At 45.3% G+C, this 60,948-nt stretch overlaps 3 protein-coding genes across 3 annotated transcripts; 2 read left to right on the top strand and 1 right to left on the bottom strand.

Annotated features, from left to right (window-relative positions):
- Positions 1-17,535: 17,535 nt before the first annotated feature.
- LOC140718978 (uncharacterized) lies at positions 17,536-20,244 on the top strand. The gene is made up of 3 exons (XM_073033289.1): positions 17,536-17,794; positions 18,076-20,198; positions 20,236-20,244. Exons 2-3 carry the CDS (start codon positions 18,243-18,245, stop codon positions 20,242-20,244), a joined length of 1,965 nt encoding a protein of 654 aa, XP_072889390.1. The 5' UTR covers positions 17,536-17,794; positions 18,076-18,242.
- An 80-nt stretch (positions 20,245-20,324) lies between these two features.
- Positions 20,325-22,162, top strand: LOC140719473 (uncharacterized). Its single transcript, XM_073034171.1, has 2 exons — positions 20,325-21,795; positions 22,077-22,162. Exon 1 carries the CDS (start codon positions 20,352-20,354, stop codon positions 21,471-21,473), a length of 1,122 nt encoding a protein of 373 aa, XP_072890272.1. The 5' UTR covers positions 20,325-20,351; the 3' UTR covers positions 21,474-21,795; positions 22,077-22,162.
- A 13,436-nt stretch (positions 22,163-35,598) lies between these two features.
- Positions 35,599-50,167, bottom strand: LOC140719474 (guanylate-binding protein 2-like). The gene is made up of 4 exons (XM_073034172.1): positions 42,830-50,167; positions 41,854-42,066; positions 40,367-40,463; positions 35,599-37,885 (listed from the first exon to the last, which is right to left on the bottom strand). The coding sequence occupies exons 1-4, from the start codon at positions 43,076-43,078 to the stop codon at positions 37,704-37,706; spliced, it is 741 nt and encodes a 246-aa protein (XP_072890273.1). The 5' UTR covers positions 43,079-50,167; the 3' UTR covers positions 35,599-37,703.
- Positions 50,168-60,948: the final 10,781 nt, after the last annotated feature.

Below are 60,948 nucleotides of genomic sequence, written 5' to 3' on the forward strand. Positions count from 1 at the left end.
CTATCAAATATTGCCTGCTGCATTCCTTCATGGAAAGTCTGTACTTGAGGGCCTTGTGCCGAGCACTCAGTGTTCAATCATACGAGTTCTATTTCTCGAACTAGTGTTTGTGATTTTGCTTTTAGATTTTGTTTGTATCATCTTGTTTATTTTGGTCTGAATTAATTCTGGCCCTTACTCTGCACTTGGGTTAAACACCATCCATAAGTCTCTTGTTACAGCACGATTGAGCTATTATGATCTCAGCAAAGTACAAATGTCTGCAAACCACATTGGCCTGCCAGGGAGCAAACTATAGGGAGACCTGACAATATGCTTTGGGAGATCCTTACACTTTCCAGAAATTCTCATACTCCAGTGAGCAAGATCCAAGTGGCTACCAGTTCCAGTCACATTCAAGCTGGAGACTCTCAATACGAGGTCTATCCCCCATCAGGAAGGCCTCAAAGCCCCCTGCTTGTCTCTTGCAAAAGAACTAACCAAATCCCCTAAAGCACCACTCTCGTCTGTCTGACAGAACTGGTCCTCACCCTGAAATTGTTTTCTTTTGGCTCTCCCAGTTTGCAGTTCCTGCTCCTTACAGTTACTGTTCTATAGATTTGCTAAGTATGCCTGCAGGAAAATAATGTCAGTGTTGTATGTGGTGACATCTATGTACACTGATAATACATTTACTTTGAGCTTTGAATGCCCACTTTCTCTGAACCCAAGGGATAGCCATGGACGCTTGCATGGGCCCAAGTTATGCCTGCCTCTTTGTCGGCTGTGTAGCACAGTTTATGTTCGAAACCTTGCCCAGTTTTACTCCCCAACTGTTCCTCCACTACATTGACGACTATGTTGCTGCTGCTTCATGCACCCATTCTGAGTTCATCAATTTTATCAATATTGCCTCCAACTTCCACCCTGCACTTCACTTAACTTGGTCCATCTCTGACACTTCACTTCAATTTCTTACTCTCTCTGTCTCCATCTCTGGAGAGAAACTGATAACTGACATCTTTTATAAACCTAGTGATTCTTGATTCTACTTTTTCAGTAGCTCAGGCTCGGTGAGTGTCACTGTCAAAGCCGAACAGAAATTGAGAGAGAGACAGTATAGAAGGAGTGTCAGGAGGGGCCGGATGGACCCAAACACAGGACGTAGGCACTGAAGTACTAGGGGGAGGACAGAATGGGGATGCCATGGCACTTAAGCGTAGCTGGGGTTCAGGCAGAAAGAGTTCAGGCAGGCGGAGCGGAGCGGCTCCCGAAGTTCCGGCAGGCGGAGCGGAGCGGCTCCCGAAGTTCGAAGTCACGTAGGCAGGCTCCCGGGATTCAGGCAGGCAGGCAGGCAGGTCCCCGGGTTCAGGCAGGCAGGTCCTCGAGGTTCAGGCAGGCAAGTAGATAGGTCCCTGGGTTCAGGCAGGCAGGCAGAGCGGAGCGGGTTCCCAAAGTTCCAGTCAGGTAAGCAGGCTCCCGGGGTTCAGGCAGACAGGTCCCCGGGGTTCAGGCAGGCAGGCAGACAGACAGGTCTGGGTGGCAATAGGCTAGCGGAGAGCTCTCCCTGGGCATGTATCCTGGGTAGGGGCACCTCCCAGGCGGAAACACCGGAGGCCTGGGCACAACGCGGACCCCTAGGCGGGCGCAGGACACTATCCCAGGGTTTGGGCGGAAGAGAAGGAGGGGGCAGAACCCCCGCCGGGCCACGGCGGTTCGGTCAGATCTGCCAGACGGAGGCAAGGGATAGGAACGGGCATAGGTCCAGGGGGACCAACACAACAGCCATGACAACGGGAAATTCGGAAACGGCTGACAGACAGCGTGACGGCGCGAAAACAAAACCGAGCAGAGAAGCGGGACCAGCGCATGGGAAGAAAGGTGGGAGAGTGGACCAACTTGGCAGTACTGGTACGGGCAGAGAAGCATGATGAAGAATAGGTCTGAGCCCAGGCGAGATAACAGAATGAGGAGACGAGTTCGGAGCCAGCTGAGAAACAGGAAACAGAACAAAACGACCATCCGTCTGGTCCCAGTCCCAAGGCCCCTTATAAACACCTGCAGCTCAATGATCAGATGGCAGCGTGGTGGTGGGAGAAAGGGAGACGGCAGCGCATGGAGGTCAAGCTCAGAGGTCAAGGCTGGGATCCAGCGTGGTGGGGGGAGGGGGAAGATGGCAGCACGAGGGGGTCCGACTGGAAGTTCAAGGCCGGAGTCTCTGAGGGGGTGTCCATGGCCGTAGGAACCCGCGTTGGTGGTACTGGAGTCAGGGTTCGGAGTCCGTCCAGTGCCGTGATTGGTAGCGGGGATCGGGATCCGAGATTCATGCGTGTTGGGGTCGGAGCCGACGGAGTCAGAGTAAGAAGGTCGGGGAAGGGGTGGAAGAAGTACAAGGTAGTAGGTGAAAGTGGGAAGGGGGAGTGGTGAAGTAGAGAGCTGAGAAGTCGATGAAGGGCTGGAGAAGGGGGAGTCTGATAGGAGAGGGCAGAAGGCCATGGAAGAACCGGAAGGAGGATGATCACCAGGGGAAGGTGTTGGGCAGGTGAGGAGATAATGTGAGAGGAAAATGGGAATGGGGAATGATGGGGGGGGGGGGGGGGGACTTAACAGAAATTCAAGAAATCGATGTTCATGCCATCAGGTTGGAGGCTACCCAGACATAATATAAGGTGTTGCTCCTCTAACTTCAATGTGGCCTCATCACGGCAGTAGACTGACATGGACCTATGCGAGTGCCCATGGCTGTACTTCTTGTTTGAAGGAAGTGGGAGGTGCTAAAGGAGAAATTATTGAGAGTGAGGACCAGTTCTGCTAGACAGAGGAGAGTGGTGGTGGAGAGGAACTAGTTGGGTCTAGTGTCCAGAAAGAAACAGAAAGCTTTGAGGCCTTCCTGATGAAGGATGGAGTTGTATAGGGTTGGACATCCATAGTGAAAATAAGATGATCAGGGCCAGGGAACTTGATATGTTCGAAAAACTCAAGAGCATGTGAATTTCATAGATGTGGGCAGGAAGGGACTGAACCAGGAGGGGTAAAACTGAGTTGAGATATGCAGAAATAAGTTTGGTGGGGCAGGAACATGCAGGTACAATGGATCTACATGGACAGGTAAGTTTGTGCATCTTGGGTAAGAGGTAGAAACGGGAGGTGCGGGGTGAGGGAACTATGAGGTTTGTGGCAGTGGATGGGAGATCTTTAGAGCTAATAAGGTTGGTGATGGTGAGGGAGACAATCACCTGCTGCTGTTCAGTGAGGTCCTGTTCGAGGGGTAAGTAAGAGGAGGTATCTGAGAGCTGTCACCTGGCCTCAGCAAGGTAGAGGTCAGTACTACAGCGTCCCCTTATCTGCAGGCTTGATGGTAAGGTTCGGATTAGTGTGGAGAGTAGAGTGTTTGGAAGGAATGAGGTTGGAACTGGAGAGAGGAATGGTGGAGTTGAGACAGTTAATGTTTCGTCAGGAGTTACCAATGAAAAGATCCAGAGCAGGCAGAAGATCAGAGTGGGGTTTCCAGGAAGAGGAAGAGGGTTGTAGATGGAAGAAGGGGTCGGCAGTGTGGGTTGGAGAGTCCTTGCTAAAGAAGTAGGCACAGAGACAAAGGCAGCGCAAGAAGAGCTCAGAATCATGATGGGCGCGGAACTCCCTGAGGTGTGGGCACAGGGGGACAAAAGTGAGGTCTTCACTGTGGACAGAATGTTCTGAGGGAAAGGTCAGGGAGACGGTGAAGACCCAGCATGACTAAGAGCTGGGATCAGAGGGTGGAAGAGCTAAGGATGAGAGGATTGGGTTGAGAGGAAGGTGGAGTCTCCGAGGCCCCAAGAGCTGGCAGTGGGACCTGAGAGACACGGGATTGCAGAGTGGTGGTGGTGGTGGTGGAGGGATTCCAGTGGCAGCGTGTAAAGTCCCAGCCTGGAGGTGCTCTCGGTCAAGGACCAGGCTGGAGTTGGACGCACTTTCAAGATGTCTGGGGTCGTGGAGTCCAGGTTCTAAATCAGCTTGAGATTGTTAGAACCGTTGAGGTCGGCAGCAGGGATTGCGGTCTGGGGAAACCCGTGGCTGCCAGTGTTGGAGTAGACAGCCAGTTCTCTGGTCTGCAAACAGGCAATCTTCCAATCCACTGAGGATCAGTAAAAGCGGGATCTCCCAGTGGCCATCCATTTCAATTTCATTTCCCATTCCCATTCCAACATTTCAGTCTCCTGCCATGATGAGGCCACACTCAGGATGGAGGAGCAACACCTTGTATTCTGTCTGGGTATTCTCCAACCTGATGGCATGAACATCGATTTCTTGAACTTCTGGTAATTGCTCCCCTCCACCCTCCTTCACCATTCCCATTTCCCTCTCTCACGTTATCTCCTTCCCTGCCCATCACCTCCCTCTGGTGCTCCTGCCCTTTCCTTTTCTTCTGTACTCTCAGATTCCCCCTTCTCCAGCCCTGTATCTCTTTCACCAATCTACTTCCTAGCTCTTTACCCCAGCCCTCCCGCTCTCCTGGTTTCACATATCACTTACTACCTTGTAGAGAGGGAAAACTCTGATTTCAAACCTCCGCTGCCTTGTGGCCATACCCTCTCATGGGAAAGGCTTTGGGAGTAAACCCTGAGGACAATTCTGGTGCTGGAGTCTCTAAGGCCATCCGACGTTGTCTTCAACCTCGTTCTGGCAATTCCTGTGACGACACTGATGCCAAGCTGTATCGGCCCTTGCCCTAACCTTGGACAACATCGGTGGCATGGAGAGGGAAGACACTGCATGGGCAACAGCCGGTCTTCCATACAACCTTGCCCAGGCCTACGCCCTGGAGAAAACTTTCCAGGCACAGATCTATGGTCTCATAAGACTAACTGATGCCATACACATACTACCTTGTATTTCTTCCACCCCTCCGCCCGCTGTTTTACTCTGACTTCTCATCTTTTTCTCTCCAGTCCTGATGAAGGGTGTCAGCCTGAAATGTCGACTGTTACTCAGTTGTGCTTCTATGCTTAGTACTACAGCTCCTGGATATTCAAATTGTTTGGGTCTGATCAGCCCTTTAGAGATGTAAACATATCAGTGGATTTTTCCTGGGACCAGTGCATAAGCACAAAGAAGTTTGCTTAGATTTGGCATATCACCAAAAACTTTGACAAACCTCTAGTCAATAGTGCTAGAAAGTTTGTGAATCCTGTAGAATTTTCTCTATTTCTGCATAAATATTACTTAAAATGCGATCAGATTTTCACATAAGTCCTAAAACTAGATAAAGGGAACCAAATTAAATAAATTACACAAAACACTATAGTCGTTCATTTATTTATTGCAATAACTGATTCAATATTACATGTATTTGTTCGAAAAAAATTGTGACCACTGGGGTAATGCCTTCTGCAAAAGCTATTTGGAGTCAGGTGTTCCAATCAATGAGATGAGATTGGAGGTGTGGGTTCCAGAGGTGCCCTGCCCTATAAAAAAAGACACACAAAGTCAGGTTACTGACAGATCCCGCTCTTCTCAAGAAAGATCTGTTTATGTGCACCCTTCCTCGATCAAAACAATTTTCACAGGACCTTAGAAGAGGAATTGTAGAAATGCTTGAAGCTGGAAAAGGCTACAAAAGCATTTCTAAAGACCTGAGTGTTCATCAGTCCACAGGAAGAGAAATTGTCTACAAATGGAGGAAACTCAGTATTATTGGTGCACTCTCTAGGAGTGGGCATCCAGCAAAGATCACACCAAGAGTACAACATGCAATGTTGAAGGAGTTGAGAAAGAACCCAAGGATAACAGCAAAATACCTGCAGAAATCTCTAAAACTTGCTGAAGTCTCTGTTCATGTGTTCACTGTAAGTGAAACACTGAACAAGAATGGTGTTTGTGGAAGGACACTAGAGAGGAAACTACTGCTCTTCAAAAAAAAAAACATTGCTGCAAGTCTCAAGTTTGTAAAAGACCAACTGGATACTCTACAATACTTCTGGCCAATGTTCTGTAGACAATTGATACAAAAGTTGAACTTTTTGGCAGAAATGCACAATGCTATTTTTGGAGGAAAAAGGGTAATACACACCAACACCAAAACCTCATCCCAAGTGTGAAGCTTGGTGGAAGGCTCATGGTCTGGGGCTACTTTGCTGCCTCATGGTCTGGAAAGCTTGCAGTCATTGAGGGAACCATGAATTCAAAATTGTATCAAGGCATTTTACAGGACAATGTCAGGGTAGCTTAATAGAAGTTGGATAATGGAACAAGATAATGATCTGAAAGACAAGAGTAAATCAACAACAGAATCGTTTAAAAAGAAGAAAATTCATGTTTTGGAATGGCCAAGTAGAACTCCAGACCTTAAATCCTCTAGAGAGGTGGAAGGATCTGAAGCAAACACTTTATGTAAGGGAGCCCACCAACATCCCAGAGTTGAAGCTGTTTTGTAAGGAGGAATAGCCTAAAATTCCTCGAAGCCAATGTGCAGGACTGATGAACAGTTACCAGAAACGTTTGGTTGAATTTATTGCTGTATACAGGGGTAACACACCAGTTATTGAAAGTGAACATTCACGTACATTTTCCAACAAATATATGTGATATTAGATAATTTTTCTCAATAAATAAATGAGCAAGTATAATATTTTGTGTTATTTATTTAATTTGGATCTCTTTATCTAGTTTTAGGACTTACATGAAGATCTAGTCACATTTTAGGTCATATTTATGCAGAAGTAGAGAAATTCTACAAGGTTCACAACCTCCTAGTATCATTGTAAATGCAGTGTTCAGTATTCTAATTAATTGCATCACGGCATGGTATGGGAACAGCAATGCCCAGGAATGGAAAAAAAATCTGTAGGAAATTTTTGATACAGCCATGTCCATCACAGACAAAGGTTTCCGCATCGAGTAAATTTACGTAATGTGCAGCCATAAGAAAGCAGCATCAATCTTCAAAGATCCTTCCCATCCAGCGTAACTACTACCATTGGGCAGGAGGCAACGATTCTTAAGTCCCACACCATTTGGTTCAGGAAAATGTATTACCCTACAGCCATCAGACTCCTGATACAGAAAATAAAACTGTTTAAACCAAGTTAGTATTTTTGAAGAAATTGGAAATTTATGCTTTTTACTTCTGGGAATACTACTTTAGATTCTGTGCAATTTTTTGTTTGACAGCTGGATATAACATCTCAGGCATAAGTGTCATGATCAAATATATTGTATAGTAATCAGGACCATAGGATGCACAAGAGAAAGTTATTTACAACAAGTTATCACATAGCATTTTTGAGGAAAGTGGAAATGTATGCTTTTGCTCTGGTCTAATATCCTCATTTAGTTAACAGAATGTGCAGTTTTGTTATACAACTGCACGTAACTGCAAAGAATCGAGATGCACATTCAACTAACTGATTCCAAAGCACTCTACAGCATGTGATACATAAATTACAACTAATTAAAACCAATTACCACTTAGTGCTTTTGAAGACATTGCTCTGAAAACAATACTTAAGATTCTCTGCACTTTTTGTTATGCAACTACATATACCTTCTCAAATTTAAGTGCCACTATCAAATAAATGGCTGTGGAATAATCAAGACTATGAAATACATAAAACTGTTTATTACAAGATATCACATAGCATCTTTGAGGAAAGTGGTAATATATGAGTTTTGCTCAGGTAAAATTCATTTCGCTTTTGCAAATACATGAGATTCTACAGATGCTGGAAATCTACAGCTGCAGACATATAGTGCTGAAGGAACTCAGCAGGTCAGGCAGCATCTATGGAGATGCATAAACAGTCTCTGTCTCAGGTTAAGACCCATGTATTTAACTGGGCAATGGCAGGTCAAGTGGCAATAGGCAGAAACTTGGGAGCAGGAATTCTCAGAAATATGTGCAGTAGAAATGTAGAGGTTATTTAGGGAACACTTGCATTGGCTTCTAGATAGGTCTGTCCCACTGAGAGAGAGAGAAAGGATGGTAGCTAAAGGAACAAGGCTGCTGGAACATTTAGTCAACAGGAAGAAGGAATTATATTTAAAGTTTAAATGAAACAAAAATTAGACAGAGTTTTTGAAAATTATACATTGGCCAATAAAGGATTTATGAGAGATAGGAGGAGACACAAGAAGAGTTTGGCAATGGAGACACTGCAATACAGCATGGATTCAGGCCCTTCAGCCCATCTAGTCCATGCCAATCACATTCTCGAACCGGCTGGCCCCAATTTCTTGCATTCAGCCCATTTCCCTCCATGTTAGTGCTTCTTAAACGATGCTGTTGTAACTTCAAACCTCTTCCTCTGGCAGCTCATTCCATATACAAACCTTCCACCTTCCACTGTGAATAAGATGCTCCTTGGGTCCTTTCAAATCTTTTCCCTCTCACCCCAGTGTTAGACTCCATTAGTTTTAGACACCACAACCCTAGGGGAAAGATTGTTATCATCCACATCACCTTTGCCTCACATAAATGAAAACCTTTCTACAAAGTCACTCCTCGTTCTCCGACATTCCAAGGAATAAAGACCTATCCTGGCCAAGCTCTCCTCATAGCTAGCAGCAATTAGCATTCATTCCAATTTAACCATGTCATTCTGAAACAAGGTGTCAAAACTGTAAACAGTACTTCAAAGATGGCATTTGGCCTTTATCTTTCTAAAACTTTCCTAACCATTTACTTAACCAAATACTTTCCAAATGTTATAGTTATACCTGCCCTAATCATTTTAGCAGGTAGCATTTTCCATAAATTCTTCATTCTCTATGTGAAGAAGTTGCCCCTCAGGTCCCATTTATATCTTTCACCCCTCAACTTAAACATGTGTATAAGATGATGAGAGGCATTGATCGTGTGGATAGTCAGAGACTTTATCCCAGGGCTGAAACAGCTAACACAAGAGGGCACAGTTTTAAGGTGCATGGAAGTAGGTACAGAGGAGATGTCATGAGTAAGTTTTTTACACAGAGAGTGGTGAGTGCATGGAATGGGCTGCCAGCAACGGTGTTGTTAACGGATACAATAGGGTCTTTTAAGAGACTGTTGGATAGGTATACAGAGCTTAGAAAAATACAGGGCTATGGGTAACCCTACTAATTTCTAAAGTAAGTACATGTTTGGCCTTGTGGGCTGAAGGGCCTGTATTGTGCTGCAGGTTTTCCATGTTTAAATGTGCTCTCCAGGTTTTAGTTCCTCTTCCCTGGGAAAATGACCGTGACCATTCACCTTATCCATGCCACTCATGATTTTATAAACCTCTATAAAGTCACCTCTCAATTTTCTATATTCCGAGGAATAAGATTCTAGCCTACACAACCTCTCACTCTGTCTTTGGCTCTTGAGCCTTGGCAGCATTCTTATCAAACTTTTTGCATTCTTTCTGATTTAATTATGTATTTTTTTCTGTAACAGAATGACTGAAACTGAACACAATACTCCAAGTAATGTCTCGTTAATATCTCGTATGACTGGAACATAACCTCTCAAATTCTATCTCAATTAACCTAACCAATGACTAATAGCCAGCTGGTGAAAAATGGAAATCGAACCTTCCAGACTAGCCTGCCTTGTGGGACCTTGTCAGAGGCTGTGCTAAAGAGCATGTAGATAATATTCATTGCCCTATCCTCATCTATCCTCTTGGTTAACTTGAAAAACTCTAAGACATTTGTCAGACACTACTTCCCACGCACAAGGTTTCATTGACTATCCATAATTAGACATTGACTATCCAAATGCATCTTGTCCCTCAGTATCCCATCAAGTACCTTACTGACTACTGATGTCACGCTGACCTGTCTATAACTCTTGCCATGTCTTTGCAGTAGAATGTTAGCCAGCCTCCAATCTTCTTGTGGCTACAGCTGAAGCAAACATCTCCACAAGATTCTCCACAATTTCATTTGAATCTTTCCACAAGGTCCAAGGATACACTTGGTCAGGCTCTGGGGTTTATCCATTTTAAAGCACCCCAAGGACTCCAATACATACTCCTCGATAATTCAACTGTGGTCCAAGATGTCAACGTTCATATTCTCATTTATTTCACACTCACCATTTTCTCCACAGTAAAAACTGATGATAAATATTCATTAACAAATCTCGTCCATTTCCTGCAGTTTACACACAGTCATGAGGATCCTCAAGGAGACCTATTCTCTCCCTAGCCACCCTTTTGCTCTTAACATACCTGTTGAAACTCCTGGAATTTTCCTTAACCTTTTCTCTCTAAAGTGTACTCCCACACTTCTTTTTATCGCTGAGGGATTCACCTTTTTCCAACTGCGTAAACCTAAGGTATAACCAGACCCCGACTACTTCTTGTCATCTAGGGGTCCCTCGGTTTTCCAGCCTTGCCACACTACCCCTGGACCTTGATATTACACTTTAAAAAGCTTCCCTCTTGCCAGTCATTTCTTTACCAGCAAACAACCTCACTCAAACTCTGAAACATCCTGTGTAACACCTCCAAAATTGGCCCTGCTCCAGTTTATTCTTAGTAGCATGAAGGAACAGGGATCTTGGGATCTAAGCCCATGTATCCCTGAAATTTCCTGCATAAGTTTGATCCGGTGGTTAAGAAGACCTATTGTGGTGAACTACATATACCTGTCTGGACTGCTCCTGTGGCTCCTCCCACAGACCCCTGCTGACTGCTTCTGTGGCTCCTCCCACAGACCCCTGTATAAAGGCGATTGAGGCCTGAGCCCAGCCTCATTCTCCAGGATGTAGTGTTGTTCATTCTTCCAGTCAATAAAAGCCGATATCTCGCTTCTTACGTCTCAGAGTGAGTTATTGATGGTGCATCACCTATGGTCTGTTAAACTTCATTAGTAGGTGGACTAAGTTCAAACACCACAAGGTAAATTTGCAGATCGATAGCCCACAATTTTGGACCACAATTGGAGTCATAGAATCACAAATCACTTCATTCCATTTAGTCCATGCTGGCCTGGTCTTCTGCATTGTCTCATCTACCTGCACCCAGACCATATCACTCCATACCTCTCTCTCTTCCGAACCAAACCTCTCTTAAATGTTACAAATGAACCTGGATATGTGGGCTGCTCGTTTCACACTCACACCACACTCTGAGTCAAGGAGATCCCCAACAAATTCCCCTTAAATATTTCAGCTTTCACCCTAGACCTGTGACCTCTGGTTCTAGTCTCATCCTACCGAGGGGGAAAATGCCTGCAAGCATTCACCCTATCTGTGCCTCTCATAATTTTGAACCTCCCAAGATTCATTGTTGTTTAATATTATTTCCAGTACACAGGGATATCATGATCTTCCCTCATTCTCCTCTCCCCCAATTCTAAGACAATGGAATAATTGTAACTCTGGATCTGATGTAGCACAGAAAAAAACACAACAAGGAATCTGATAATAAAATAAAAAACACACCTTTTCCCTATAACTGAGGTCCCGAAGTCCCAGCAACAGACAAATATTAAAAGATTCAAAGTACATTTATTATCAAAGTATGTATTCAATACACATCCCTGAGATTCATCTTCCCACAAACAGCCTGGAACAAAGAAAACCCTGGAACCTGTTCAAAGAAAAACATCAAACTACACCCTCCATGTGAAAAAAAATAATTGTGTAAACAGGAAAAAAAGAAATTAAAAATGAGAAAGAAACATAGAATATAAATCACAAAATCAAGAGTCCAGACAAATTCCGTTCAGCTTCATTCATCACCTGCAGGATCCCCCAACCAAAGTCACCCAAAACAGCAAAAGAGTGATCAGAAACCAGAAACGCATCATAACATGGACTACAGAGTCCAATCTACAACGGATCAATTAAACTTGCCCAGGACCGTGGTCTTCAGCACAGTCCTTCAGCAGTGCAAGTGAGAGGGAGAAATAAACCATTTGAATGCAGAGACCTACAGCTGGTAACAGTGAGTGAGAAGCTGGTAGAGGGTACTGACCACTCCCTCACCTCCTGCTCTTGCCCTCAATGTTTTCAATCTTTCTCAATGCTTTAATCAGTGAGAAATGGAGTCAATCATAGCCTCGTACCCCATCTCCAGGCTTCTTGCCCTCAAGGCCACACACCTCACCGAAATCTCTCAATGACACCAACGTGCCAGGTCACTCGATTGGCCCAAAAACATGCCACCAACATATAGATGACAGGCTCCAGCAATAGCAGAACCACCTTTGAAAGAAAAAGAAGACATTAAAGAAGTGAAAGAAGCAGTTTCATGAACCTTCTGAAAGGCAATAGACAATAGACAATAGGTGCAGAAGTAGACCATTCGGCCCTTCGAGCCTGCACCGCCATTTTGAGATCATGGCTGATCAACTACTATCAATACCCGGTTCCTGCCTTGTCCCCATATCCCTTGATTCCCCTATCCATAAGATACCTATCTAGCTCCTTCTTGAAAGCATCCAGAGAATTGGCCTCAACTACCTTCCGAGGCAGTGCATTCCAGACCCCCACAACTCTCTGGGAGAAGAAGTTTTTCCTTAACTCTGTCCTAAATGACCTACCCCTTATACTCAAACCCTGCCCTCTGGTACTGGACTCTCCCAGCATCTGGAACATATTTCCTGCCTCTATCTTGTCCAATCCCTTAATAATCTTATATGTTTCAATCAGATCCCCTCTCAATCTCCTTAATTCCAGCGTGTACAAGCCCAGTCTCTCTAACCTCTCTGCGTAAGACAGTCCAGACATCCCAGGAATTAACCTCGTGAATCTACGCTGCACTTCCTCTACAGCCAGGATGTCCTTCCTTAACCCTGGAGACCAAAACAGTACACAATACTCCAGGTGTGGTCTCACCAGGGCTCTGTACAAATGCAAGAGGATTTCCTTGCCCTTGTACTCAATTCCCTTTGTAATAAAGGCCAACATTCCATTAGCCTTCTTCACTACCTGCTGCACTTGCTCATTCACCTTCAGTGACTGATGAAGAAGGACTCCGAGATCTCTTTGTATTTCTCCCTTAGCTAACTTTACACTGTTCAGATAATAATCTGCCTTCCTGTTCTTACTCCCAAAGTGGATAACCTCACACTTATTCAGATTAAACGTCATTTGCCAAGTATCTGCCCACTCACCCAGCCTATCCAAGTCACCCTGAATTCTCCTAACATCCTCATCACATGTCACACTGCCACCCAGCTTAGTATCATCAGCAAATTTGCTGATGTTATTTTCAATGCCTTCATCTAAATCGTTGACGTAAATTGTAAACATCTTTGGTTGCATTGATTGCTGATGCCATCTTCTTCCTTGTAAATTTTCTTTGTATTCTTTCAATCTTATTGATGCCTTTCATGTAGATAGGTGTTGACAACAGCACAAGGTACCCCAAATTCAAGTTCAACAACATCTTACATACTGTAACATCATTGCATTTGGTTCTTGTTGCTTCAATATAGGAAGGATGTGGAATCTTCAGGGAGGGTGCAGAGGAAATGCTGCCTAGATTAGACAACGTGTCTTATGAGGATGGGTTGCGTGATTCAGGGCTTTTCACTGGAGTGAAGGAGAATGAGAGGGAACTTAATATAGATGGATAATATTATGAGAGGAATAGGTAGAGTGGACAGCCAGCGCCTTTTTCCCAGGGTGGCAATGGCCAATAGCAGAGGACACCTATTTAAAGTGAGTGGAGAAAGGTTTAGGGGAGAAGTCAGAGAGAGGTATTTTGCACAGAGTGTGGTACACACTGCTGGGGACAGTGGTAAAGTCTGATGCTATATGGATATTTAAGAGGCTCTTAGGCAAATCAATGTAAGAAAAATGGAGGGTTATGGGCTATGTGGGAGCAAAGATTACATTGGTTGTGGAGTTGCTTTATATAGTTTGGCATAACACTGAGGGACACGTACAGTGCTGTGCTTTTCTATGTTCTATGTTTAGGGTTCTTAACCTAACAGACCATAAGGCATAGAAACAGAATTAGGCCATTCAGCCCATCAAGTCTTCTCTGCCATTTCATCATGGCTGATTCATTTCCTTTTCAAACCCATTCTCCTGCCTTCTCCCCATAACCTGTCACACCCTGACTAATAAAGAACCGATCAATCTATACCTTAAATTCACCGAGTGAATTGGCCTCCACAGCCACCCGTGGCAATGAATTCCACAAGTTCAGCACGCTCTTCCTAAATAAATTCCTCATCATCTCTGCTCTCAATGGATGTTCCTCTGTTTGCTATATTCTGGAGTTAGGGTATATAGCAAATATTAATTTCACCAGCGACCAAATTCCTGATTTGAATGTAGATTGCAGTTTGAAATTAAAAGACAGCTCAGTGTCATGATGTTCAGATATGGCCCAAGTGTGGAGTGAGAGACATTGAAGTAGGTCAATAGTTCAGACTTTAATGTGAACAGTGTTAAAGGGAAAAGAAAACAATAAACGCTAGGCCAGACAGGGCCGTTAACTATAACTCTCAAATGGAAAACGAAGCTTACACCGCGGCTGAAAAGAACAACTAAGAAAGGAATGAATACCGCTAGTCTTCAGAGTCAGTTGCCTCGACAATCCAATTTCTCAGGCAAGGCGGAATGCAAGCAGGCAGCGAACCGTTGCTGTGTCCAAGTCTCGACAAAGACTATGACAGAATGAATGGAGTTAAATACTATCACAATGAAATAATAATTAGCTGACACATGTATATTCATGACTGCAATTGCTGTACAGGCTGTGCTGCCTAATCCATGGTTGTAACACTCAGAACAATTAGACCTCAGATGCCTGCATATGGATGAATGTGGCCAAGAGTTAGTGGGGGATTAACATTGATCTTGTGTGACTGGAGAGTAGGTGTGAAGAATTAGGTGTTTGAAACTGTATGTAATTCAAAGGAAGCATTGTAAGCATTCAAAGGAAGTACATTGTAACTATAGAATCATCCTGCTGTTCCCTTTGATTATTAGCATATACTGCAAAAACGTCATGTAATAGTGGATCAAGTAGGCCCCTTCTTACAAAAGTGTCTGAATATGAAGCCTGTTGCATGCTTTTGCTGAATAAAACTCTTCTAAACCCACTAACCACTAGCTTCAGTGCCTCTCCAGGAACTGTTCAAACTACAGCATTTGGGGTCTCATTCAGGATATGTCCATAACCCATCATGTGGCAGCAACTTTAGCAGTCTGAGTGAGTGAGTATTTTTTAAGGTAGTACTCACACTTGGATCTGTTTAGGTCAGTCACTAGGATGTCACAAAGTATCACAAACGTGGCAGAGAATTGAACTGGTTATAATTGTAGCGTGAGTGTTTCAATGGATTTGTTGGTGAAATATCTGGAACAATCTCTGCTTAGAGCTTTTAGGTAGCCAGTAGAGATAATAGTGAAGGTGCAGATCCACAACAGGGAAGTGTCAGGTAATTGGAGAAAGAGTTCCAAACTACAGGGCATTTTTGCCGCCCAATTTGATTAGATCCTCCTTAACGTTTGGCCTTTCCTGGAACAAGAAGCCCTAATTAGAGTTCATTTTTCATGGTGGGGGAGTCTAGGACTAGAGGGCATAGCCTCAAAATAGAGGTGAGGTATTGTGAACAACATCACCAGAGAGACACTGAACTAATGGATATAGAAGTGTTTTATTCAACAAAAACGAGCAGCAGGCATCAAAGTGAAACATGCTTGGTGTGTTTTTTGTCCATTTTTGACCTGGAGGGACAAGAAGGGGCTGTAAGGACCTTTTCTGGAGAATTGTCAAAATGTTACCTTTAATCTTTAGCACATAAAACATCATGTAATATTGGATCAAGCAGTCCTCTTGTTCCAAGAGTGTTTCAATATGATGCCTACTGCTAATTTTTGTTGAATAAAACACTTCTATATCCACTAGTTCAGTGTCTAATTAAGATTTCTGAGATACATTCTACAAACTCCACCCCATTCAAGCTTGTTGCACTTTGAGTGTTCTACTCCATGTGGCACCTGCCCTCTTAACTCTTTCTGAGACAAACCTCACTTTTTTAATGAATCAGCCAATGCTCGCCTGTCTTCCTCCAAACCTTTGATGCAGCTGGATTATTGAAAAATCCATCAGTCTCAACATTAGAAAACTTCACCTGGGTCTCAGAGCTCTGAAAGGCATAACATATGAGGAGTGTTTGATGTATTTAAGTGGTAGTGTGGAGGCTAGAGAGGGGTGGGGTCTCAGTAAAACATATATGATATTGAAAGGCTGGATAGGGTGGACACCAAGAGGATTATTTTTTCAGCTGGGGAGTTTAGGATCTGAGAATATAAAGGAACATCCATTTAGATCTGAGATGAGGAGGAATCTGATATCACAGATGGCCAAGTTATTGGGTGTATTTAATACATAAATTTACAGGTTGTTGATTGGTTAAGCGTTGCAGGGAGTAGCAGAAGAATGATGATGAGAAAAGAATCAGCCATGGTAGAATGGTGGAGAAGCCATGATATCCTCCACCTGCTTTTATTTCCCATTGTCCCTTCTAATGAGAATTCCTGGACTACGACGGGCTACGGAACTATATCAATGATCTTCCGATCTCACGTTCGACGGTTAAATGCGGAGCAGTTAATTGCGGCGCATTTAAAGGCCAACGCCATGGCCACCGCCGAGAAGGCGGCAAGGAAGGCGGCAAGAAAGGCGGGATTCAAACCAGGCTGAACCGCAGGGAGATGAGGCCTCCTCTTCAGAGCATCTAGTTGGCGAGTGTAGAGTCACTTGAAAATAAGACTGACGATCTCAGGGCAAGACTGCTGTATCAGAGTCAGATCTCAGTTCTTTGTTGTATTGAGACTTGGTTGACGGCAAACACGCCGGATGCAGCAACTGACCAGAAGGTTTTACCATTTTCAGAATGGATTGAACCTCGAGATCTGGTAAGGAAATAGATGGCGGGAATGCTTTATATTCAATTCTAGTCGGTGCATGGACGTTGGGTTATGTCACCTTCTTGCTCTCCTGACTTAAAACAACTAATGATTAAATGCAGATCATTCTATTTGCCTCGGGAGTCCTCATTCGGGATCCTGACCGCAGTTTACATCCCACCAGTGGCTGACTACTGTATAAGCAGGCACTTGTGAAACTGCTCAATGCGGTCTGTAAACAGGAAACAGCCCATCCCGATGCATTTCAAACTCTGGTCAGCAACTTTCACCAGGCCTGTTTGAAGAAAACTCTGCGCAGTTATCACCAGCAGTTAACCTGTTGCACTAGAGGTTCTAACACATTAGTCCACTGTTGCACTACAATCGGAATGCAGTCGTTCCTTCCCGAGACCGCATTTTGGCAAGTCGGATAATTTGGCTGTACTGCTGATACCAGCATACAGACGGCCTAAAGAGCAAGGCTCCAGAGATCAAAACAACTAAGTGGTGGTCTTGGGAGTTTGAGGAACAGTTGCAGATTGCCTTGGGCCAGTGGACTGGGCCGTGTTCAAGAACTCATCCGAGATCCTGAATGACTACACCAGGGTTCTTACAGACTTTATTAAAACAGTTATGGATGAGTGTGGCCTTGCAAAATAGTTCAGTGTTTTCCCCAATCAGAAGCCCTGGATGAACAATGAATCCAGAACCTACTGAGAGCCAGATCATAGGTGTGCTGCCTTTATGGCAGTTATTTAGTTTATAATATTTTCGCATAGTAATTTGTTAGCATTTTTTAGTTAAAGTTAGGATTGTTTAAGTCAATTGATTTGTCTGTAATACATCGCGGCTGCGATGACGTCACATCCGGGTTCGCCGCGTCTTGTGGGGAATTACCGGTTTGAGATTCACGCAAGGGCGGGGGTCACTCACATGTGCGACCATAACGCTGACTAGGGTCTCTCTATGCACCAAAGACACAGTGAAAGCAACGCTGTAAGTCATTAGATAATCGGTATTTTGAGTTAAAATGTTAACGCCGATTCTGTTAAAAGTAACGACGGTCGGTAAGGTTTACCTTTTCGTCAGTTAAAGAGTCGGGATAGTTTGTATTGAAGTGTATCTAAAGCAGCCAATGGAGCAGCTAGATTCTGACTGTATGCTGCACTTTAATGTAATGTAGTTACTGTAGTTTTACCTTTGCAAGTATTCACAATGTAAATGTGATATTTAGAAGGGAACAAACACTGTACCAATCTTGTATTGTTTTTCAACAGTTTTCACCATGCGTTAATGTGAAGAGTGAACAGTAAATGGTTAATCTTACTGCGGTCACGTTTGCATTGATTCTGGTTTATCTCGACGTTTACCTCGGCGTTATTTCACACCCGAGAGAGAACGTTACAGTGAAAAAGCGGCATTATCAGGTGTTTAAAGTGCAGCCATGTCAACCCGATCCAGCATCAAGTCGTTGTCAAAGTCATCGTCATCCTGTGATAGGGGCAGTAGGGCATCAAGTAAGGCCACCCAAGCAAGAGCGAAAGCAGAAGCCGCCAAGGTGCGAGCGCGCTTTGCCAAAGAAGAATTAGAAGTAAAGATGAAAGCGGCTGCCAGAGAAGCCGAAAACCAGAAGGAAAAGGCTGCCAGAGAAGCCGAAGCGGCTGCCAGAGAAGCCGAAAACCAGAAGGAAAAGGCTGCCAGAGAAGCCGAAAACCAGAAGGAAAAGGCTGCCAGAGAAGCCGAAGCGGCTGCCAGAGAAGCCGAAAACCAGAAGGAAAAGGCTGCCAGAGAAGCCGAAGCGGCTGCCAGAGAAGCCGAAAACGAATTGGAAAGGAAAAGGGTAGAGGCACGGTTAGAAGCGCTGAAGCTAGAACGAGAAGCAGCAGCTGCCGAGGTGGAAGCAGAGTTAATAGAAGACGCCGAAGAAATGCATGATCCGAAGGACGGAAAATCTACCTCAGAAAAGATCGGATTGGAACGTACAAGAGTCTATGTCCAATCTCAAATGGAATGGAAGACTCTTTCTTCCTCTCCTTACTTATTCGATAACGTCCCACTTCACGAGGAGTCTTGGAGAGGCCCGACGGCATCACGTCCATCCGAGGAAGATAATTTACCCTCGCAACTCCGCGATGAACCCAGGAATGCAAGGGCTCACGACAAGTACTTCTCGACACCGAACTTACCGGATTTGGGGAGAAGAGAGGCAAAGACTGAGTCCAGACCAGCAAATCCCATAACAGATGTACGCCCTCAGTCATGTACCTGTGGACATGTTCCCTCAGCCCGCACGCCACCTGCAGACGAATCCGCAGCACGGTATTTCGCACGACGGGATCTCGTCACTTCAGGACTATACCGGTTCGACGATAAACCTGAAAATTACCGTGCATGGTACTCCACTTTCACCAACGCTATCGACGGATTCCAGCTCAGAGCAACCCAGGAGTTGGATCTTATGGCAAAATGGCTGGGAAAAGAATCATGCGAACAGGTGAGACGCATGCGTTCAGTGTACATCAACAAACCCGAGCTAGCATTGAAGAAAGCATGGGAGAGACTTCAGGAGGGCTACGGAGCCCCCGAAATTATTGAGGCGGCGCTATGCCAACGTTTGGGAAATTTTCCTAAGGTGTCAGCCAAGGACCACACCAAGCTAAGAGAATTCGGAGATTTACTCATGGAGATTCAAGGCGCCAAAGAAGATGGCCACTCAGCTGGTCTAGTATACCTAGACACTCCAACCGGGATTAGACAACTCGTGGACAAACTTCCATTTGGGCTGCAGGACAGGTGGTTGTCCGTTGCCTCAGATTACAAGGAAGAACACGAAGGTCAATTCCCTCCCTTCGAGTATTTCACCAGGTTCGTGTGCAAGGAGGCGAAGAAGCGAAACGATCCTAGCCTCATAGGTCCAGGAAGCAGTACAATTTACACCAAGCCAGATAAATCCACTTCGAATAATTCCAACATTACTAAACCAGTCTCAGCGCTTAAGACTGAAGTCCTTACAGCTAACAACGACTCTAGCAAGAATTGTCCATTGCATAACAAACCCCACCCCCTCAAAAGATGCAGAACGTTTAGGGAAAAACCCCTTGAAGAGAAGAAGGCCCTCCTCGAGGAGAAAGGAATATGCTTTAGATGCTGTTCCTCGACCTCTCACTGTGCGAGAGAGTGTACGATCGCCGTGAAGTGCCTGGAATGTGATAGCACTAATCACGACTGGGCCATGCATCCTGGCCCGTCACCGCAAACCGACAACGCTCCTTCACCCCCACAACAGGACGGCGGGGAGGGAGAAGCTCACTCCAGGACAACTGTTGTCAGCTCGAGCTGTACGGAAGTTTGCGGTCAAGCTCAGGCAAGCCGTTCTTGTTCAAAGATCTGTCTCACTAAGGTGTACCCTAAGGGAGCCAAAGACAAGGCCATCAAAGCCTACGTAATTCTGGATGATCAGAGCAACCGCTCGCTAGTCAGTCCAAAGTTCTTTAACTTGTTCAACATTGAGAGTGAGCAGTTCCCATACTACCTTAGAACTTGCTCAGGCAACATGAAAACTTATGGAAGGAGGGCCGAAGGCTTCCAGATCGAGTCCCTGGATGGTAAAGTCCTCATCTGTCTCCCCCCACTCGTAGAGTGCGAGAAAATCTTGAATAACCGCACTGAGATCCCGACGCCAAGTGCGGTGCTACACCAACCACATCTCCACCACATCGGCAAATACATCCCAGAGCTGGATCCAGAAGCAGAAATACTCCTGCTATTAGGGAGGGATGTTCTCCGGGTACACAAGGTTAGGCAGCAGGTCAATGGACCACACGACGCCCCCTTTGCCCAACGCCTGGATCTGGGCTGGGTGGTGATAGGAGAGGTGTGCCCTGGCAACGAACACAAATCAACGGCTAACACACTCAAGACCAATGTGCTAGAGAGTAGCCGCCATATGATTCTTCAACACCGCACAAGTTCCATGTGCGTCCAGGAAGCACCACAAGGCTTTAACAAGCGCAAAGTAACTGACGAGACGCTGGGTCAGTCTGTCTTTGCTCAAAAGGAGCATGATAATAAACTCGCTCCATCGGCTCAAGACGCCATCATCTTAAAAACAGAGGACACCAAGGTCTTCAGAGACAAAGCAAATAGTGGGGTCGCCCCACTACCTTTCAGAGAACCACGCCAGTGCTTGCCAAACAACAAAGAGCAGGCAGTCAAGCGGTTCACGCCCTTGCAAAAAACCACGAAAAGGAGACCTGAGATGCAGCAAAGCATCCGATCGACCCACGAGGTACTGGGCACACCAATGGCAGAGGTCACAGCCATTATGAATGCACGACCACTCCTACCCGTGTCTCCTGACCCGGAAAACCCCTTCATACTGTCGCCATCAATGCTCCTTACGCAGAAGGCAGGAGCTGCCCCTCCACCAGGGGACTTCTCCGATAAGGACCTGTACACAAAGCAATGGAGAAGGGACCTTCAAGTTGGAGATTTAGTCCTGCTCAAGGACAAGCAAATCGCCGGCAACTGCTGGCCAATGGCCAGAATCACTGCCACATTCCCTAGTAGGGATGGACATGTCAGGGAAGTCGAGTTGAAAACTACCGACCAAGGCGATGGGAAAATTTACCAAAGGCCTGTTACAGAAGTCATTCTACTTCTACCTAACGACTGATTTAGAGACTGAAGTTTGTATTATGTTCATTGTGACCTTACGAAGGCCAAGCGGGGAGTGTGCTGCCTTTATGGCAGTTATTTAGTTTATAATATTTTCGCGTAGTAATTTGTTAGCATTTTTTAGTTAAAGTTAGGATTGTTTAAGTCAATTGATTTGTCTGTAATACATCGCGGCTGCGATGACGTCACATCCGGGTTCGCCGCGTCTTGTGGGGAATTACCGGTTTGAGATTCACGCAAGGGCGGGGGTCACTCACATGTGCGACCATAACGCTGACTAGGGTCTCTCTATGCACCAAAGACACAGTGAAAGCAACGCTGTAAGTCATTAGATAATCGGTATTTTGAGTTAAAATGTTAACGCCGATTCTGTTAAAAGTAACGACGGTCGGTAAGGTTTACCTTTTCGTCAGTTAAAGAGTCGGGATAGTTTGTATTGAAGTGTATCTAAAGCAGCCAATGGAGCAGCTAGATTCTGACTGTATGCTGCACTTTAATGTAATGTAGTTACTGTAGTTTTACCTTTGCAAGTATTCACAATGTAAATGTGATATTTAGAAGGGAACAAACACTGTACCAATCTTGTATTGTTTTTCAACAGTTTTCACCATGCGTTAATGTGAAGAGTGAACAGTAAATGGTTAATCTTACTGCGGTCACGTTTGCATTGATTCTAGTTTATCTCGACGTTTACCTCGGCGTTATTTCACACCCGAGCGAGAACGTTACAATAGGCAAACAAATCTGGAGATCAAGAATGCTACAAGAGGTGCGGAAAGATCTGCGGAAAGTCATCTCTCTGGTGAAGTGGAGATTCTGGACGAGACTGGAATTAATAAGGGACACTTGGCAGCTATGGCATGGTTTGAATGCCAGAACTTCTAACAAAGATAAATTGAGTGACATAGCGGACATCAGAGCTTCACTTCCGGATGAGCTCAATGCCTTCAATGTTTGCGTTGACAACCAGAACAGGGAGAAACCATCACACATCCCCATGTCTCCCAATGATCCCTTGGTCTCGTATCTCTTGAAAAAAAGGGGATAGCTACACTCATTTAAGGAATCTGTTGTATTGTTATTTCACGCTTATTATTTATTGCTATTTATTTATATCTTCATTTGCACAGTTTGTTTACAGTTTATAGTCCCTGATGTTTACAGTTACCATTCTATAGATTTGCTAACTATACTGTACCCGCCAGAAAGAGAATCTCCGGATTGTATGTGATGACATGTAAGTGCTCAGATCATAAGTTTTACTTTGTACTTTCCTGATTACTTTTTCCATCCATTAACTAAACTGTCAAAATGTCTCAGCAATTAAATGTTTTTCTCATTTTTCTCACTGTTCTGTAGACCAGCAGATAGACTCCCCTCTGTTCTGTTCTTTGTGATCCGCATGCTTGAAGGTGAAAGGTTAAGGGCAGAAGGTTAAAGGGCGTCACACATACCTTTCCTGCTCCCTGCAAGCTGGTTCTGGAGACCAGAGTTCCTGGTTCACGCTCCTGGATTACTGTATATCGCAGACTGTAACTGACTCCTGAGGATCTGTATTTCTAATATAAACTCCCCAAGCCCTTGGATTAGATCTCAGTGAGTAATGTTATACCATAAATAAATGCTGAAAGTTGTTATAGCTGGGGGTGGTAGTGTGGATAAGCTCACACTACCTATTAAATGCTCCCAATAGCTTGCATCACAAACAGCCTCTGACAACCAAGTCCAGCTCCTGGCCTTGACATATCATGAATGCATGGAGAGGGGGTGCTTGCTACATGGGCAATAAGCTGCTGTCTATGTTATACTGCTCAAGCTTATATATCTAGACAGCAGGGAGACAACATCCATGGTTCACCCTGACTGATGGATATGGACCTCCCTCCCCCTACGTCTCCTCTTCCCTTCTCCCCTCCTCCCCCTCCTTCCCCTCTCCCCTTCTCCCCCTCGTCATCTCCTCCCCCTCTCCCACTCATCCCCTTCCTGTCTCTTCTTCTCTTCCCCCTTCTGCACTCCTCTCTCTTCTCTCCTTCACCTTTCTCCCCATCCTCCCCTTCTAACCCCTCCTCTTCTCCCCCTCCTCACCCCTTTTCACCCCACCTCCTACACCCCTCCTTTGGAAGTCGAATCTGGATAAACTCTCTCAGAGACTGTATAAGTACAACTTCTTTATTCAAAGTACCCGGGGCTTACTCAGTTAGTTACTCAAACAGGAACAGTCTGTGATTGTTCCTGCCCGATCCACCAACTAACTCCAAATTCCCCTTAAAGAATGGATATAGTCATTCAGATACCACCCCCCCCCCCCACACACACACACACACATACCAAGCTGGAGTCATACTTACCTATTGCTTGACAGTACCAAGAGACAAATTGCCGAATAGGCTTAATGGCCTCATACACAAAAGGGCTGGAATTGTCCTCTCTCTGCGCTTCACTGCACAAAGAAACAAAGACCTTGAAACGCTGTCTGACTCCGAGAAAAAATATGGCTCAGCATGGCCTAGCACATTTGTTGATCATCAGCGGTTTCTTTCAGAGAGAAAGGCTGCTATTGTTTAACGAATGTGTTAACCCTTTTACGTACTTTATCATTCCCTCCTTTTTATCATTACATGATCAATGAAGCAGTAGTTTTATTTACAGAGAAAGCGACCGAGTGCAGCATCAGTGGCTAAAAACAGCGTTACAACAGTAATTATAACAATGATAAGTACAACTATTAGGCCATAATGCAATATCATGCTCCAGATATTACAGAATAGGCCTTCAAAGGACCAGCATTTAGACCCCTTGGTGAACCCGTGTAAATCCTGTCCTGCTTTCTTGATGCTGTCTCTCCTGCTCGGAGAGGTAGGTAATGTTGGTAGACTCATCAGGGGTTTAGGTGCACTATTCTGTGTCAATGACAACACAAGTTCCCACTTTCTCAGGTAGATTAAAGTCTAAAGCCATAGGATTCTGTAGGACTGTTTGTTGGATGGCTAACATTTCCGTGATCACCTCAGCCACCCGAGTTTGAGTGCCTAATAGAACACTGGCAGTTTCATTTGCCAATTCCTCCAGGGAAGCTACCAACTTAATGCTTTCTTGGGAGTTCCTAGCCCAGGTGGGAAGGCAATCATCCAGAACCTCTCTGAGTCCGTGATTCCCCGTTTCTTCCTCTGTCAGTGGGGGTGGTCCCTTAGGCTGGGGACTAGGTAAGCTAGATAACAGCACCGGCTCCACTTCTTCTGGAGCAGCTGCCGGTCCCATCTATTGGTCGCTTCCCCTGGTAGCCACAAGTAGGCTTTATCTTCACAACCCAATAGGTGCTATTCAAAGGCCGAGGGAGAAATCCGCCATTAACATTATAATTATAGATGCTGCAAATGCTGTTCCCCAGGAAAACTTTCCCCTGGCGATTACAGTAACAAGTTGTATTTGCCACCTGGGTGCGGGGCACACGTCGGTGTTGTCAAGAGGCTTCAGGGAAGGAGGTTATATTCAATGGGGACCTGAGGTACCACCCTTCAAAACGCTGACATTTGCCATCGCTCGGAGTCCCCTTGCAATTCTGGACCTCACTACCCCGGATGTTATTAAGGAATCCCCAAGCAGAGAGTTCCTCGCTAGAATTGAGGGGGTCACTGACAACTATACCATAGTCTTTCCATGCGAGGGTAGTTGCGCACATATCCAACATCCCCCTGCTTCTTAGTGTTTGGCATAGTTGTGGCAAAGGGACAGGAAAGTATTATGGGCAAAATCAGAGAGTAGGGGATATTTTGGCCAATGCACTTGGGGAACTGCTCCCTGCGTGGGCCTTGGGAAAAAGATGGTTTTAACCGATGGGGAGCTGCCACGTCTTCGGTGGCCAATGCTTCCGCCCTTATACATGACTCTAGTTGACTGGAAGCCATGCAAAAAGAAAGCAAAAAGACAACGGCCCAGTACATGGTGAAGTCCGTAACAGCCCCCCCTACTCCATAATGTTTTACAGTCAGGACCACCACGGTTGTCCTTCCAACTTGACTGCCGTGGGCCTGGTGAGCAGTACTTGGAATGGTCCCTTCCTTCGTTGTTCTAATTTGCCACGGTTCCAGTTCTTAATTAGTACGTAGTCCTCGGGTTCGATGTTGGGGTAGTCGCCTTCGCTTGTCGTATCGTCTTCGTCCTTGTATGCCTGACACACCTGTGAATGTAAGGCTTGGAGAATCTTCGTTAGGTAGTCCGTTTATATCAAGAATGGGAAACGCGCGGAACCCCAAGGAGTCCTTAGGGGCTTTCCGAAGATGATTTCAGCTGGTGACAGTCCGTTTTTTTTTCCAGGGGTTGACCCTCATATGAAATAATGCTAAGGGCAATACCTTTAACCAATTAAGCTTCGTTTCCTCTGTAAGTTTTGCCAATTTGTCTTTTTTTAACTTACCATCTGCCCTTTCCACTATACCTGCAGCCTGGAGATGGTGAGAGCGATGGAATTGTTGTTTAATGGATAAGGCATTGCAGATTTCCTCAGTTAATTTTGCTACAAAGTGGGGACCGTTATCTGAGCTCAGTATTTCTGGTAACCCATAGCGGGGGATCACTTCTCGCAACAGTATTTTAACTGCTATCCGGGCTGTATTATTCATGGCAAGGATTGCCTCGATCCAGCTACTAAACACATCTATGATCACTAAGCAATATCTGTGACAATGCACTCTAGGCAGCTCAATAAAATCAATTTTTAAACATGAAAAGGGGCCTCCAGGTAGGGGAGTGGCGACCGACACACAGGGTGTCCCCTTTCCCAAATTGTTCTTACGGCATATTAAACATGCTTTTGCCCTCTTTGCTGCCGCTTGCTGCAATTTCGGATGCCACTATGTTTGTAGCAAACTGCTTACCCTTCCGTCCTTTCCGAGGTGAGTACAAGTATGTATCTAATTAAGGAGGATTGGTAGAAATTGGGTGGGGACGCAGACCTGTCCCGCAGAGGTGTACTAGATGCCCGTCACGGGACCCTCCTTACAGCCCATCTGTGACCATTGAGGAGCGTTGCTCCTCAGAGGCGTCCCCCTGGAAGGTACGTACGGCTTGCATGTCTGGCATACCCGTGCTGTCTGAGAGGCGCAGGGTGTTTCAGTGTGGCCCCGATGGGACTATAATTTCGAGCGTCCGAGCTGCGGCTTTGGCAGCCTCATCAGCCAAGGCGTTACCGGTGGTTTATCAGTCTGACGGGTATGAGCAGATCATTTGACAATGGTTTTGGAAGTTGCAAGGCAGTGAGGAGATTCTGTACAAACGTAGCATTGCTAATAGGATGCCCTGAGGAGGCGAGGAAACCCCGGCATTCCCAAAGCGCTCCGTCGTCATGAGCTACCCCGAAGGCGTATCGAGAATCAGCGTGGATGTTTGCACGTTTGTTGGCGGCGAGGATGCAGGCACGAGCGAGGGCAAATAACTCATTCTGCTTTTTGTGCTGACACGGCCGGTTCAAAGGCTGCCTGCTCGAGAACCGCGTTATCTGTGGCCACAGCATAGCCGGAACATCTCTGGCCTTGAGGGCCAACGGAAAAACTACCATTGGCACCAAGGTTATGTCGGGGTCCTGTAGGGGTTGGTCGGTGGAGTCCGAGCGGGTTGTGGTGAGGAGTTGATTTCGCAGCACGCAATCGTGTTCAGAATCGTTTGTAACCTGGGGTGGCGACGTTAGGAAAGTGGCCGGGTTTAAAGTGGAGCAGTGAGAAAATGTCAGTAGCGGGTTGCTCAGTCAGGCTGTCTCATAGTGATTTTGTCGCGCCTGAGTGAGGTGTTGTGTCTGTCGAGAGGACAAAAGCTCCACCGAGTGGAAAGAGAGCAGATATACAGGCTGATGTAAGGTAACATTAGAAGCCGCAGTTACCTGCCTACCCTGAAATTTCACCCATAGGTGTCGCGTCCGTTGGTATGTTCGTTCAGACCCCTCGAACCCCGAGAGGGCAATGGTGGCAAAGGAAAGCAGGAATTCATGTTCCGACATTACCTCATGATCGCGGGTGGAAGTGGGTGCCCCCGTATCAATCATAAATGGAAGCTGAATTCTAGGTAGCTGAAGGATTATGCTGGGTCTTGCGGGTCGCTACTTACAACGGGCAACATTTTCAAGGGTCAGATAGCGAAAAAGGGGTGACTGTCCGGTTTGAAACTGGGCGTCTCTGCTGTCCGCAGGACCATCTTGTCTTCCAGTGTCCTGGTCAGCCACATTTAAAACGCAGTCCAGGCTGAGCTTCCCCCGGGCATGGGCGCTCGCTGGGGTGGCCCATTTTTTCGCTCAGGGGTATAACGTCGTTGGGGTGGCCTTTCCATGCCCTGTATTAGCTGGTTGGTCTGGTCCTCATCGTTTGGCAACCACCCTCTTAGTTCTTGCCAGGTGTGGTATCCCAGATCTGCTTTCCATTTCCGTCCCTCGTCCGCAGGTAATGTCATGCAACAAATTCCGGAAAGATCCTGGGGGGTAGCGTTTTACATTTGAATTGTGCTCCGCACGTATTGTACGAAAAGCGCCGGTTTCTCCTTTCTGTCAGGGGCCTGATTCTTTATCATGATCATGTCTTGTGGCTTCCATGGGGCATAGACAGGGATAACCTCCGGCTGATCTTGCTCCCGCGCCCTGGGATTTGGCATCAATCAGGTAGGTTACTGTCTCTGAGGTTCGGGCGGGGGACTTTTCTCGGGGACTGAGCTCATCCGTTCTTCAGTATCACCTCGCGGCATGTTTGGATATAGGGGCTCTGTCCTCCCCCTCCCCCTTTGTTTCACCCTTCGTCCCACGGTGTCAGAAAACCCCGGAGAAATTTCAGGCTCCGGGGTCTTATTACTCGCCAGTATTTATCGTGACCACTTTCATCAAACAGGGTCGGTAAGCCAGACATGATCCCGGGATTCTGTATTTCATTCCCCATTTGTCAATGCATTTGTCGCTTTTGGCCTTCGGTTTTATTCCTTGGTCAAGGTTCTGCATTTATTATGACTGATCTTTCTTCGGTCCATTTTTTATGGCTGGGTCACAGCTTGTCACATCCCAAGTCCCTCCCCATTGCCACACTTTGTCCCCAACTTCTTACGAAACATACCACTTAAAACACGTAGATCTCTCTCTTTATCATGAAACTACAAATACTTTTTGCCTGGTGAAGTTCCTGTACCTTTTTATCACGCCCATGTTTTTGGCTTTTAACCAGGCACGGTGTCTACTGCTCAATTCTTTGGTGTCTTTACCAGACCTTGATCCCGATCTGACTTTAACCTTTTATCCCATACCTGCGCACGGTATCTACTGTTCAATTCTCCTGATTTGTTTACCTAACTTTAATTCTTAGACGACTTCAAATTTCACCTGATTTGTGCCACCTGTCCAAGTTTATCCTTTTTTTTAACCAGACACGGTGTTTACTGTTCAGTTCTCCTGGTTTTTCTTGACTCAACTTTAACTCTTACCCGATTTTAACTTTTACCTGGCACCTGTCAGCTGTACAATGATCAAATAATCGTCCTACCTTATACGAGCCTCTCAGCAGATTTGATCGGGATTGTGTCAAGGTCCTGTGTTGAGGTCCAGATGAGGGGCAGAGACTCACACCGGTATCGTAGGGAGCAACAAAGACAATTCATCTTTATGGGCCCGATCAGTCGCCATAGACCGATCATAGACATAGACATGTCCAGTCTGTCGCTTACTCAGCCCGCCTCCGTGTCATAGTCCCTATGTTGGAACCCTGCTCGCAGCGCCAAATGTGGAAGTCAAATCCGGATAAACTCACTCAGAGACCGTGTAAGTACAACCTCTTTATTCAAAGCCCCCGGGGCTTACTCAGTTGGTCGATCAAACAGGAATAGTCTGTGTCTGTTCCTGCTCGATCCACCAACTAACTCACAATTCCCCTTCCAGAAGAGATATAGTTTTCAGATACCCCCACACATCCAAGTTGGAGCCAGACTTAACTAGTGTTTGACATTACCGAGAGACAAATTGCAGAATAGGTGTAGCATCTGTGCCCCCGATTTACCCCCGTTCACCTAGGGTGAAACGTCGTTACCCCACAACACAAATACCAGACAATACACCAAAGGCGATACAATTATTGCAACTTTATAGTTATTTCTTAGTGATGGGTTGGTAGAAACAGCTAACCTAAAGGTGCCAAATCAGTAAGTTTATCAGTTTGTGCCCATGAAATTTTAATACGTTGGAGCTCACACCTCCATTCACAACGACCTTCTGAGACTTCAGCCACCGTCTGAACTGCCGACGTCCAGTATCCGCCGCCCTGGAACCGCTGTCCGCTCCTCACACGTCCGTCCTCCTCGCTCGCCTCCCGAAAAAGACCGTGAACTCCCGCTCAGCTCACACGTACAAGATTGCATAACAATTCTCCATTGGTTAGTTCCCCCGTTATCTAGTTATAACCCAAATACTCAAGATATAGAAACCCATCACAGCATCAAGTAACATTACAGAGAAGCCATTTTGATAGCCTGAACAGTTAACACCACAGTTAACAGTACTGAGAGCCCTACATAGGTATAATGCCTTTATTCACAGACAGGCTGGAGTTGTCCTATCTCTATGTGTGACTGCACAAAGAAACAAGGACCTTGAAATGCTGTTTGACTCTGAGAAGAAAAATGGCTCAGCATGGCCTAGCACATTTGTTGATCATCAGCGATTTCCTTTAGAAAGCACAGGCTGCTTTTGCCTAACTAATGTGTTAATCCTTTTACATACTGTACTTTATCCCCCACCCTTCTCCCCTACTACTCCCTGTTCTCCCCCTCCTCCCACCTCTTCTCCCCCTCTCCTCTCCCTACTCACCCTCCTCTTCCTCCCCTCCCACTCTTTTCCCCCTCTCACCTCCCCAGTCCTCCCCCTCCCACTCTTTTCCCCTCCCCTCCCTAGTCTTCTACACCCCTCTTCTCCCCTCTCCTTCCCCTCTTCTCCCCTCTACCCCCTCTTCTCCCCAACCCCTTCTTTTCCCCTCCACTCTCTTCTCACCTTTCTTTCCCCTTTCAAAAAGTTAAAATAAATGGTGACATGAGACACTGTACTGACACATTATGATCCACACTGTCCAGAGAAGTTTTCCTGCGATGCCTCATTTTATGGTATAGGTGCATTCATATCACATATTATGAAAGATGCAGTGACCAATCCATGGTCTTTTCATGATATTCACTTACCACTGCAGAGAATACATATTGAATCAGAATGACAGGCAGTAAGGAAGTTGGGTAGTGTGGCTCTGTCTTCTGATCGTATGTCACCTCTTTCTAACGATTAAATTTCATTATTTAAACATGCAAAATCCTTGTGGCTAGAGTTAAGAAAGTCTAAGTGTAGAAAGAACCTTGTAAGAGTTGTGTATAGGTCTAAGAACAGTAGCCAGGATATACACTAAAAATAACAATGGGAGATAGAACAGGGACATCAAAAGGGCAATGTTGGGTTAGTCTTGGGGGGGGGGGGGTTAATTTGCAGGTAGATTGGGGATATCAGGTTGATCCTGGATCACAAGCGAGGGAAATTGTAGTATGTCTATGAGATGGCTTTCTGGAGCAGCTCATGATCAATCCCATTAGAGGATCAGCTGTTCTGGATTGGGTGCTAAGTAATAAACTGGATTTAATCAGGAAGCATGAAATGGTGAAGAGGTGATGCTGATTGAAAGGAAGGGTGTGCATGTGCATTTCAAAGACAAGGTGTAACTTGTTCAAGGCAAAGTTGCAGCTGGAGTTTGGTATTGCTGTTGGAGTTGGAGTGAGCAATTTGGAGAGGAATCAATGTGGAAGTGTTTCAATGCCTAACCGGGGTGTGAGTTTGGATTGATCCAAATGCCGAGCCAATATGGTGATCTCGAGTACAGCTTTGGCCTGTGCAGCCCAAGGTTGTTGCTGTGCTGGGAAATGGGTCCTAGAGCGAGATACTACCCAGTGCTCAGAGTTTTAAACTGAACTGTCGCAGTAATGTCGCAGTAGTTATGGGGGATTTCAACATGCAGGTGAACTGGGAGAATCAGGTTGGTGCTGGACCACAGGATAGGGAGTTTGTAGAGTGCCTACGGGATGCATTCTTGGAACAGCTTGTACAAGAGCCGACCAGGGACAAGGCTATTCTGGATTTAGTGTTAAGTAATGAACAGGATTTGATAAGCGATCTCGCAGTAAAGGTGCCATTAGGAGGTAGTGATCACAATATGATAAGTTGTTATCTGCAATTTGAGAAGGATAAGGGCAGCTCAGAGGTGTCAGTGTTGCAGATGAACAGGGGAAACTATGGAGCCATGAGGGAGGAGCTGGCCAAAGTTGATTGGAAGGATAGCCTAGCAGAAAAGACAGTGGAACAGCAATGGCAGGTATTCTTGGGAATAATGCACAAGGTGCAAAATCAGTTCATCCCCCAGAGAAGGAAGGATTCAAAGGGGGGAAAGGGGCCACAGTGGTTGACAAAGGAAGTCAGAGATTGCATAGCATTTAAAAAAAAGGAAATATGACAGAGCTAAGGTGAGTGGGAGGACAGATGATTGGGAAGTTTTTAAGGAACAACAGAACTTAAGTAAAAAGACAATACGGGGAGAAAAAATGAGGTACGAATGCAAGCTAGCCAGGAATATAAAAGAAGATAGCAAAAGCTTTTTCAGGTATGTGAAGAGAAAGAAGATAGTTAAGAACAATGTTGGGCCCTTGAAGAATGAATTGGGTGAAATTGTTATGGGAAACAGAGAAATGGCAGAAGAATTTAATAAGTACTTTAGATCTGTTTTCACTAAGGAAGACACAAGCAGTCTCCCAGATGTATGGTTGTGCCAAGGACATAGGGTAACAGAGGAAATGAAACAGATTGACATTCGGAAGGAAACGGTGATGAGTAGACTGATGGGACTGAAGGCTGACAAATCCCCAGGTCCAGATGGTCTGCACCCTAGGGTACTAAAGGAGGTGGCCCTGGAAATTGCGGATGCATTGGTAATCATTTTCCAATGTTCCTTAGATTCAGGATCAGTTCCTGAGGATTGGAGAATGGCTAATGTTATCCCACTTTTTAAGAAAGGAGGGAGGGAGAAAACAGAGAACTATCGACCTGTCAGCCTGACATCGGTGGTGGGAAAGATGCTAGAGTCCATTATTAAGGATGAAATAGTGGCATATCTAGATAGCAGTGATAGGATTGGGCCGAGCCAGCATGGATTTACTAAGGGTAAATCATGTTTGACTAATCTGTTGGAGTTTTTCGAGGATGTAACCAGGAAGTTAGACGGGGGAGATCCAGTGGATGTAGTGTACCTCGATTTCCAGAAGGCATTTGATAAGGTCCCACATAGAAGATTGGTGGGTAAAATCAAAGCTCAGGGCATCGGGAGGAAGGCATTGACATGGATAGAAAACTGGTTGGCAGATAGAAAGCAAAGGGTAGCGGTGAATGGGTGTTTCTCAGAATGGCAGGTGGTGACTAGTGGGGTGCCACAGGGCTCGGTATTGGGACCACAGCTGTTTACCATTTATGTTAACGATTTGGATGAAGGCATAGAAAATAACATCAGCAAATTTGCTGATGATACTAAGCTGGGTGGCAGTGTGACATGTGATGAGGATGTTAGGAGAATTCAGGGTGACTTGGATAGGCTGGGTGAGTGGGCAGATACTTGGCAGATGAAGTTTAATGTGAATAAGTGTGAGGTTATCCACTTTGGGAGTAAGAACAGGAAGGCAGATTATTATCTGAACGGTGTAGAGTTGGGTAAGGGAGAATTACAAAGAGATCTCGGAGTCCTTGTTCATCAGTCACTGAAGGTGAATGAGCAAGTGCAGCAGGCAGTGAAGAAGGCTAATGGAATGTTGGCCTTTATTACAAAGGGAATTGAGTACAAGAGCAAGGAAATCCTCTTGCATTTGTACAGAGCCCTGGTGAGACCACACCTGGAGTATTGTGTACAGGTTTGGTCTCCAGGGTTAAGGAGGGACATCTTGGCTGTAGAATAAGTGCAGCGTAGATTCACGAGGTTAATTCCTGGGATGTCTGGACTGTCTTACGCAGAGAGGTTAGAGAGAATGGGCTTGTACACGCTGGAATTAAGGAGATTGAGAAGGGATCTGATTGAAACATATAAGATTATTAAGGGATTGGACAAGATAGAGGCAGGAAATATGTTCCAGATGCTGGGAGAGTCCAGTACCAGAGGGCATGGTTTGAGAATAAGGGGTAGGTCATTTAGGACAGAGTTAAGGAAAAACTTCTTCTCCCAGAGAGTTGTGGGGGTCTGGAATGCACTGCCTCGGAAGATAGTGGAGGCCAATTCTCTGGATGCTTTCAAGAAGGAGCTAGATAGGTATCTTATGGATAGGGGAATCAAGGGATATGGGGACAAGGCAGGAACCGGGTATTGATAGTAATTGATCAGCCATGATCTCAAAATGGCGGTGCAGGCTCGAAGGGTCGAATGGTCTACTTCTGCACCTATTGTCTATTGTCTATTGTCTAAACAATGGTGCAGATAGACTGAGAAGTCCGAGTGTCAGGACCAGAGGCGAGGGTTCGGCTGATTTTGCTCGCTCTCCTGCGGTGTTCATTCCTCTCTCTCCAGCACCAAGGCTATGAACTGCTAATTTCTGAGAGTTTGTGAGAGATGAAGAACTGAGATTGAGGCGTGGGCCTACTCTGGCTGCTCTAGGGAGCGGATCTCAGGAAATTGTGTTCTTCAGTTTTCTTGCTTTGTTTCTGCCTGTAAGCTATCAAATCTCAAGGTGTTTAATTTATACATTCTTTGAATCTTTGAAATAGATAGTGGCCTGGACCAGAGCCAATAAGAAGATGTTGATGGTCAGTCAGATGATGTATAGCAAATGAGACTGAAATGCAACATCTGATAAGGATTGAATATAAAAGCAGAGGCCTTCACAGGCAAAATAGCCATAACTTCGAAGATTAACCATTACAGAACAAGGGTGAGAGACCCTACATGGAACACGTGGAGAGTGGATTGGGATTACAAGTAACACTTGTCCAGCGTAGACCCTTCCTACTGTTTGGCTATTCAGGAGAGTCAGGAAACCGAGTGTGTGTGCAAGCAGGTACTTGTTTGTTTGTTAGTTTTTATGTACTTGTTAGTTTAGACAATGAAGGTACTTGTTGGTAATCACAGATTCTCTCTGTGCCTCTCTGATCATTATTACAAGGTGTGATCCTTGTAACAGTGCAGACAGATGCAGACCAAAGAGGAAGTATTCTAAAGGGAGGATGACACATCCAAGGCTGACAAGGGAAGTCAAAGACAGAATAAAAGTAAATGAGATGGCATATAATAAAAATTAGTGTGATTCTAGAGGACCGGGAAGCTTTTAAAAACCAATAGAAGGGAACTGAAGAAGCTATAACCAGTGAAAAGATAAAATATGAAGGTAAGCTAGCCAATAACATAAAAGAGGATATCATTTTTTTCACATATACAGTATAAAGAGTAAAAGAGAGCAGAGAATGGATATCGGACCGTTGGAAAATGACACTGAGGATGTAGTAATGGGATCAAAGAAATGATGGACAGATTTACCAAATGCTTTGTGTCTGTCTTCACTGTACTAGAAATTGGAGAGTGTCGGTAGCAGAAATGTGTGTAGTTGCTATTAATTAGAAGTTGCTTGAGAAGCTGAAAAGTCTGTAGGTGCATCAGTCACCTGGACCAGATGGACGACAGCTCACTGTTCTGAAAGAGGTAGCTGAAGAGATTGTGGAGATATTTGTAATGATCCGATAACTAGTGGTGATCTGCATGGGTTGATGTTGGGACTGCTTCTTTTCAAGTTATATGTCAATGATTTGGATGATGGAATTGCTGGTTTTGTGGTCAAGTTGGCAGAAAATACAAAGATAAGTGGAGGGCTGGTTGAAATGAGGAAGGAAGGGAGTTTGCAGAAAGACTTAGATGAGAGAAATGGGCAAAGTATTAGCAGATGGAATATAGTGCTGGGAAGTATATGATCATGCATTTCGGTTTGTTTCATGGTTATCTTGAGAATAAGAATCTCAGAGTTGAAGCCTTGAACCAATAATCTCTAATCTTGCCTACAAAGATATGGCCATCACATTCTTCTACTCCCGGAATGTCCTAAATGCAATAGAGAGCAACTTTCTGCTTCATAGCAAACCTTTATTAAAGTTTCATAGATTTACCACTATATACAAACTGCTAGTATTTAAATCCACACTTGTAAGTGGTGGGATGAGGATCCAATATCTACGTTCATCCACACATATATAATCCTGATTCTTATTATTGCAGTTACATTGATTTGGCTAATTGGAAAGATTACTGATTTATTGATACATTTATATTGTGGTTAAATGCAGCATCTACGTTACTTAACAAATCTATCAGCTAAAACTATTCACTCAACTTACATAAAGCAATAACCTGCTGGAGGAACTTAGTGGGTCAAACAGCATCTGTGGTAGGAAAGGAATTGTCGACATTTTGGGTTGAGACTCTGTGCTGAGGACACCTCCGTCAGTTCTAATACATGATCTTGACCCATCACCATCAATCCCTTCTCCCACGTCCCCATGAACAGATGCTACTCAACCCACTAAAAATTCCTCCATCTTCCCACTTGTTCCAGATTCCAGCACCTGCAGTCTCGCGTATCTCTGATGAATGTTCATCCATTCTCGCATTTCAGCTTCCAGTTGTTCGTTGCTGATGGTCGGGATGTAGCAGCCAGAGGGAGATGACAAGTTCCCCATCAGGCTCTGGGAGGAAACTCTGCTGGTGTGAGAGAGATCCACAGAACACAGAGCAGAGTGGAGGAAGGCTACATTATCAACACAGGGTCAGTATTGAATAGAGCTGACCGCTGACCCAGAACACTGAACCAGCAGTTAAGTAGGATGTGGGAGCTGACATTCTGTGCCGGGGAGAGTTTGATAAATTGCCCAAGGATAAACACAGCTACTTAGAATTGATAGTTCAGGTAATTGTGGTACAGTGTGGACAGGCATATGAGAGGATTGAAAACACATGGATAAGAGCTAGCTTTATGTGCATGGGCTGTGGGAGGGTATTCAGTGGTTGGGGTGGAGGAAATAGCTGGTGTGGGAGAATGTAGATAGGCTCTGGGGGGAATTCAATGGGAGTGGGGAAGAGTGGCCGTGGGCTACAGGAGAGTATTCATTAGGTGCGGAAATGCTGGTGATGGGGGAATGTCTGTGGGCTGCAGGAGGGGATTCAGTGTGTGGGGAGAGTTGGTAATTGAGAAGAGTCTGTGGGCTGTGTGAGGGGATTCAGTAGGTGGGGGAGTTGGTGATGAGGGAGACAGTCTGTAGGATTATGGAGTGGGCTCAGTGGGTGGGGAGAACTGGTTATTGGACAGTGTGTCCGTCAGCTGTGGGAGAGGATTCAATGAGTTGGGGGAAGAGTTGGTGATGAGAGAGCATACATGGGATGTGCAAAGTGATTTGGTGGTGGGTGGGGAGCTGGTAATTGGTGAGATTGTCTATGAACTGCTGGAGTCAGTTCAGTGGATGGTAGGAGAGTGACTGGGCAGAGCGTCCATAGGCTGTGGGAGGGGGTTCGGTAGGTGAGAACAGTCGGTGATAGGGGAGAATGTCCATGGGCTGTGGGAGGGGATTTGATGGGGGGAGGAGTCAATGATGGAGGAGAGTGTCTGTGGGGTGTGGGAGAGGATTTAGTGATGGGGGTGAGTGTGCATGGACTGTAGGGGATTAAGTCAGTGGGGAGAGTCAGTCATGGGGGACAGTGTCTGTCGGCTGTGTGAGGGGATTTAGTGAGTGGGACATATTACACTGGCTCAGTCACATCCCTGGGGTTCTGAGATTCACCAGCTGGAATCTGACCCAAATTTAAATGTGCCCCAGATATCTGGCTGGAGATTGGATGTGGAATGTGTGTGGTGGACAATATTTGGGGTCCAGTTCACTGATCAGACTGAGGAGTGAGTGGTTGGAAGCTGTTAGGGATGTCATAGGATTGGTGGTGTGAAAACATTTCTAAATGTACGCATTTTTTGACTGCTTTCCTGCTATGGATACAATTTTGCCACAGCGCCTACCACAGTTACCTGCTCTGAAATAATCTCAGCACTTCATAGAAACATACAATACCTACATCACAATACAGGACATTAGGCCCAGAAAGTTGGGCAAACCATTTCCTTTCCTCATGGAAATCAATTCTGTTGCCTCTTCATATTTTCTCTTCAGGTTGTCGTACCTCTGCTAAGCCCTTTCCATATCATCCATCCTGCCTTCATCTTTGTATTTCTCCGTCTCACTCTTGATCTGCTCCATGGGTTCCCTCAGCTCCTCCACGGTGCACATTTTACCCTCCTCTAACTTCTTCATGTTCTGCTCCACCTTCTCCTTCTCATGTTTCACCGTTGAGAGCTCCTCTTTCAAATCTGACAAAAGGGGCAGAGGATGAATTGGTTAGTCCATGCAGAGAGTGGTGAAGGGGTCATTTCTTGATGTGTGTGTGACAGGACACTGAGAGGGAGCTTTACTCACTGTTCAGCCTAAGACAACACACAGAAAATGCTGGAGGAACTCAGCAGGTCAGGCAGCATCTATGGAAATGAATAGACAGTCAACATTTCAGCTGCGTCCTGGTTTCAGGACTGAGAGGGAAGGAGGAAGATGCCAGAATAAAAAAAGTAAGGTGAGGGGAAAGATACTAGCTGGAAGTTGACAGGTGAATCCAGGTGAGTGGGAAAGGTCAAGGGCTGGAGAGGAAGCAATCTGATAGAGGAGGAGAGTGAACTATCTGAGAAAGGGAAGAAGGAGGGAACAGGGTAGTAATAGGCAGGTGAGAAGTAGTAAAAGGTCAGAGTGGGGAATAGAGGAGGGATTGGTGAGAAATTGGTTTACCAGAAGGAAACATCAATATTCATGCCATCAGGTTGGAGTCTTCCCAAATGGAATATAAGGTGTTGTTCCTCTACTCTGAGCATCGCCTCTTCTTGGCTCAAGAGGATACTATGGACTGATATATCAGAACAGGAATTGGAATTGGAATTAAAATGTTTGGCCATTGGTAATTCTTACTTGTGGTTGGAAGTGCAGAGCTGCTTGACAAAGCAGTGCCCCAATGTACAATGGGTCTCACCAATCTAGAGGCCGCATCAGAGCACCAGACACAGTAGATGACCCCAGCAGATCTGCAGGTGAAGTATTATCTCACCTGGAAGGACAGCCCTGAATGGAGATGATGGTGGAGGTGGATGGGCAGGTGTAGTCGTTAGACTGCTTGCACGGTTATGTGCCCATAGGGAAATATTTGGGGGTGGAGTGGGGAGACTAATCGATAAGGGAATTGTGGATGCAGCAATCCCTGCAAAGAGTGGAGGGAGAAGGTGGTAAAGATATGTTTAGTGGTAGGATCCCATTGGAGATGGCGGAAGTTGCAGAAGATGATGTATTGGATGCAGAGCATCCTGGGGTGATAGGTAAGGACAAGAAGAACTCTATCACTGTTAATCCTGCGGGAAGATGGGGTAAGTGTGGACCCCAGCTCCCCAACTACCCCAAGTACCTGTCCCCCTCCAGACAGAAACCAATCATTGCTGACACATGCATTCCTCTCTCTGCAGCGGGTGTCCCCAACCCACCAGCTTGTTCCTTTTCCAACACAATCCTAACCCCAGGATCACTGATGGAGGAATCCTCAGACAACTCAGGGGAATCTGAGCCTGTTGGGTCCACAGGGGAGGGACACTTGCCACGTCAGGCATCAAATTGAAGGATGGATTCATTGTTCCTGGCTCTGGCAGTCCATACAGAGCCATATCCTGAGGTAGAGAGGAGCAACACTCCTCACCGCAACCCTTCACACAGTCCCTGAACCCTGGTAAACAAGTCCAGGGAAAATATTCCTTGTTCAGAAATGGGCAGCTCTTGGCTTACTCTGGAGTCTGAACTAATCACAACCTTTATGGTCTGTGTGCTCCTTGTTACCACATTCACTACCCCAGCAGCAACACTGGGAGGTCCCCCAACCACAGGAGCACCCTTAACCTAACCCATGAGAGGGGTCTTGTCCCACGGCATTTTTCCATTTCCATCACCCACAACCAAGATCGGGGTAAATGCTGGGGTTCCACTCCTGCAGCCATCATCCCACAATGTAAACAACACATACAAAATGCTGGTGGAACACAACAGGACAGGCAGCATCTATAAGGAGAAGCGCTGTCGACGTTTCGGGCCGAGACCCTTCGTCAGGACAGTGTCCTGACGCAGTGCTTTTCGGCCTGAAACATCGACAGTGCTTCTCCTTATAGATGCTGCCTGGCCTGTTGTGTTCCACCAGCATTTTGTGTGTGTTGTTTGAATTTCCAGCATCTGCAGATTTCCTCTTGTTTGATCCCACAATGTAACCTGTGCTTCCAATCTAAACTATCAAATTCCTCTCTCATCCTTTGTTTTTCTTCCTTGTTTTGGCACAATACACCAGGTTTTAGATCAAACTATTGACTCTCCATTTATATAAATGTAGATATTTTGCTCAAGTTCCACTGACATCATATGCCAAGCCCTTCTGTTTTCTCTGCACCTATATCTCTTCAACAAGGAGTACCCACTCCTCACTGATAACCCCTACTCCAGCCTCAAATCTACCTCCTACTCTTGGGCACCCCACTCTGGATTTCTATTTATGTTCTTCGAGAGACCCAACACCAACTTTTTCTTCATGTGAACAAGTCCAAGAACATCAGTACACCCCTCCCTGATCTCACTATGACTTTGGTCCTTCTGATGAACACTGAGGTGAGGTATCCAGCAGGAGTGTTTCACATTTTTAGTTTTCAGACTTGAAGAGTTAATTTTAAATCTCCAGATGCACCCTGACTTGAAAATTTTGAACATTGTGTTTATCTTCTCACCAGTGGAACGCTGTGCTAGATTGACCTCCTCCATCTTTTGTTCCTGTTCTAGATGAGCTGCTCCCTTTCCTAGGAACTGCGTGAGGTAGGCATAACCCTACAGAGAAGAGAAGATACAATAGTTCATGCCCAACTCTCTCCCAACATACCAGTCCACAAGAGACCAGAGACAGGCTCTCACTATCAAATGTGTAGTGCTGGGGATTGATACACATGTAGGGAACTCCTCTTATCAATCGACAGGGAATTGGTTAAAACCACAAATGGAAATGATGTACAATTTTATCGTGGCCTTGGATGAAGGCAGAAAAGGTTTAGAAGCAAAGTTTTTTTTTAAATGACACAAGCATAAGTTGTAAAAACGACACTCAGAGGTGATAGAGACATATATTCTGTGAATGGACTCGCATCAAGCAGATTGAGCATAATGTGGAAACATGATAAATAGATGCATATTATCGAAATGGGAGAGTTTGTGAAGTTCTGAGATGTGGAGGTATCTGGGTGCCCTAGTGCAAGGTTTGCAAAATGTTTGTGTGTAAGTAAATGGGAGAGATAGAGTGTGTAAAAAAACTAGAAGGGTGATTCTTCAGTGATACCAGGTTTTGGTGAGATTGCATCTGGAATATGGACAGTATAGGTCTCTTTTAACATTAACACATTTGAAGCAGTTCAGAGGTGGGTTCCTGTACTGATACCTGGAAAGACTGATTACCTTACTAGAGAAGATAGCACAGGCTGGGACTAGACACTTCAGTGGGAACACCCAGAACTAGGATTCCCAGACTGGATAGTTAGTGTATGGGGGAAGGTCATGAATCACAAAGCTGAGTTAGATAAACAGGTAGCTTGATCAACAGAGATATGAGACAACATTTTTTCTCTCAATGGATGTTTAGTTTTTGGAACTCTCTCCATTGATGCTCAGTGGAAGCAGATTTCTTAAGGGAGATATTGAAAGGCTCTTGAAAACCAGTGTAAAGAGATAATTCCCACAGCCCATGGATACTCTCCCCATTACTGATTCTCCAACCATTGAATTCCTTCCCACATCCCACATACATCTCCTCATCACAAACTCTTCCCACCCACAGAATCACCTCCTATTGATCCACAGGCACTCACTCCATCACTAACAAACCCCACCCACTGAAATTTATACCACAGCCCTATAGACACTACCCCAATCACTGAAAACCCCACCTACTGAAACTCCTCCCACAGCCTCACTGGAACTAACTCCATCACTGACAAAGCCCTCCCAATGAAACTCCATCCATAATGCACTATAACTGGTTTTCCAATCCAAACTCACTCCACCCAGAATATCTCATTCCAGATTTTACAGAGAATGGAAAACAAATTCACATTTGTTGGGTGAATGGAAAAACGCAGAGGGGAGAGTTTTCTGAATCCATGTAAGGCAGAGGAAAGAAAAGCTATGAGAATTGAAAAGTAAATGCATTGTTGTAAAATATTCAACACACCTCCATATAATTCTTATTCATTTCTCTATACTCATTGAGGCTGTTATCAATATCCTTTTTCAGCTTCAGGAAACCATCAGGTTCCCGGTAATCTCCGGATTTCAGTTTTGTTCCAATTGCTGTCATTTCATCTGCTAGATATGTGTCACATTTCTTTTGTGACTTTTCAATGCTTTTGGCCTTGACAGACTTGTAAGTAGAAATCATCTTCTCCTGGGAGTGAAAGGAAGACGTACAGTAAATTGGGATACCAAATATTGTACACCAACCAGTGTCTCTCAGTTCCTTTCTCTCAGATGGAAAAGTGTACACTGACCGGTGTCTCTCAGACCAACTACACATTCCCTCTCCCTCTCCCTCTCCCTCTCCCTCTCCCTCTCCCTCTCCCTCTCCCTCCCCCTCTCCCTCTCCCTCTCCCTCTCCCTCCCCCTCTCCCTCCCCCTCCCCCTCCCTCTCCTCTCTCTCCTCTCTCTCCTCTCTCTCCTCTCTCTCCTCTCTCTCCTCTCTCTCCTCTCTCTCCTCTCTCTCCTCTCTCTCTCCCCCCCCCTCCTCATCTGTACACTAATTGGTAGTGATCTGCATACAAGCAGGTGTCTCTTTGCCACACTCACTCGGAGTGAACTATACTATTCAGTGTCTTTCAGTCCCTCTCTCTCAGGAAGAGATCTGCACACTGACCACTGTCTCTGAGCCAATCTCTGTCAGTGAGAAATCTGTGCACTAACTATATCTCTGAGTCATTCTCTCTCATGGAGAGTCTGTACACTGACTGTATTTCTGAGTCACTCTGTCTCTCAGGGAGAGATCTGTATTCTAATCTCACTCAGGATGACCTGCGCAATCTGGTGTCTCAATCCCTCACTTTCAGGATGATGTCTATGCACTCTGTCTCTCAGTCTATGTTTGTATGGGTTGGGTCCAGGGACTGGTGTTCGGAGATGAGACAGTTGGTAATCACTGCACATTGGAAGCTCACCTCCAGCTGTTGGATGTATTTGCTGCTGTTGTTGTTCATAGATCTTTTGTGGAAGATATCGACTGCTTCTTTGCTCTTCGTATTGTTATACTCATTGAGTTTACTCAGAGTATGGTGGACAGATTCTAAGAATTTATTCATTTCATCTTCATAGAAGTTCAGGGCTTCATCTACTGCTGATTTGTTTGCCAACTCCGCCAATTTGGCGACACTGCTCTCCACGTGTGGTAGGACCCCATCCGCCATCATCCCCACGTACGCCTCGGTCAATTCAACAAATCCTGTGTGGTATGTTTCTGGAGATCAGTGCCTGGGGATCTGATCACAACCTCAATCCCCACTCTCCATATCACAATGTATTCAACCCATTCTCATTCTCTTCCAATGGGACCCTACCCCCTCCAATTCTCTCCGATCATTCATACTCTCAAAGGGACCCCAACCCCACAGTCCATGCTCCCAATAGAACCCCATTCCTTCCCATTCAAAGTGGAAGGATGGGTTAGTAAGTTTGCTGATGACACAAATGTTGGAGGTATTGTGGATAGTGTGGAGAGCTGTCAGAGGTTACAGCGGGACATTGATAGGATGCAAAACTGGGCTGAGAAGTGGCAGATGGAGTTCAACACAGATAAGTGTGAAGTGGTTCATTTTGGTAGGTCAAATATGATGGCAGAATATAGTATTAATAGTAAGACACTTGGCAGTGTGGACAATCAGAGGGATCTTGGTGTCCGTGTCCATAGGACGCTCAAAGCAGCTGTGCAGGTTGACTCTGTGGTTAAGAAGGCGTATGGTGTAAGAAGGCCTTCATCAATCATGGAATTGAATTTAGGAGCTGAGAGGTAATGTTGCAGCTATATAGGACCCTGGTCAGACCCCACTTGGAGATCTGTGCTCAGTTCTGGTCACCTCACTACAGGAAGGATATGGAAACCATAGGAAGGGTGCAGAGGAGGTTTACAAGGATGTTGCCTGGATTGGGGAGCACACCTTATGAGAATAGGTTGAGTGAACTTGGCCTTTTCTCCTTGGAGTGATGGAGGATAAGAGGTGGCCTGATAGAGATGTATAAGATGATGAGAGGCATTGATTGTTTAGATAGTCAGAAGCTGTTCCCCAGGGCTGAAATGGTTGCCACAAGAGGACACGGGTTTAAGGTGCTGGGAAGTAGATACAGAGGAGATGTCAATTGATTTCATCGAACTTCCAGTATTTCCCATCCCCCACCATTCTACATTCCCCTTTCCCTCGCTTACCTTATCTCCTTGCATGGCCATCACCTTACTCTGGTGCTCTTTCTTTCTTCCACAGTCTTCTGTCTTCTCCTATTAGATTCCCCTTTCTCCAGTCCTGTATTTCTTTCACCAATCAACTTCCCAGCTCTTTGCTTCATCCCTCCCCCTTTCTGGTTTCACCTTTCACCTTGAGTTTCTCCCTCCCCTCCAACCATCTTCCAACTCTGACTACGCATCTTTTTTTCTCCCCCTCCAGTCCTGCTGACTGTTTTTGGCCCAAATTATTGACTGTACTCTTGTCCATAGATGCTGCCTGGCCTACTGAGTTCCCCCAGAATCTTGAGTGTGTTGCCACACATTCCCATCTTCTATATTCCCAATGGGATCCCAACCGCTTCCAATTCACTTCCATTGTGCTCACTTCCAATGGGATTCCAACCCTTTCCCATTCAATCACATGTACTCCAATAGTATATTCCCATTCCAGTTGAGAGTTTTGGGCTGAGACACTTCATCAGGACTGGAAAGGAGTCAGAATAAAAATGTGGGGGAGGGGGGAGGAAGAAGTAGTCCAAACTGGCAGATGATTGGTGGAACCAGGATTGGGGGAGGTAGTGAAGTAAAGAGCTGGGCTGTTGATTGGCAGAAGAGATAAAGGATTGGAGAAGGGCGGAGCTGATATAAGAGAACTAAAGACCATGGAAGAAAGGGAAAGGGGAGGAGCACCAAAAGGAGCTGATGGGCAGGTAAGGAGTTGGAGAAATTTATGTCCATGCCATCAGATTGGAGCTACCCTGATGGACTATAAGGTGTTGTTCCTCCAACTTGAGTATGGCCTCATTGTGGCAATACAGGAGGCCATGGAGTGACATGTAAGAATGGGCATGGGAAGTACAATTTAAATGGGTTGCCACCGAGAAATCCCACTTTTTGTGGCAGACAGAGTGATGGTGGTCAGTATGATTGCATGAACATTGATATCTCAAACTTCCAGCAACTGCCACCCACCTCATCTCCTTCATCATTCCCCATTCTTGTTTCCTGCTCACATCCGCTCTTCTTACCTGCTCCAACCCCTTCCCTTTCTTACATCTTCCACCCTCTCCTCTCATATTCCCCCTTCTCCAATTCTTTATCTGTCATCAATCAACTTCTCAGGTCTTTTCTCCCCCCCCGGTATTACCTATCACCTGCCATGTTGTACTTCTTCCTCCACTCCCTCCACCTTCTTATTCTGATATCTCCCCTTCCTTTCCGTTCCTGATGAAGAATCTTGGCACAAAACCTTGACTGTCTACTCTTTTCCATAGAGCTGAGCTCCTCCAGTATTTTGTATGAGTTGCTTTGGATTTCCAGCATCTGCAGATATTCTCATGCCAGGTTAATTTGTTATACCATAAGATATAGGGGCTAAAGTCAGCCATTTGGCCTATCGAGTCTGCTCCACCATTAAATCATGGGCTGATCCAATTCTTCCAGTCATCCCCATTCCCCTGCCTTCTATCCATACCCTTTGATGCCCTGGCTAATCAAGAATCTCTGTCTTAAGTGCACACAGTGGCTTGGCCTCTAGAGCTACTGGTGGCAACAATATCTACAGATTTACCACTACCTGACTAAAGTAATTTCTCCGCCTCTCTGTAGTAAATGGACGTACTTCAATCCTGAAGTTGTGCCTTCTTGTCCTAGACTCCCCTACCGTTGGAAATAGCTTTGCCACATCTAATTTGTTTAGGCCTTTTAACAATCAGAATGTTTCTATGAGATCCCCCTTTATCATCGGGGTCTCTCTTCCCGCCATCACGGACATTTACACTACACGCTGCATCCGAAAAGGAAACAGCATTATGAAGGACCCCATGCACCCCTCATACAATCTCTTCTCCCTCCTGCCATCTGGGAAAAGGCTCTGAAGCATTCGGGCTCATACGACCAGACTATATAACAGTTTCTTCCCCCAAGCTATCAGACTCCTCAATACCCGAAGCCTGCACTGACACCTTGCCCTACTGTCCTGTTTATTATTTATTGTAATGCCAATACTGTTTTGTGCAGTTGATGCAGTCCAGTGTAGGTCTGTAGTCTAGTATAGCTTTCTCTATGTTTTTTTTTATTACATAGTTCAGTCTAGTTTTTTGTACTGTGTCATGTAAACCATGGTCCTGAAAAAGGTTGTCTCATTTTTACTATGCACTGTACCAGCAGTTATGGTCAAAATGACAATAAAAGTTGGCTTGACTTGACTTGATTCTCCTAAACTCTAGGGAATACAGCCCTAGAGCTACCAGACTTTCCTCATACGGTAACTCAGTCCTAGAATCATTCTCATGAATCTTCTCTGAACCCTCTCCAATGTCAGTATAACCTTTCTAAAATAAGGAGTCAAAAACTGCACACAACACTCCAAGTTTTGGAGTGCCTTACAGAGCCTCAGCATCACATTCCTGGTCTTATATTCTATACCTCTAGAAATGAATGCCAACATTGCATTCGCCTTCTTCACCACTGACCCAACCTAGAGGTTAACCTTTAGGGTATCCTGCACAAGCACCTTCAAGTCCCTTTACATCTCTGCATTTTGAATTCTCTCCTCATCTAAATAGTCTGCCCATTTATTTCTTCCACCAACGTGCATGACCATACACGTTCCAACATTGTATTTTATTTGCCACTTCTTTTCCCATTGCCCTAAACTAAGTCTCTCTGTTTCCTCAACACTATCCGCTCCTCCTTTGTATCGTTGGCAAATTAGCCACAAATCCATAGTCCAAATCATTGACATACATCATAAAAAGCAGCTTTCCCAACATCGACCCCTGTGGAACTCCACTGGTAATGAACAGCCAGCCAGAATAGGAACCCTTTATTCTCACTCACTGTTTTCTGCCAATCAGCCAATGCTCCACCCATGCTAGTAACTTCCCTGTAATTCCATGGGCTCTTAACTTGCTAAGCAGCCTCATGTGCAGCACCTTGTCAAAGGCCTTCTGAAAATCCAAGTACACCATGTCTACTGCATCTCCTTTGTCTATCCTGCTTGTAATTTCCTCAAAAAATTGCAGTAGGTTTGTCAGGCAGGATTTTCCTTTCAGGAAACTGTAGAACAGAGGGATCTAGTAATAGAGATACAAAATTCCCTGAAGGTGGTGTCACAGGTAGATGGGGTAGTAAAGAGACCTTTTGGTACATTGGCCTTTATAAATCAAGGTATTGAGTATAAGAGTTGGAATGTTATGGTGAGGTTGTATAAGGCATTGGTGAGACTGAATTTGGAATATTGTGTGCAGTTTTGGTCACCTAATTACAGGAAGGATATTAATAAGGTTGAAAGAGTGCAGAGAAGGTTTACAAGGATGTTGCCAGGACGTGAGAAACTGAGTTACAGAGAAAGGTTGAATAGGCTAGGACTTTATTCCCTAGAGCATAGGAGAATGAGGGGTGATTTGATAGAGGTGTATAAAATTATGATGGATATAGATAGAGTGAATGTAAGCAGACTTTTTCCACTGAGGCTAGGTGAGAAAAAAAAGAAGACATGTGTTAAGGGTGAAGGGGAAAAAGTTTAAAGGGAACATTAGGGGGGGCTTCTTCACACATAGAGGGGTGGGAGTGTGGAATGAGCTGCCAGATGAAGTGTTAAATGCTGACTCATTTTTAAAATTTAAGAAAAACTTGGACTGGTACATGGATGAGAGGTGTATGGAGGGATATGGGCCAGGTGCAGGTCAATGGGACTAGGCAGAAAAATGATTCGGCACAGCCAAGAAGGGCCAAAAGGCCTGTTTCTATGCTGTAATGTTCTATGCTCCTATATAAACCATGCTGGTTTTGGCCTATCTTGTCATGTGCCTCCAGGTACTCCGTAAACTCATCCCTAACAGTTGATTCCAACAGTGATGTCAGGCTTACATGTCTATAGTTTCCTTTCTGCTGCCTCCCACCCTTCTTAAATAGTGGAGTAACATTTGCAATTTTCCAGTCATCCGACATAATGACAGAATCTATCGATTCTTGAAAGATCATCGTTAATACCTCCGAAATCTCTCCAGCTAATTCTTTGAGAAGCCAAGGGTGCATTCCATCAGGCCCAGGAGGTTTATCCACCCTCAGATCATTAAGCTTCCTGAACACCTTCTCAGTTGTAATTTTCACTGCCCATAATTCACTTCCCTGACACTCTTGAAAGCTCGGTATACTTCAGGTGATTTCCACTGTGAAGAATGATGCAAAATATGCATTCAATTCCTCTGCATCTCTCATTACAATATCTCCAGCATCATTTTCTATTGGTCCTATAACTATTCTTGACTCTCATTTACCCCTTATATACTCAAAAATGCTTTTCGTACCTTCTTCTATATTAGTCACCATCTTCTTTTCATAATTCATCTTTTCTTTCTGAATGACCATCTTAGTTTCCTCCTGCAAGTTTCTAAAAAGCTTCCCAGTCATCTATCTTCCTACTAGCTTTGGCTTTCTTGTATGCTCTCTCTATTACTTTTACTTTGGCTCTCACTTGTAAGCCATGCTAGTGTCCTCCTTCTTATTTGAAATATATCTGTCTTGCACTTCCCTTATTTTTCACAGAAACTCCAGCCATTGTTGCTCTGCTGTCCTTCCTGCTAGTGTCCCTTTCAGCAACTTTGGCCAGTTCCCCTCTCATGCAATTGTAATTTCTTTTATTCCAATGAAATAGCGACACATTGGATTTTAGTTTCTCCTTCTCAAATTTCAATGTGAATTTGATCATATTGTGATCAATGTTTCCTAAGGGTTCCTTAACATTAACCATATAATAATTACAGCACGGAAACTGGCCATCTCAGTCCTTCTAGTCCATGCCGAACGCTTACTCTCACCTAGTCCCACAGACCCGCACTCAGACCGTAACCCTCTATTCTTTTCCCGTCCATATACCCATCCAATTTTACTTTAATTACAATACTGAACCTGCCTCTACCACTTCTACTGGAAGCTTGTTCCACACAGCTACAACACTCTGAGTAAAGAAGTTCCCCCTCATGTTACCCCTAAACTTTTGCCCCTTAACTCTCAACTCATGTCCTCTTGTTTGAATCTCCCCTATTCTCAATGGAAAAAGCCTATCCAAGTCAACTCTATCTATCCCGCTCATAATTTTAAATACTTCTATCAAGTCCACCCTCAACCTTCTATGCTCCAAAGAATAAAGACTTAACTTGTTCAACCTTTCACTGTAACTTAGGTGCTGTAGCCCAGGTAACATTCTAGTAAATCTCCTCTCTACTCTCTCTATTTTGTTGACATCTTTCCTATGATTCGGTGACCAGAACTATACACAATACTCCAAACTTGGCCTCACTAATGCCTTGTGCAATTTTAACATCACATTCCATCTCCTATACTCAATGCTCTGATTTATAAAGGCCAGCATACCAAAAGCTTTCTTCACCACCCTATCCACACGAGATTCCACTTCAGGGAACTATGCACCATTATTCCTAGATCAGTCTACCGCATTACTCAATGTCCTACCATTTACCATGTATGTCCTATTTTGATTATTCCTACCAAAATGTAGCACCTCACATTTATCAGCATTAAACTCCATCTGCCATCCTTCAGCCCACTCTTTTAACTGGCCTAAATCTCTCTGCAAGCTTTGAAAACCTACTTCATTATCCACAACGCCACCTATCTTAGTATCATCTGCTAATTTACTAATCCAATTTTCGACCCCATCATCCATATCATTAATGTATATGACAAACAACATTGGACCCAGTATAGATCCCTGAGGCACACCATTAGTCACCAGCCTCCAACCTGACAAACAGTTATCCACCACTACTTTCTGACATCTCCCATCCAGCCACTGTTGAATCCATTTTACTACTTCAATATTAATACCTAATGATTGAACCTTCCTAACTAACCTTCTGTGTGGAACCTTGTCAAAGGCCTTACTGAAGTCCATGTAGACACCATCCACTGCTTTACCCTCATCAACTTTCCTAGTAACCTCTTCAAAAAATTCAATAAGATTTGTCAAACATGAACTTCCACGCACAAATCCATGTTGACTGCTCCTAATCAGACCCTGTCTATCCAGATAATTATATATACCATCTCTAAGAATACTTTCCATTAATTTACCCACCACTGACGTCAAACTTACAGGCCAATAACTGTTAGGTTTACTCTTAGAACTCGTTTTAAACAATGGAACCACATGAGCAATACGTGAATCCTCCGGCACCATCCCCGTTTCTAATGACATTTGAAATATTTCTGTCAGAGCCCCTGCTAGTTCTACACTAACTTCCCTCAAAGTCCGAGGAAATATCCTGTCAGGATGCGGAGACTTATCCACTTTTATATTCTTTAAAAGCTCCAGTATTTCCTCTTCTTTAATCATCATAGTTTCCAGAACTACCACACTTTTTTCCCTTACCTTACACAATTCAATATCCTTCTCCTTAGTGAATACCAAAGAAAAGAAATCATTCAAAATCTCCCTCATCTCTTTTGGCTCCACACATAGCTGTCCACTCTGCTTCGCTAAGGGACCAATTTTATCCCTCACTATCCTTTTGCTTTTAATATAATTGTAGAAACCCTTTGGATTTATTTTCAACTTACTTGCTAAAGCAACCTCATATTTTCTTTTAGCTTTTCTGATTTCTTTCTTAAGATTCTTTTTACATTCTTTATATTCCTCGAGCACCTTATTTACTCCATGCTGTCTATATTTATAGTAGACCTCTCTCTTTTTCCGAACCAAATTTCCGATATCCCTTGAAAATCATGGCTCTCTCAAACTTCTAACCTTTCCTTTCAACCTAACAGGAACATAAAGATTCTGTACCTTCAAAATTTCACCTTTAAATAACTGCCATTTCTCTATTACATCCTTCCCATAAAACAAATTGTCCCAATCCACTCCTTCTAAATCCTTTCGCATCTCCTCAAAGTTAGCCTTTCTCCAATCAAAAATCTCAACCCTGGGTCAAGTCCTATCCTTCTCCATAATTATATTGAAACTAACGGTATTGTGATCACTGGACCCGAAGTGCTCCCCAACACATACCTCTGTCACCTGACCTATCTCATTCCCTAACAGGAGATCCAATACTGCCCCTTCTCTAGTTGATAACTCTATGTATTGCTGCAAAAAACTATCCTGCACACATTTTACATACTCCAAATCATCCAGCCATTTAACAGAATGGGCTTCCCAGTCTATGTGTAGAAAATTAAAATCTCCCACAATCACAACCTTCTGCTTACTACAAATATCTGCTATCTCCTTACAAATTTCTCCTCCAATTCTCGCTCCCCATTAGGTGGTCTATAATACACCCCTATAAGTGTTATTACACCTTTCCCATTCCTCAATTCCATCCAAATAGTCTCCCTAGATGAGCCCTCTAATCTATCCTGCCAAAGCACCACTGTAACATTTTCTCAGACAAGCAATGCAACACCTCCCCATCTTGTCCCTCCAATTCTATCACACCTGAAGCAACGAAATCCAGGAATATTTAGCTGCCAATCACACCCCTACTGCTACCATGTTTCACTAATAGCTACAACATCATATTTCCAGGTATCAATCCATGCTCTAAGCTCATCCACCTTTCTTATAATGTTCCTAGCATAAGAATAAATGCATTTATGAAACTCTCCACCTCATCCTCTCTGTTTATCCCTAACGGTGCAAACAACTTCATTATCTTTTTCTTCCTTCTCCCCGACATCTTCAGTCTGAGTGCTCCCCTTCTCTATCACCTGCCTATCCTCGCTCACATACTGTCTACTAGCTTTCTCTATTTGTGTACTAACCTCCTCTCGCCTAGTCTCTTCAAATTGATTCCCCCCCCCCACCCTTCTAGATTAAAGACTCCCCAGTAGCCTTAGCAAATCTCCCTGCCAGGATATTGGCCCCCTAGGATTCAAGTGTAACCCGTCCTTTTTGTACAGGTCACACCTGCCCCAAAAGAGGTCCCAATGATCCAGAAACTTGAAGCCTTGTGCCCTGCTGCAATCCCTCAGCCATGCATTTATCCTCCACCTCATTCCATTCCTACTCTTTCTGTCGCGTGGCACAGGCAGTAATCCTGAGATTACTACCTTTGCGGTCCTTCTTCTCAACTACCTTCTTAACTCCCTATATTCTCCTTTCAGGACCACTTCCCTTTTCTTACCTATGTCATTGGTACTTATATGTACCACGACCTCTGACTCCTCATCCTCCCACTTCAGGATATCTTGGATGTGATCAGAAACATCCTTGAACCTGGCACCAGGGAGGCAAACTACCATCCGGGCCGCCTGATTGCGTCCACAGAATCTGACCCCCTGACTATCGAGTCCCCTATTACTACTGCCTTCCTCTTCCTTTCCCTACCCTTCTGAGCTACAGGGCCGGACTCTGTGCCAGAGGCATGGCCACTGTTGCTTCCCCCAGGTAGACTGTCCCCCCAACAGTACTCAAACAGGAGTACTTATTGTCAAGGGGTACAGCCACTGGGGTACTCACTAGTACCTGACTCTTCCCCTTCCCCCTCCTAACCGTGACCCACCTGTCTGCCTCCCGTGGCCCCGGTGTGACCACCTGCCTGTAACTCCTCTCTATGAACTCCTCACTCTCTCTGATCAGACGAAGGTCATTGAGCTGCAGCTCCAGTTCCCTAACACGGTCCCTTTGGATCTGCACCTGGTGCAGATGTGGACATTTCTCTTATCACCTCCAGAGCATTGCACAACACCCAACCCAGCACAGCCAATCCCCGAGTGGGTTGTTGTTTGGCGTACTGACCTCTACCTGGCCAAGGCACGGCGACAGCTCTCTGATACCTCCTCTTATTTACCCCTTGATCATGGCCCCACTAAGGAGAACCAGGCCATCATCTCCTATACCATCACCAACCTTATCAGCTCTGGGGATCTCCCATCCACTGCCACCAACCTCATAGTTCCCACACCCCGCACTTCCCGTTTCTACCTCCTACCCAAGTTCCACAAACCTGCCTGTCCAGGTAGACCTATTGTCTCAGCTTGCTCCGGCCCCACTGATCTCATTTCTGCACACCTTGACTGTCTTATCCCCCCTTGTTCAATCTCTTTCCACCTATGTTCATGACACTTCTCATGCTTTGAATTTTTTCAATGACTTTAAGTCCCCAGGCCCCCACCGCCTTATTTTCACCATGGACGTCCAGTCCCTATATACCTCCATCCCCCACCAAGATGGTCTCGAAGCTCTTCGCTTCTTCTTGGATTCCAGACTTAACCAATTCCTCTCTACCACCACCACTCTCCTCCGTCTGGCAGAAATAGTTCTTACTCTCAATAATTTCTCCTTTGGCTCCTCCCACTTCCTCCAAAACAAGGGTGTAGCCATGGGTACCCGTATGGGTCCCAGTTATGCCTGCCTTTTTGTTGGCTTAGTGGAACAGTCCATGTTCCAAGTCTATACCGGTATCCATCCCCCTCTTTTCCTTCGCTACATCAACGACTGCATTGGTGGTGCCTCCTGCATGCATGCTGAGCTCGTTGACTTCATTAACTTTGCCTCCAACTTTCACCCTGCCCTCAAATTTACCTGGTCCATTTCCAACACCTCCCTCCCCTTTCTTGATCTTTCTGTCTCCATCTCTGGAGATGACTTATCTACTGATATCTACTTTAAGCCTACAGACTCTCACAGCTACCTGGACTATTCCACTTCCCACCCTGTCTCTTGCAAAAATGCTATCCCCTTCTCACAATCCCTCCGTCTCCACCGCATCTGCTCTCAGGATGAGGCTTTTCAATCCAGGACGAAGGAGATGTCTTCCTTTTTTAAAAAAAGGGGCTTCCCTTCTTCCACCATCAACTCTGCTCTCAAAAGCATCTCTCCCATTTCCCGCACATCTGCCCTCACCCCATCCACCCACCACCTCACTCGGGATAGGATTCCCCTTGTCCTCACCTACCACCCCACCAGCCTCCAGGTCCAACGTATAATTCTCCGTAACTTCCGCCACCTCCAACGGGATCCCACTACCAAGCACATCTTTCCCTCCCCCACCTTCTGCTTTTCGCAGGGATCGCTCCCAATGCGACGCCCTTGTCCACTCGTCCCCCATCCCTCCCCACCGATCTCCCTCCTGGCACTTATCCTTGTAAGCGGAACAAGTGCTACACCTGCCCTTACACTTCCTCCCTCACCACCATTCAGGACCCCAGACAGTCCTTCCAGGTGAGGCGACACTTCACCTGTGAGTCGGCTGGTGTGGTATACTGCGTCTGGTGCTCCTGGTGTGGCCTTTTATATATTGGTGAGACCCGACGCAGACTGGGAGACCATTTCGCTGAACACCAACGCTCGGTCTGCCAGAGAAAGCAGGATCTCCCAGTGGCCACACATTTTAATTCCACGTCCCATTCCCATTCTGACATGTATCTCCATGGCCTCCTCTACTGTCAAAATGAATCCAAACTCAGGTTGGAGGAACAACACCTTATATACCAGCTGGGTAGCCTCCAACCTGATGGCATGAACATTGACTTCTCTAACTTCCTTTAATGCCCCTCCTCCCCTTCTTACCCCATCCCTGACATATTTAGTTGCTTGCCTGTTCTCCATCTCCCTCTGGTGCTTCCACCCCCCCACCTTTCTTTTTCCCGAAGCCTCCTGTCCCATGATCCTTTCCCTTCTCCAGCTCTGTATCACTTTCACCAATCACCTTTCCAGCTCTTAGCTTCATCCCACCCCCTCCGGTCTTCTCCTATCATTTTGCATTTCCCCCTCCCCCCCCACTACTTTCAAATCTCTTACTATCTTTCCTTTCAGTTAGTCCTGATGAAGGGTCTCGGCCTGAAACGTCGACAATGCTTCTCCTTATAGATGCTGCCTGGCCTGCTGTGTTCCACCGGCATTTTGTGTGTGTTGTTGGGCTCAAAAATAAGTTGTTCTAAGTAGCATCCCTTAGACATTCTACAAATTTTCTCCCTTGAGGTCCAGTACTGACCTGGTTTTCCCAATCCACTTTCATGTTAAAATGCTGAACGATTATCATGACATTCCCTTTCTGACATGCCTTTTCTATCTCTTGCTGTAATTTGTAATCCACATCCCGGCTGCTGTTTGGAGGCCTGTATACAACTGCCAATAGGGTCCTTTTACCCTTGCCATTTCTTAGTTCAACCTTCCGATCCTATGCCATCCCTTTCTAATGATTTACTGTTATTTCTTATACACAAGGCCACACCATCCCCTCTGCCTACAGGTCTATCCTTCCGATACACTGTATATCCTTCAACTTTCAGCTCCCAATGGCAGCCATCCTTTAGCCAAGTATCAGAGATGGCCTCACACCATCATACTTGCTAATCTGTAGCTGAATTGCAAGATCATCCATTTTATTTCTTATGTTACATGTATTCAAATATAAGACTTTCAGTCCAGTATTTGTTGCTTTCTGTTTTAACTGCACCATGCGTCTATTGCCCTGTAACTCATCCTACTGGCTGAGATTATGCCTCATCTCCTCCCTGTCCTTTCTATCACCTCTGTTGCACGCTATCTTTGATTTATTTCTGATTTCTCCTTCCTCAGCCATATCACTCGAGTTCCGATCCCCCTACCAAATTAGTTTAAAACCTCCATAACAGCTCTATTAAATCTGTCTGCTCCGATATTGGACCCCTTTTGGTTGAGGTATAACCCGTTCTTTTTGCAAGGTCTCCCACAGAAGATGCCCCAATGATCCAGGAATCTGAAGCCCTGTCCCCTACACCAGTCTCTCAGCCACGCATTAACATGCCTGATCAGGCTATTCTTGCACTCGTTAGCACATGGCACAGGTAGCAATCCTGAGATTACTACCATGAAGATCTTGCTTTTCAGTTTCCTACCCAAATCCCTGAACTCTCTCTTCTCTATACTGAAGAGAGTTGGAAAGGTTTTGCACAGTTACTCACTTGGGCCCGTGACCAGCTGATCCCCAAGATTTCTCTTGTCTTTCTCGAGGGTGTGAATGTAATTGACGAGGTTCTGCCGCTCCGTAACAAAATCCTCATCCAGATACTTGTCCTCCATATCCTGGAGCTGCTTGAGTTTCTTCCCGAATGTGGGAGTGGGAAATGCAAAGCAGCAACGTGAGGGAAAGTTATCGCGGATACACCTGCGGAGTTCATTATATTTCTTGTCCTGCTCACTGATCTCACCTGTAAAACAGAACCAGGAATCAGGCAGGAATCACCCTTACTGAGTCTGTTCTCCCATTCCCAACATGGTGACTGTTATCCACAGGCCTGTGGGGAGGAATAGGGGAAGGACAGGAAGGAAACAGAGGGGAGGCAGTTTGCGAGGTGTGATGGTGAGGGACGTGTTGGAGGGGCATCAAGTGCATTGCATTTGGGTCATGATGAAACTCTGATGATGAAGGTGGTGTCAATGGGGTGGGAGTGGTGCATTTATACCATCAAACCAGAGGATGGTGTACATTGGATTCAGGTTATTGCAGGGAAGTGTGAGGTAATGTGAATGTGAACAGGGCAGGGGAATGCAGAGTAAGTGGGGAATGAGAGATGTGAATGGACTGGAAGACCCAGGATTGTGTGTGCATAGGTTGCCTCTTTCTCCACCACACCCTGACACATTGACTTCAACCCTGCTCCCTCCCTTCTCTGGCTCCTATCCAAGTTCATCCCATCTCCTCAGAGACTGGCAATGCCACATACTCACTGTCCTTCAGTTTCAGACTGTACTCTAGGTACTCATTTGGAGTCACTTCTTTTCCATCGATTGTCATATCCAGTGTCAAATCACGGATCACCCAGACAAGTTCAGGGAAGTCACAGACATTGGGCTGGGACTTCATCTGGATTCGCTTAGACCGTTCAGTCACAAAACTGGGAGCAACATCAAGGATAATGGAATGAATGGTTGGCAGGAAAATGGTGAGGAATGTCATTCACTGTCCAGATCTTCCCCTGAGACAGATTTACTGAGAGAACTGGGCAGTGTACAGATCTCCCGTCGCAAGAGAAAGACTAAGTGGCAACGGTTGGAATACAGATCTCCCCCTGAATGAAAGATAGACTAAGAGACACTGATCAGTGGACAGATCTTCTGCTGAGTGAGAGGGACTGGAGATCCCTCTTAGTGGAAGAGACACCAGTCATAATGGAGATTTCTCCCAGACAGAGCGAGTCCAATGAGTAATAGGCAAAGCTACTGGCAGTTGAGTGCCCTGGGTGTTAAGGACTATTTTAACTTGGGTCGTAAAATGGGGACGTGTCTTTATTCAGGTACAGGCAGCTGGGATCAAGTGAATCATTGAATACATATAGAGGATGCCAGAATAGACTTAGGATGGAAACTTAGAGGGAAGAAGTCAGCTTGAGGTGACAGGTCTGTCGGGAAATGGCCTGGTCGAGGGAAGTGCCTGGTGTGAAAAGTGCTAGTCTTTGGCTCGAGAGTCTTTGGCGAGAAGACTACGCCAGGCACAATTGGAGAGGGTGAAGACATGACCGCTAAGCTGATACAGTGTGCTACATGCATGATGTGGGACTAATCAGTGTCAAGGACACTGATGGTGCCCCTGGCTGCTACAGCTGTGGAAAGTGCGTCCAGATTCAGCTTCTGAAGGAGCACGTTGCAGCAATGAAGAAAGAACTAGATGACCTCAGGTTCATCTGTGAAAACGAGAGTTTTCTGGACAGGACCTACAGTGAGGTCGGTACACCGAGGATACCAGAAGAGAGAAAGCGGGCAACGATGAGGAAGGAAAGGATGCTTGAAGTACAGGAGACCCCGGGGGATGTACATCTCGTAAACAGGTTCACCCTCTTGGTGGCTGTCAGGACAGAAGATACAGCCAGTCTGAGAGGCGGACAGGTCTGCGAGTCGAAAATTGGTGCAGAAGCAGAGCCAAGGAGTCAAACATCAGGAAGAGCTGTGGTAGTAGCGGACTCCATAGTAAGAGGTACGGAAAGGGGTTTCTGCGGCAACAGGCGAGATTTAAGGAAGGTATGTTGCCTCCCTGGTGCTAGGATCCAGGACATCATGGACTGATTGCAGGGAATCCTCAAGGGTGAAGGTGAACAGCCGGAAGTGGTAGTGCATGTCGGCACAAATGACATCGGAAAGAAGAGGAAGGACATTCTGCAGCGGGACTTCAGAGAACTGGGAAGAAAGCTGAAAAGCAGGACTTCCAGGGTGGTTATCTCCAGTTTGCTTTCAGTTCCTCGTGCTGGAGTGGGCAGGAACAGGGAGATAATGGATCTGAATGTGTGGCTGAGGAACTGGTGCAGGAAGCAAGGATTTACATTCTTGGACCACTGGGATCTGTTTTGGGGTAGGGATGAATTGTACAAAAGGGACGGGTTGCACCTTAATAGGCGGGGGACCAGCATTCTGGCAGACAGGTTTGTGTTTAACACGGGTGTGTTTAAACTAAGTAGTGGGGGGAGGGGATGAACTGGAAATATACAGATGGAGTTAAGGGGAAAGTGAAAATAAGAAAAGTTAAAAAGGACAACAGAATCAATGGAGTAGAAAGCTCAAGAAGAGATCATACAGTATGGCCAAGTGAAATAGGAATTGATATGAAAGGTGAGGGGAGTAACAAATTAAAAGCATTATATATGAATGCACAAAATATAAGGAATAAAGTGGATGAGCTTGAGGCTCAGTTGGAAATTGGCAAGTACGATGTTGTGGGAATAACAGAGACATGGTTTCAAGCGGATAGGGCCTGGGAAATTAACATTCAAGGATATACATCTTATCGAAAGGACAGACTAACTGGCAGATGGGGTGGGGTGGCTCTGTTGGTGAGGAATGATATTCAGTCCCTTGCGAGGGGGGACATAGAATCAGGGGAAGTAGGGTCAGTATGGATAGAACTGTGAAATTCTAAGGGTAGAAAGACCCTATTGGGAGTTATCTACAGGCCCCCAAACAGCGGTCTGGATGTAGGGTGTAAGTTGAACGAAGAGTTAAAATTGGCATGTCGCAAAATTAATGATACAGTTGTCATGGGGGATTTCAACATGCAGGTAGACTGGGAGAATCAGAATGGTACTGGACCCCAAGAAAGGGAGTTTGTGGAGTACCTCAGAGATGGATTCTTAGAACACTTTTACTGGAGCCTACCAGGGAGAAGGCAATTCTAGATTTAGTGTTGTGCAATGAACTGGATTTGATCAGGGACCTCGAGGTAAAGGAGCCATTAGGTGGTAGTGACCATGATATGTTTTAACCTACAATTTGAGAAGGAGAAGGGAAAATCGGATGTGCCAGTATTACAGTTGAACAAAGGGAACTTTGGAACTATGAGGGAGGAGCTGGCCAAAGTTCAATGGAACAATACCCTAGCAGGGAAGACAGTGGAACAACGATGGTAGGTATTTCTGGGAATAATGCAGAAGGTGCAGGATCAGTTCATTCCAAAGAGGAAGAAAGATCCTAAGGGGAGTAAGGGGTGGCCGTGGCTGATGAGGGAAGTAAAGGACAGTATAAAAATAAAAGAGAAGTATAACATAGCAAAGATGAGAGGGAAGCCGGAGAACTGGGAAGATTTTAAAGAGCAAAAGAAGATAATAAGAAGGCAATATGCGGAGAAAAAATGAAGTATGAAGGTAAACTAGCCAAGAATATAAAGGAGGATAGTAAAAGCTTCTTTAGGTATGTGAAAAGCAAAAAAATAGTTAAGACCAAAATTGGGCAATTGAAGTCAGAAACGGGTGAATTTATTATGGGGAACAAGGAAATGGCAGATGAGTTGAACAGGTACTTTGGATCTGTCTTCACTAGCGAAGACACAAACAATCTCCCAGATGTAATAGTGGCCGAAGGAACTAGGGTAATGGATAAACTGAATGAAATTTATATTAGGCTAGAAACGGTGTTGGGTAGATTGTTGGGTCTAAAGGCTGATAAGTCCCCGGGACCTGATGGTCTGCATCCCAGGGTACTTAAGGAGGTGGCTTTAGAAATCGTGGATGCATTGGTAATCATTTTCCAATGTTCTATAGATTCAGGATCAGTTCCTGCGGATTGGAGGGTGGCTAACGTTGTCCCACTTTTCAAGAAAGGAGAGAGAGAGAAAACAGGGAATTATAGACTGGTTAGCCTGACGTCAGTAGTGGGAAAGATGCTGGAGTCAATTATAAAAGAGGAAATTACGACACATTTGGATAGCAGTAGAAGGATCAGTCTGAGTCAGCATGGATTTATGAAGGGAAAATCATGCTTAACTAATCTTCTGGAGTATTTTGAGGATGTACCTATGAAAATGGACAAGGGAGAGCCAGTGGATGTAGTGTACCTTGACTTCCAGAAAACTTTTGATAAAGTCCCACATAGAAGATTAGTGGGCAAAATTAGGGCACATGGTACTGGGGGCAGAGTACTGATGTGAATTGAAAATTGGCTGGCTGATAGGAAACAAAGAGTAGCGATTAACGGGTCCCTTTCGTAATGGCAGGCTGTGACCAGTGGGGTACCGCAAGGTTCGGTGCTGGGACTGCAGCTGTTTACAATTTACATTAATGATTTAGATGAAGGGATTAAAAGTAATATTAGCAAATTTGCCTACGCCACAAAGCTGGGTGGCAGTGTCAGGAGGATGTTATGAGAACGCAGGGTGACTTGGAAAGGTTGGGTGAGTGAGCAAATGTATGGCAGATGCAGTTTAATGTGGATAAATGTGAGGTTATCCACTTTGGTGGCAAGAACAGGAAGGCAAATTACTATCTAAATGGAGTCAAGTTAGGAAAAGGGGAAGTGCCACGAGATCTAGGTGTTCTTGTACATCAGTCAATGAAAGCAAGCATGCAGGTACAGCAGGCAGTGAAGAAAGCTAATGGCATGCTTTTTCACCCAGAGAGTGGTGGATATATGGA

This window comes from Hemitrygon akajei, chromosome 31 (assembly GCF_048418815.1).
Source record: "Hemitrygon akajei chromosome 31, sHemAka1.3, whole genome shotgun sequence".
In the NCBI taxonomy this organism is placed as follows: Eukaryota; Metazoa; Chordata; class Chondrichthyes; order Myliobatiformes; family Dasyatidae; genus Hemitrygon; species Hemitrygon akajei.

Coding starts and splice junctions, on each gene's coding strand:
- LOC140718978 (XM_073033289.1), top strand. CDS start 18,243: ATGTCAACCCGATCCAGCATCAAGTCGTTGTCAAAGTCATCGTCATCC.
- LOC140719473 (XM_073034171.1), top strand. CDS start 20,352: ATGAAAACTTATGGAAGGAGGGCCGAAGGCTTCCAGATCGAGTCCCTG.
- LOC140719474 (XM_073034172.1), bottom strand. CDS start 43,078: ATGATGGCGGATGGGGTCCTACCACACGTGGAGAGCAGTGTCGCCAAA. Junction 42,067..42,829: donor AATACATCCAACAGCTGGAG/GTGAGCTTCCAA, acceptor TTTCACTCCCAG/GAGAAGATGATTTCTACTTA. Junction 37,886..40,366: donor TCTAGCACAGCGTTCCACTG/GTGAGAAGATAA, acceptor CCCTTTTGTCAG/ATTTGAAAGAGGAGCTCTCA.